The sequence below is a fragment of the Dermacentor andersoni genome, chromosome 9 (genome assembly GCF_023375885.2).
Source record: "Dermacentor andersoni chromosome 9, qqDerAnde1_hic_scaffold, whole genome shotgun sequence".
NCBI classification, from domain to species: domain Eukaryota; kingdom Metazoa; phylum Arthropoda; class Arachnida; order Ixodida; family Ixodidae; genus Dermacentor; species Dermacentor andersoni.
The window spans coordinates 100885889-100957977 of NC_092822.1; the positions used below are offsets into that span (position 1 = coordinate 100885889).

At 47.3% G+C, this 72089-nt stretch overlaps 1 protein-coding gene across 1 annotated transcript; it reads right to left on the reverse strand.

The window, feature by feature from the left end:
* Positions 1-21447: 21447 nt before the first annotated feature.
* On the reverse strand, positions 21448-28032 carry LOC126528447 (TNF receptor-associated factor 5-like). The gene is made up of 2 exons (XM_050176331.3): positions 27716-28032; positions 21448-22914 (listed from the first exon to the last, which is right to left on the reverse strand). Exons 1-2 carry the CDS (start codon positions 28007-28009, stop codon positions 22315-22317), a joined length of 894 nt encoding a protein of 297 aa, XP_050032288.2. The 5' UTR covers positions 28010-28032; the 3' UTR covers positions 21448-22314.
* Positions 28033-72089: the final 44057 nt, after the last annotated feature.

A 72089-nucleotide genomic window follows, 5' to 3' on the forward strand; every position in this document is an offset into this window, starting at 1 on the left:
TTTCACATGTTTTAGTGCTAGAGCAGGAAGATAAAATGCGGATCAGGTAGCAAAGGGCAGAGTTCCTAAACCTCCGAAATTTTACGGCTTCAACAAATGTAGCTCGTTTGGCGGTATGGAACTGCGTTGCCTAATCTCCCACTGCCCCGCCATTCCCGCATTGTTTGCGATTTCGAACGCGATCAGGCAAAGTCGTATAGCCGATATAATTTGGTTGCAGTCTTTCACGTTTTTCAATACCTCGTTGGCGCGGCAGCGCCGTTGAAAAGTATTCCCTCTCGAATCTCATTTCGCTTCGTCCTCGGGCTAGATTGCACGCTTCCTCTTATCGCAACGTGTTTCGTTTCAAGTCGTACTGTACTGGTTCCGTGCGACGTACCTGTTTTATTCTTTTTACTTGCGTTTGGTGATGGTGTGGCCAATGCGTACGAGCTACAGTCAATCGCACTTCGAATCGACTGTAGATCTGGTCGACACTACCAAAATATTGATTAATTAAATTATGGGGTTTTACGTGCCAAAACCACTTTCTGATTATGAGGCACGCCGTAGTGGAGGACTCCGGAAATTTCGACCACTTGGGGTTCTTTAACGTGCACCTAAATCTAAGCACACAGGTGTTTTCGCATTTCGCCGCCATCGAAATGCGGCCGCCGTGGCTGGGATTCAATCCCGCGACCTCGTGCTCAGCAGCCCAACACCATAGCCACTGAGCAACCACGGCGGGTTACCTAAATATTGCGATCTTCCCGAGCGCCTGCTCATTCTTGGGTTCATGCATGCCCGGGAACACACCGCCTTCCGCATAGCTTTCTTTGGCGCCACCCATTTGAGCCACTAATTGTGGCTGGCCTACGTTTGTTCGCATCGGCGTTTGTAGATCATGACATGAATCTAAGTCTGCGAAATCTCGCGTGGCAAAAATAACGAAACTTTAGGCGAACCCGTAAATAACGTTTACGGAAATCTCGAGTTTTTCCTGCCGTAACCACGATATGATTATGAGGAAAGCTATGGTGGGGGAGTTCAGATTTTGACCGGTTGGGGCTCTATAACTTGCACACAATGCGATGCACATGGGCGATATTACACTTCGCACCCATTGAAATGCGGCCGCGGCGGCCTGGATTTGATCCTGCGCCCTCTGTAAGCGACCTCGTGGTAAGGTCAGGTGCAGGTCTGCTGTTGTCTACAGCGGCTTCTCTCGCCGCCTTGAAATCACATAACGCCTGCCCTGCACACTGGTATAGAACTGGCCGTTAATAGTTCAGTGCTGGCATGGGAGCTCTCATACCTGATACACGGCGTGCCATTATTTTTTATGATTACCAGAATTTTTTTAACTCACTTGTGTCTTGTAGCACAATTCTACTTGTTGAGTTCAATTACTCTGAGGCGGACATTATTTGGACAAGAAATCAAAATAAATATTTCAAGAATTTACCATTTCTGATGAACCTTTAAACGAATTATATTATACGGCACTGTTGCCATTGGCAAGTTGTAGCTGGTAACGTTGAATCTAATGTCCACTTTAGCCGAATTCTGAGCATGACACTAATATAGAGATATGTGTTGACAATGTTTGCTGAAATCTATTGGTGTTCCTGTAAATATTTTCCTTCAACGTATTCAACTTTTCCTTCAACGTTCGCGGCCATACAAGAGGTAAAACGGGCAAAAGCCGGCAGTTTCGAGACGGGGAGAGTTGTATGCAAAGGTAATGTAGGGTAGAGCCAGGTCCCAGTCACGGTGGTTGTCTGAAACGTATTTCGATAGCATGTCTGTAAGGGAGCGATTCAAACGCTATGTGAGGCCGTTCGTTTGAGGGTGGTAGGAGGTAGTAAATTTATGCTGAATGGAGCAGGCCCGCATGATGTCGTCAATGACTTTCGCCAAAAACGTACGGCCACGGTCTGTTAGCAATTGACGCGGAGCACCATGCATCAAAATGACATCATGTAGAAGGAAATCCGCAACGTCAGTTGCGCAACTGGTCGGAAGAGCGCGGGTTACGGCGTAGCCGGTCGCGTAGTCAGCCGCGACTGCAACCCATTTGTTTCCTTATGTATATTCCGGAAATGGGCCGAGAAGGTCTGAGCCAACGCGATGGAAGGGCTCGGCAGGGATGTCGAGCGGCTACAGGTAACCAGCGGGGACTGGGAAGGCTTCTTGCGTCGTTGGCAAAGTTCACAAGCGGCGACGTAACGTCGTATGGAACGGGCAAGGCCCGGCCAGAAAAAACGGCGACGTACACGGTCATAGGTTCGAAATACTCCGAGGTGTCCTGCCGTTGGTGCGTCGTGGAGCTCTTCTAGAACGGTTGAGCGGAGGTGTTTAGGTATGACAAGTAGGAACTCAGAGCCGTCCCGATGAAGGTTACGGCGGTACAGAGTACCATCGCGGAGGACGAAGAGGCGTAGAGTGGCGTCGGCCGGAGAGTGTTCAAAACGGTCGATGAGTGCTTTGATGTTGGCGTCATGACGTTGCTCGTTGGCGAAATGAAGCAGCTGCGACACAGAGAATACACAAGCAGCACTGGTAATATTGCAGGAGTCAGGGTCGTCAACAGGGTAACGCGACAGGCTGTCAGCGTCTTGGTGCAGGCGGCCAGACTTGTAGACCACAGCATACGAAAATTCTTGTAGTCTCAAAGCCCATCGACCAAACCGGCTTGTAGGATCTTTTAGGGATGAGAGCAGCCAGCAGAGAGCATGATGGTCAGTGACTACGGAAAAAGGGCGACCGAACTTCGCAACCGCCCAGACTACAGCAAGGCATTCTCGTTCCGCAATGGAATAGTTGCGCTCCGATGGTGTGAGGAGGCGGCTTGCATAAGCAATAACGCGATCCTGGGCCCGCTGACGCTGGGCTAAGACGGCACCTATGCCATGACCGCTGGCATCTGTACGCAATTCTGTAGGGGCATCAGGGTCGAAATGGGTGAGATTGGGTGGTGAGGAGATAAGAGTGATGAGACGAGAGAAGGCGGCGGCTTCTGCAATACCCCACGAGAATTGTACGCCTTTCTTCAAAGGATTAGTGAGGGGTCTAGCAATTGCCGCAAAATCTTGAATAAAACGACGAAAGTACGAGCATAGCCCTACAAAACTTCGAACGTCTGCGGCAGTCTTCGGAACGGGAAAGTCTCGGACAGCGCGAGTTTTGTCGGGATCAGGCTGTACTCCGGAAGCGTCGACAAGGTGGCCCAAAACAGTAATTTGGCGGCGGCCCAAACGACATTTGGACGAGTTAAGTTGCAGCTTCGCCTTTCGAAATACATCAAGTATAGCTGTGAGACGCTCAAGGTGAGTGTCGAACGTGGGTGAGAAGACGATGACGTCGTCGAGGTAGCAGAGACAAGTGGACCATTTGAAACCACGGAGCAAGGAGTCCATCATACGCTCGAAGGTGGCAGGGGCGTTGCATAATCCAAACGGCATTACTTTAAATTGGGATAGGCTATCAGGTGTGATGAACGCTGTTCTTTTTCTGTCCATATCGTCAACAGCAATCTGCCAGTATCCAGAACGAAGATCGATAGAAGAGAAATAGCTGGAACCTTGGAGGCAGTCAAGGGCATCGTCTATACGTGGGAGCGGGTAGACGTCCTTCTTAGTAATGTTGTTCAGATGGCGGTAGTCCACACAGAAGCGCCACGTGCCATCTTTCTTAACCAACACTACAGGTGACGCCCAGGGACTCGAAGAAGGCTCAATGATGTTTTTGTCTAGCATTTTGTTGTCTTCGCTTTGAATTACTCGGCGTTCCGACGCAGAAACTCGATACGGTCGTCGGTGAATACGAGTAGCATCGCCAGTAAGAATCCGATGCTTGACCGCGAGCATCTGGCCTAAAGGGCGATCGTCGAAGTGGAAAATATCTCTGTAGGACGATAATACTTGGTAAAGGTCTTCAGCCTGCGCAGAAGACAGGTCCGTCGCAACCATTTCCTGTATCTTGGGATCGGCGGCCGAGGCTGGCACGATGGGCCTGCTAAGCTCGCAAGAAGCATCGGTTGATAACGCTGCCACGTGATGGTCGCCGAGACAATCAACGTTGGCAAGGCAAATACCTTGCGGTAGAATTTGCTTTGCCAATCCAAAGTTAAAGACCGGTATGCGAATGCGGTTCGCAGTAATAGTAAGTATACTGTGAGGCACGGTAGCGTCATACTGTAGCGGAATGTCGGGCAGAGGAGTGACGAGGTACTCGCCATCAGGGACTGGTGGGGAAGACAAGAGTTCAATATAGGCTATTGATTTTGGCGGCAGGCGAATAAAGCCGGTGGGGCGTTGGCGGCACTGGGGTGCGTCAGAAGGTGCTGCGAGAATCGGCAACTCAAGGCGAAGGGTACTGGCAGAGCAGTCAATAAGGGCAGAATGCGCGGAGAGAATGTCGAGGCCGAGAATTAGGTCGGGGGCGGGGGGGGGCAATGAGCAATCACGGTGAAGAGGACAGGGGTGTGGCGGCCGGCAATACAGACTCGTGCCGTACACATGCCGATAATAGGCACAGTACCGCCATCCGCAACGCGGACGACGCGTGCCGACGCTGGGGTGAGGAGGTTTTTGAGTCGTCGTCGAAAAGCAGCACTCGTAATAGAAAGATGTGCGCCTGTATCGATGAGTGCAGTGACAGGATAGCCGTCAACGTCAAGAAGGTTTTGGTTCGTTGGTAACGTGAGCAGAGGATTTGAGGGCAGGGTCGACAACGCAGCTTCACCTCCAGAAGCTGCAGTGCCTAGTTTTCCGGCTGGGTCCGGGAGGCGATAGGCGGCGAAGAGAAGCGGCGGGGTTAGGGCGAACGAGACTGATGGCGTCGAGGTGAGGGCGAGCGGCTGTAGCGAAGGTTTGCAGCAGGGGCATCAGCAACAGTGGATTCATGGCGGGTGGCATAGGGAACAGAAGGTCCAAAAGTGCGCGAAGAAGTGGCGGCGTATGTCCGAGGAGGTGGTGGCCATCGGTTGCGGCAGTGACGAGCGACGTGGCCGATGGACAGCAGTGGAAGCAGATCGGCCTGTCATCAGGGGTACGCAATTCGGGCGGGTTGTGCGAGTTATGGCAGAAAAGGATTGTCGGGGACGAGGAGGGTCGGTAGAGAACTGGAAAACGTTGGGTTGAGACATTGTACACACGGAGTTCAGACCCATGTTCTCAAATTCCTATCCGACTACAGCCTGAATCATCACAATCGTGGTTGCTGGCGGATCGGGAGGCGTCGCGGCGAAAGCTGGCGGATGATGATGTATGGGGTTTTATGGCGCAAGGGCCAGATCGCCGTAATCGAAAGCTGGCGGACAGGCGGCCTCGACCTCGCGGCGAACAATACAGGTGACGTCGTCACAGGTGGTAGCCTGACGTGGTCGACCCTCACATGTCGACGTAGCAGCAGTGTTGGGTAGCCGCGTGATGTGGTGTGTCATACGGCGGCTCTTAGCCTGTTCAAGGCGACGGCATTCTTTAATGATAGCGTCGATTGTCGAGACGTTGCCGAAAACAAGGAACTTGAAAGCGTCGTCGGCGATGCCCTTTAGCACATGTGACACTTTATCAGCTTCAGACATAGCGTCGTCAGCTTTTCGGCATGGAGCCAAGACGTCGAGGATGCATGAAAGGTACGGCTCTGTAGATGTCTGAACACGAGACGCAAGAGCCTTTCTCGCGGCAACCTTGCGGCCATTGGGGTCGCCGAAAAGTTCCCCGAGCTTTTCTTTGAAATTGTCCCAACTGGTTATCTCGTCGTCATGCGTCAGGTGCCACACGCGTGGGGTGCCGCCGAGATAAAAGATGACATTGGCGAGCATGATCGTTGGGTCCCACCTGTTATTAACGCTGGCATGTTCATATGGCTTGATCCATTCGTCAACGTCATGTCCCTCCAGGCCAGAGAACACACCAGGGTCGCGATGTTGGGCAACCGTGACGACGGGAGCAGTTGGATAAGCCGAAGCCGTTGCAGAGGTGGTCTCGTCACCGGGAGGCATGGTGACAAGCTCGACGTACCGACTACTCCGGAGTTCCGTGGCGAGGACGGGGATCGCTCACCTCCACCAGAATGTTACGTGTGGAAAGATACAGACGGAAGAGGCTATTTACAAGCTATTTACACTGGACTGGAGCCAGAGCGCCATGCCGACATTTTCTCGCGCCAAGGGCACAGGCCCACCTCGTCGCCGTTCTCGCGGCGGCTCGTCTCTCGGCTATCTACCGATAATATCGTAATAATATATTAAAGTCGATAGTGCAACGAGAGCTCTTCGTGGCGACACTCAGGCTCAGCCGGCGGCCTAATGGCGAAAAATTGACGTCGATGGCGGCAACAGTTGTTGTGAGCGTAACGGAATGGACGGACGATCTGATGGATGGACAAGGCAAACCCGGTTTTTAAAGCTTAACTGTGATTACAGTAAAACAAGACATGACCCGTTACACCGCTCCTAAATTATCGCTCCAGCAATACGTGAGCCGTTACTGCTAAGGTCTAGTTAATTGTTTATTAGTATGAAATGACGACACTTCGCTGTAACTCTACTGGAAGCTCCACCATAAGCTTCTAGAAAACTCAGGCGGCGACTTTTGTATTAATATATTGAAATATGTGACGTTACACTGACTTGCTGACGCACAGGCTTCGGCGGGAACTTGAAAAAATGGAAGTCTGATGTTTCCAGATGAAGTCATGAATTGCACTAAATGAAATAACGATGAAATGTTTCCCTTGAATTTCGCCCCGAAGCAACAATGCCGGAGCGTCAACGTGACGCCAATATTTGAAAGCACTGCTGCTTCACCCTCTTTTGCCTGTCACAATAATACATTAATGACAATTAGGTTACTCGCATGAGTCTAGAGTGATTATGTGTGTGAGTGTGTCCTATAGTGTTATTTTATATAGACAATGAAAAAGAATACCGCGATACAAAGACGGCCACACTTTTAGTAATATGCGTGTAGATAGGCACTGCTGCAACTAATGCGAATGTAGATTTTCGCAAAAGAACAACAGAAACCCTTTTATTTTTATTGGTGTTTGCTCTGCTGCATTCTTTGCCTTACTCTTCGAACTTGGTGGATGATAAGTAGGTAACAAGGTAGCTAGTAGCTAGCCAAGTGCCTTTTTAGCCTCCCTTATATATATATATATATATATATATATATATATATATATATATATACTTACTGTCATCCACGATCGCACGCCTACCGCTATCGCTCCGAAACCACCCAGCATTGGTTTGGTGGCTGATGGGGGCACGGCTCAGCTTCTGTAACACTCGACGCGTGAGAAACTTTCTCGTCTGCTTTTTGTGTCAAAGCTCACGCTTTGAGGCACCGTTTTTAGACTGCTATTCGGGACCGGCCCACTTGCCCCAGTACTTTCTTCCTAGCAGCTTACGCTGCGTGCAAACTGTGGAACGGTATACCCAGTTCATGAACGTCCAAGTTATTCGCGTTCAAACATTTCTTCGCCGAACCGAAGTACATATGCCATCGTCGGTTAAATGTACACCGCTTGACATAGCGAGAGGTACGTATGGCGGTATCGCACGCAGTCGCTGATGACGTCACAATCTGTTTTTAACCTGCGGTCTTGCACTACACCACGTAGAATCCAACAAGCGTCATGTCGTGAGCTCGCGTCGAAAGGCCGACGTAGAGACCATACTCTTGAAGTACTACAATCTTCTTCAACGTGGTTGTCGTCGTGCTGCTGTAGTCACACAAACGTAGGCCCACAACCCACACACAAATACTAAATTTACACAAACACGTTGATACACCAGCTATCGCTTTGCGGAACACAAAAGAATACTGTGTAGCCAGGCACCTGCAAAATACTTCGCATAACATCGATTCCCACAGTGCGTAGCACCTACACCATCTTTTTTTTCTTCCTCACCTTCAGGCTGTTAGCTTTCCTGGCAGGTAAGTCGACACCGAAGCATTCCGCTTCCTGGAATGGCCCTTGGTCCAAGGGACACTGCCCAGTGTTCCCTTGGGAACAGGCTCCGTGGCAGGAATGGCACAGAATGTGCGAGCATGGCAGCAGTATTGTCCGTTTCGAGATCATGCGGCAGAGGCCGCATACACGTGAATTCGGCACCTCATCAACGAACCTCGTTGGTCGCTAGTTGACGCCCGCGATGGTATGGCCGCGAAAACGATGCACCCACCGTTGTCCAGTAAAAGGAATGGCGATGTCTTCAGGCACGAATCCAGCGCTCGCACATGAGCGGACGGGCTTTCTGATCTAGCTTGCGTACCTACTCGGTGGTCTCGTGCGCGTCGGTTTACATAACAAGGACAGATAAACAGAGCCGCCGTTTCTTTCGCTACTGCGCATACCACACTGCGCAATTTTCGCTCCTTCACCCTGGGCACAATAGTGGGTGGGCGCGATAGTCTTAAACAAACAAGAAAGGTCCGTACTTCCTGTGCATCACAACTTCTTGAAAGAAAGAAATATCTATGACGCGCGATCTTGGCAGACCTAGAAGCATATCGCTTAGAGATAAAATGTTTTAGTCGGAAGTTAAAGGATTATCGAACTTCGCATTTATGTGTTTGTGAAAAAGCGCATGGGGGGTGCACGTCCGTTTTTGGCATCTGAGGTTAGAACTCGTTTCTGTCTGGCATGGTGTGCGCATCAATTACCAAATGGGCCGGTGCCACACTTTGCGAATTCCTAAAGAAAAGCTGACGCTGCTAACATTGCGCACAAAGAAACTTCCCTTCAAGTAATGTCACTCTTTAACGACGATTCACGATATCACCGCAGACGGTCTGGCTCAATGTTCCGATTCTTTAGTTTTCGGGACGTTGCGCTAGTGGTTGATAATTGCGTAAGTCCTCTCAGTTCCACGGAATGGACAGTATAGTTTCGGCCATGACACTACGTGCCACAAGTGAAGAGGCGCGCTTGCAGCAGTTACAATGCTGACATCCATTTTTTGCTGTCAATCGCACTGGACATGAGCACCAAACACGGAGGGAGGAAAAAGGAAAAAAAAAAGACTAGGAAGGAGCAACACGGAACCATCTTGAAGCCTAGTCACAAAAAATTTACGGCAGAACCCATCCCATCATGACTGTGGACGGTAGTGCGATTAGGCCTCCATTGCTTCGGATACATGTGACGTTTCCGGTATAGGTATTGCCACTTGCTTGCCAATGTCCCATATGAGCATGATGACGACGCAGTCAGGACGGTGTAATGAGGAAAAAGGGATGACGTCAACGGAGGGACAGATCTGGTGTGACGATGTTGGCATGACGACAATGACATGACGATTGTGGAATGATGGTGCTGGTATAACGACGGCGACATGTGACATGGAGGGGATGAAGATAGTGGATGTCAAGTGCATGCCGAGGACGGAATGATGACAAGCGGATGCCGAAGTTGGAATGACCACGATGGCACGACCACGACGTTATGAGGACGACGGTTTGACAAAGGGTACATGACGTCGGCTGTTTAGTAGCTGTCATGCATATAGTGACGGCGTTGGCGTGACAAGGGTAAGAATCACGACTGAATGACATCACCATTGCGATGCAACGACGAAGAAAGTACGACGTTGCCGATACGACAAAGGCGTTGTGACGACGCCGGCATGACGACAGCGAGATTTCGTTTATAAAGTGATAACGATGCCAAACCTAACGCGTGACGACGCCACGATGACAACAGTAGCACGACGATGATGGTATAACTGCATTAGCACGACGACGATAAGACAACCCCGATGGCACGACAACGAAGGTACGACCACGAAGGTACGACAACGAATGCATGACGAAGATCGTATGGCGACGACGCATTGAAGCTAATGGCACGACAATTGTATGGAGGCAAGAGGATGACGATGAGTGTGTGACGATGATGGTGTGACGAAGACGGCAATTTGAGTGGAATCGCAAAGCTTCGGTAACGATGTCGAAACGAACACGACGGCTCAAGGTGATGGTATGACAACGGCAGGCTCAAAATGGCCAATGTAAGCAAAGAATGCTAATCGCGTTAAAAATGAAAGCCAACCCGAACTTTTTCTAAATATGGGCATGATAAGAGCAGCTGTGGCGTTCGAACACAAGATTTCTTGCTCTCCCAAGTTTTTTCACACTTTCCAATGACGAAAGGTAAACACAAGTCATTCACAAATTTTGTCAGCAAATTGCACGAGTACGACAGGGTTGCACGGGCACCAAGTTTCTAATCAAGCCGGAAATGACATAAAAGCAGTGTCACTCGGTTCGTCCTTCATGACGGTCACTAGCGAATGTGCTGCCGATGAAATTTTTCCTCTGCTCTTTCACACGTTACTTCAGGTTTACAACTGGGCAGCGTTCTTGGGCTGTTATTATTTCTTATATACACTGATGTCTTACCGAATAACATTTCTTCACACGTGCACATTTTTGCGGACGACTGCATTCTTTATGGTTCCATCAAGGGTGTCGATGGTCATACCTCCAAAAAGACCTAGAATTTATTTCTCTTTGGTGTAACACTTCGCTTATCAACCTAAACGTTTATAAAAGTAAAATTCTCCCTTTTAGCCGCCAGCATACTAAAACTAAGCTTTTATCACATTCATAACATCACTATTTTGCATGATACTCAATATACGTATCTTGGTGTTAACCTAACTTCGACTATTTCGTGGTCAACGCACACTGCATTGATATGCGCCAATTCTTCGAGCTAATTAGGGTACATACGCCGCAATCACATGATTCAAGTAAGGATATTCGTAAACTGGCTTACCCAACATTTGTTCAACCTATGCTTGAAGACGCTGCGTCCATCTGGTCTCCCCATCGGAAATATTTAATCGAAAAACTCTAATCTGTTCAGAATAGGGCTGCGCGTTTTATTTCACGTTGTTATGGCTATAATCAAAGGATAACACAAATTAAACTCAACTTCTCTTACAGCCCTTGCATGATCGTCGTGATATAGCCCTGCTATCTTTATTTCATAAATACGTCCATAACAAAGCGCATCTTGAACCTCCTCATCGCAGGTCACAACGTTTGTACAATCGGTTCAATTTCATGCGCATCTACGGTTAAGATTAATTAATTTAACTGTTCCACCGCTCTTCCAAGGGCCATTCGCCTTTGGAACGACCTTCCAAACACCATAACTTCTGAGAGGGACCAAGAAAATTTTCGGCCTTTTCTAACAACCCCGTTTTTTAACAACTGTACACAAACTAACGTATTACCTATTGTTTCTGTCAGTGCCTTTTCCATTAGTAACGTGTAAATACGCGTTAAATACTCTGTTGTAATAGCCTAATAATGTTCCGCTCGCCCTGTGATTGTATCGTTTATATATTACTCTGCAGTATTTTTTTTTTTTTGTTTGAATTAGCTGTCGTGTATAGAATCCTTTGGTTCATTCCTTCTACATATTGTAATACTATATTCCTGTATGTTAGCGCATTTCTTACCCTGTGTTTTTTGTATTTGTTGTCATATATGTTCTCTTATTATTATGTTATTATCTGTCAGCTTACTCTCCCCCCTTACATAATGCCTCTAGGGGTCTGTAAAATATATTTAAAAATGATTATAATTGCGGGCTAGAGTTCGGCTAAACATTTCTTCGCAATTCACTTGGTCCACGTACATTGCTATTATTAGACTAAAACAGATAAAGCACGATCACATTATCTACTGAACGTTAAGAGTAGTGATGCTGAAATCGTGCGCCAACATAATTCTTCGATCACATTTCATGTACCGTTGCTATGTCATTGATAGAGATACAAGTAACGCCTTTCTGTCAAAGTTTGTACCACCGACTGTTGTCAGATCCGTCAGAAGAAACACAGCTTGAGCAACTTTTAGCGGTAGTTACTAGTAGTCACATAGCTGCTTCTTTCAGAGACAGGGAACAGTGAGGAAATTTAGTGTTTATTGGAACATGCTGGCCACTATGCCCACTTAATATGTGCTAAATGCAGTTTCGAATGATAATGTATTTATCTTGGTTCGAGCCATCTCGCAGTACAAAATGCGTGAATAAAAAAATCACGGCGATTGTGATACTCCCTAATAGGAAATTTCAGCGACGCTGTATACGTGTTCTCATTTCGCAACATATTGAGGCAAATCGTTAAAGAGAGATATGCGATATAGTGAGGCAAGCTATTTGAGACCGAAATCACCGCACCAACTAACTGACAGTGGGCCTGTGCCGTCAGCTTCTACGCAGAGGCAGGGGCGGTATGGGAACGCTGGCACAATGAGCGGCATCGGAGCCAGCTGTGCACGAAGCAGGCGACGACGAACGCGCCAGCAGTAGCACGAGTGCGTTCGTGCAGCTACGCTGAGGGATGCTCGATGTGTTGTGCTCGATGGTTTCGGCCGAACTTAGGGCAAGTATACTTGTTTGCCTGCTGGATTATTTTGGGTTGCACCTGAATAAAATGGCTGATTCACTCGCACGAGCATCCCTCGATCTGTTTTGCCGACGTATCAGATTGTGTAAACGCAGCTAGGTACAGAAATTTCTCTACATCGCAAAATTCCGCAAAATTTATTCTAACATTGTCTTCCGAATTCCACCATCCTTGTTTCTCGTGGAATAACAATAAGTTTCCTTTCCAAAATTTTTACTTCCACAGGTCTGGTCTCACTGTGTCCCCTCAATGTCCCTTTTGCACTGCACATGAATCTATTGAGCTTTTTTCTTTCTCTCGTGCCGCAGATTTTTAAGTGGAATAAAACTTACAAGTTTCATTTCGACAACTATCACTGGGATCCAACAATAGGGATGCATTTCTCGCAGCTTACAATTTTATTAGAAAGGCAACAAAACAGTGCCTTGCTCAATTTCTAAAATTATTACTTATTCCTATTGTTTCACATTCTAATGTTAAATTAATTTATCCTAAATTCTTAACAATATTTTTCTAATTGCTAACTTGTAATTCTTTAATCCACGATCAGCTTTGCAAATGTAGCTCTTGTTTTAATCCTAAATATACTCTAAACCACTGCTTCTTGGCCGATCCCGAGTAGTGGGCAGGCGCCCCTCTTTAGAAACAAGACAAGCCACGACGCCAACGCTCAACCCAGGTAACGGGCTCCTGAAGAGCTATGTTCTAAAATGCAATCGTTTCACTCTCAACTTGTACGCTCCTTTGATTGAGAAATCACTCATATTTAATTGCTCCGCTTCTAAAAATAAAGTGCATGACGTTCCACGGCTGAAGGCGCGTGTTCTTTGTCTTTCCACACATACCCACAAGAGGGGAATCGGCCAAGGAGCGGGTGGTGCATATCGTGCCATCGCCGACTGCTTTCGAGATGACCGCCGCGTGCTGTTGACGATTGCAAGTTCCATTCTATGGCACGCACTCATAAAAGGGGATCGGTCAAGGAGCCCGTGCGCGTGACCATTGTTATGGCCATTTTTCTACCAAGACAACGGGGGATTGTTGAGCAGGCTCAAGGCAAGGTTCACAAAAGGATCTGGGCAGCGCAACTGGCCAGTCCGCCTGCTGTCTCGGAACACGCACAGCAAGCTGTTGTCACGTTCGCGCCCTCATGCCATACCATTCGACCAATCGACAGCTTTTACCGTGACGACGTCACTCGCATGGCCCGTCTGTTGTCACGATGTGTGACGAAGGCATCGGAACAGTCGAATGGAGAAAGGGGTCGCCTTTCAAGTTTGTGGCTTTTATGCGACACGCGGCGTCAAGGACGATCGTCATGACATCATTATTTATTTACACCTGTATTTATTTATTTATTGATACCTTTATTCATCAAGGACGATCGTCATGACATTCCGTACGCGACACGCGTTTTTATTGGATGTGCGTTCGGTATGTGTTGAGTGGTTCAGGAGCCTTCTAAGACGTATGTAAATGTGCAGGGGGTGGTTAGTATCGCGGCTGAAATGTGCAGATGGGAGCTCCTGTAGAAGTGAACAATGACGCAAGAAAGCGGATAATCGTCAACTAAGTTTTAAAGACATTACCTTTTCTTTCGCTCGGCAATAATGAGAACCATAAAACAAAAAATTTAGCATGATTTCTTTACTAGCGGAAAGTCGGAAAAAATTCTTGGCAGAGGTGGGATCGCAAACATGCGAAGCAAGAAATAAAAAAAAGGAACATAGCGCTACGAAGCACACGCGGTGCTGATGAGCATTAGGTGCTTGAGGACTCGGCATCCAAGTACTTTAGGTGGATGTCAAACGTCATATTTCCGTCTATCACAAAGCCACCCCTTCTAAGAAGATCTCCGTCTATAGCGAAGTTAAAATGAAAATGCTCCGGTGCGACGTTACCGCGCTTGCAAAAGCAAGAACCTTCAATGGGGCCTTTTAAGGCGCGCTCATGGCCCTGACAGCGCACATTGACGCACCAGTCGCGTAGCGCACACTGAGAATTCGACAGCAGCCCGTTAAACTCAATCTCCAAAGTGAACTCAGAACTGAGCAAACCGGGCGCTCGTCTGGTTGACCTCCCGGCCTTCGCTCTCCTCGCTTTCTCTCTCTCCTCACGCTCGCTGCGCTTCCAGACGGCAACCGTAAAATAGGTGTCCCTCGTGTGCCATACCGTAACCTCGGCAAACTTTACGTCGTCCTCCTTGCAGAGAAAAATTTCGTTAGCGCTTTCGAGGCACAGCGCATAACACATTCCGGGAACTGATTATGCAAACACTGGTGCCGTGGACAGTACTTTCGTTAAACTCTGGCACGTACCCCAGAAAGACAGGAGAGGCTCGCAAGACACAATCACTGGCGCCTGACCGCGGTGTGTGGGATTTTGACGCAGGTATTCCAGGGTCTCGAGAGACAAGTGGGCGAAGTGCTCCAACTTTCGAAGCGCCAGGGCCTTCTCCGTGCGCAGTGGCAACTCCGCGTTTCCCTCGTGCACATCTCGCAGGAAGCTGGTCCGACAAGCCCGAGGACACCGCCAACCTCGCGTATTCGTTCATCCCTAGCTTCAAGTTGGGCTTAGGCGCCCTGAGCTCGCGCTTGATCTCGGCGAGCTTGGCCTCCTGGCCTCGGACCTGCTCGGTGAGCTCGTTCATCTGACTTTGAACTGCCGGCAGCAGCTCGTCCTGGTACGAGTTATACAGCAGCGACTTGAGGTCTTCCAGGGCTCTGCTCAAGTCTCGATGCGTCAGTGCTGTTGATTCGGAGCACGACTGCCTTGCGACTTCGGGAGGAAGGCCGCCAGTGCATCCGGTCGCGTAGTGCGCTGGAAGACCTCCGTGCAGGACTCCCCCGCCACACCGCAAACCCTCGACGGTGTGTAAGGTGCATTCGTTCTCGTAGTGCCGCAGCAGGTCTTCCATGGTGCCCGCAAACTCGCAGCCGCGGTCCTCGTTCCAGCAATAAACCTTGACAGGAAAAGAAACAAAAAAACTTACAATTTCATGAGCATATCTACGCAATCTGACAGTAGGCGCGGAGATTGACGTAAAGAACGTGTTGCCGGTGACGTCGGAGAGATGCTGCCTCACGTCGGTTAAGCTCGTTTTGCTTACCAAATGGCTAACGAGAGATCGTCTGCAAGAACTACCTTATAGCGCCGGCAAGGTTATGTACACGTTAGCGAGGCGGCCGAACTTTAGTCGGATACGCCGAGTTTTCAGGGCTTCAATCAGTGTGCTAGTGTTGCATGATCCTCTCAAGGGACTCGACATTTTGTAGCCTTGATGTGTCGAGACAGGATGCAAGAGTTTGTGGGTCAATTTCCTGTTCTATAGTGTGCGTACTATGCGTACTACGTGACGCCTACGGTTTAAAAGGATGCTCCAAAGCCGCCGCGTTTTCCCTGGGCAGCGCTGGTTAACATTCCCGCGGGGAATCTGGAATGCGTACACAAATACCGAATAAACTGGCCGTAGAGATGGCGCAGGGGTGGCGTGATTGGTATAAGGCACTGCACGCGTTATGAGGAAGGACGTGGGTTCGATTCCCATTTCGGAAAAGTTGTCTTCTTGTCCACTTTCATTTTCGTCCACTTGAAAGGCACAAATAACCAGACTAACATATATATTGCCTTCTGCTATGTTTTCTCCCACTTCATTGTCTCTCACCTCCGTACCATTATGACTAGTACTCTCCAAATTATTCTAAATCTAAATTCTTCTCTCTCATCAAAAATTTCTTGGTTATTATGCACAGTGAAAACGACTTAATTATTTTTGGCCACGAATGTGGGACTTGTAAACAGAACAGTCCCTCGTAACTCTTTTTTTATTCTGAGAGGGGGGTAGGAAGTGACCGTTCCAACCCCAGTACCATCCTTGAGATAACTACTAAGCTCTTTTCAAGTGATTACCAGCCAGACGTGAAGTCTTTGCTGCTTAGCCGAGTCAATTGTTCAGTGGTAAATACCAGTGGCATTTCGCCGAAACGCTACTCGAAACATCCCCAAAAACTTCTGAGAACTCTTGCGGTGGGCCATGAGCTGGTACATTGCAATACACTATGTAACCTTACACGAACACACTGACGCTGCGCTTTCAGTGCGAAACTCAACAAAAGCACGTTTAATTATTCTAAAGAAAGTGACTTAGTAGAACTGAATGAAACGAAGAGCAAATGTTTCCTTAGGTTTTGCAACCGAAATGAAAATGTCGCCACTTCGGTATCAAGTCACACGCTTCTAAATGTTACCTTCCTTTCGACTTCTCTCTCTTTCTTTGTCCGTGACACCAAGAAACAGTTTTGATTTCCTAACATACATTTAACACGATTCTTCAGAGTAAGTTAGTGTTCTTCCTTCGTGTTACCTGTGATATACAATCAAAAGGAACATTAATTCGATGGGAATCAGTATATTACCGTTTGTAAATAGGAAAACTGGCGCTGTTATCGTTAGGCTACAGGCTTGCAGATATACGGCAGCCAAACTATTGATAATGCATACGTTTTCAAACAGAAACACCAGACAGGTTTGTCCTTTTTTTTTCTTCTCACCTTCAAGGTGTTCGCTTTCGAGGTAGGGAAGTCATGAGCGACGCACTCCGCTTCTTCAAATTGTACTTGATCCAGCGGACACCGACCGACGCCCCCTTCGAGAGTGGCTGCGTGGCAGGATTGGCACAGAGCGTGCGAACACGGCAACAGCACCGTCCGCCTTGGAATCATCCGGCACAGGCCGCATACACGTGAATTTGGCACCTCGTCGACGAACCGCGTCGGTCGCCAGTTGACGCCGGCGACCACGTGGTCCCGAAAACGATGCACCCGTCCTTGGGAGACGTTCGGCATGACGCTGTCTCCAGGCACGAATCCTTCGGTCGCGCGAGAGCAAAGTAGCTTCTCCACCGAGCCTATTCGGGTCTCGTACACTTCGGGTGGACAGACGAACAAGGACAGATTAGAATGAGCGGCTTCTTTTTTTTTCTTTTTTCGTTTATCACGTACCATAATGGTTGCTTTTCGCAGTCCAACTTTTGCTTCATGGAGAGAAACAATTGATTCGTTGATTACGGCGATAGTCGTTTGGCATACCCACGATGCCTCATCAGCAGGCAGCGATAGATAGGGCTTCCTCACGATTGCACGCCGTCAAAAGGTAATTTGAACTCGCTAAGCGTCTGTAGCGCTTCAAGCAACGGTTGGTATTTTAGACGTACGTAAGAGGCGATCAAATCGCAACGCAATAACAAGTATGCACAGAAACCGCACGGTAACAGTGAAACAAGAATGCGTATTATGTCTGTCATATCACGCGGTGTAAGAATGGATGTTTGGAACGAAAAAAAATAAGAACCGCGAAATATACTGATCACTTTTTGATTGTTGTGAACCATTCGTCGCAATCATGTTGCTCAGCTCTTCACATTCTACCGCATCGATAGTCGCAGTTAGCCGAGAAACGAATCGGCAAATGTAACCCAGCCGGATCACGATACTATTGTGTACACACTTCTATTCAGAGGGGGAGCCCAAATAAATTGGAGGACGCTTAAGCTTCGCGTTAAGAGTGGAACGGGATAGCATCCAACCCCGAGTACGTCTCACGGTCATTAGCAGCGTCATTAAACCATCTCAGTGGGACCGCGAGATGAACAAGATATGAATATGTAATATATAATGAAATAAGAGCGTCACATCCAGTGGCACAGCTAGCACTGCATACAGAAGTACCCGATGCTTGTTACCCGATAATGTTCCCGATGTCTGGCGTACTCATTAATGCGACAGCATTATAAGTCCCGTGAGACAGAAAATCTGGCGTTGTAGGCAACGACTGGTACCAAAAGACACCAGCATCAGCGACATCATCAGCGTCTCGTATGACTTCAGTAGAAACACAGAATTAAAATTAGAACAAGTTGTGAGAAAAGAATAAATAATCTTGTTTACGAACCATTGAAACAGACTAAGGTGGATTAAGGTGGAATAAACCGGTATTAAGGTGGAATAAATTTGGTACAAATGAGAGCAAAAGGATTAAGGCGGATTTTGGCTGGTACAAATTAAAGCAAGGTTGGACTTACCAATCCTTTCCAACTTTCTCAACTTTCTGTCGTTCTTAGACTAGGGCAGAATTAGGTAAAGTTGTGAAGGACACGAGACGATGTATGACGTCAATTATGCGGACGCAACCAATTAGAGAAGTCATAATGCTTTGATAACGTAATCCCGTTAGGATACTTAACTCGCTGTCAATATTTTTCAGCGACACTGTTCAGATGTATTCCGCAACGGCCTTCTTGCGCTGGTGAAATGAACCGTCGTATTCGATTATCAACTGTAAATCGAACGAAGAGTGTGTCCGAGCCCTGGTTTTGCTTTCGAACGTAATGACCGAAAATTGTAGCATAAAAGTTTACCTTGCCTATATCTCATTCGAATGGACAATCGCTTACATGCCTGTTCTTTTAATCTGTAATTCTTAATTTTTGTTTCCCTCGACGTTATAACGGCTCAGCCTCGAATGTCAGCTGAGCCTTTGCTCAGCTACAGGGGTGCAATCTGACGCCGTGGTGCTGTAACGCAGCCTGGGGGGCACTTATCTCTAAGCACAGCTTGTCTTATGCATAGCAATGATGAACCGTCGGGAAGAATACAGGTTGTAAACGTGATAACAGATTAAATAAGGGTACTCTTTCAAACCGAGGCGAGACTGCTCTCAAAGTCAGCTCTAACAGCGGCTGCGTTCTGGTTGCGAGCAAGCTACGAGCCAACAAGCAGTGCTCAAGTGCTTCCGAAGGGCGGGGTAACTCAGTCACACAGCTCTGATGTATCAGTTGCCAGATTTAAATGCTTAAGTGAAGGTTCCTTTTAGAGCTTTACCCGTACGGCGCAAAAAATGAAAACTGTGGCATGATTTCGCGTTTTTCGCCGCTACACGTGTGGTAGGAAAAGTGTTTTGAAGAAAGTACCACTGCTTATCTACCCATGCAACCGCCTGGAAGTCGCAAACTGTCGGCTTTGGCGTTTTCTTTTTAAGTATTTGTATACACACACACACACACACACACACACACACCTATGCTTATGATTGAAGTTGGCGAAGACGTTCCGATACATTTGACATGTTGTGGCGTTTCATGGCGTTTGTTTCCTGTGCAAACCCGCCGACGTAACAGGCCGGCCCTTCGTGTAATGAGGAGCAGGGCGAGAGCTTGATTATAAAAATTGGTGGTATCATTCTGGCAGTGGCGAAAAGCTTAAATGCCCGGGTACATTCGTTTCTGATCACCGTAGAAGCAAGCAGCAGTTAAGTATTACTTGCCTCATGGCCGAACTACAGTTAAGACAAGGTTCCAAAAACTGGCGTTATTCCACTGATTCGGCAAATAACGCTTTGAAAAATCAAACAAAGGAGCTACTGTAGTCGGAACGTCGATAGACGAATGCTATAACTGAAAACAGCAGAATAAAGTAGGACACCGTGAGTTTAACGCAGAACAGGAAAGAAGAGCACCAAGTTGAACTATAGGCCTTACGAAGCAGCGACGGTCAAAAGACCAATGTGAGCGTGTTTATCGGTTCATCGCACTCTCAATCAAGTTAGGAAAAACTTGTATACCTTTTTCATTTGTCGCTGCCTGTGCTCTCGTAAATATCAGCGGTCTTTAAGCTCTCATCAGCGCTTCGGGCAGACGTGCCAATAGACTCACGACGATCACTCACTCTGATGTCAGGATGCAGTTTCGTCATCACTGTCAATTCTATTCTGGCCTAAGCATCACGCCACCGAGAAGTATGGAAACAATAGATTTCTTGTTCAAGGCGTCATCTGCTCCAACACCAGTTATGTGACCAATCGAGCTGCTGCAACAGTACACGGACTGATTGCGTGGGATATAACTTTGAGTGCACCTTTCATCGACGGCGGAGTACAAAGATGTTGCCGCAAATCGGGTTTAAAGTAATTTGCGAAGGCATCAATACTGCAACGATTAACTTTGTGCGGCCATTTCAGATACATGGCAACGCGCAGATCTACAGCCTGGTATTAACCACGAACGCCGTCATGAAATCAATCGTTTCAGCAGCCGAATGGCAGTAACAGAGAGAAGCGAATCAAGGTGGCCGCCATAAGGCAAGAACCCACTCGAGGAGCACAAGAGGAAAACAATATTAAGGAACACCAACTGTATTAACACGCTAAATAAGGAACAGTGTCTTAAAAGGCCCCTCACCATGTCTCATAGCAAATTTTCGTTATATGCTGGAAGTCGCTACCTGGTCTCTAGGGAGCGACCTGCGGCAAGAATTTTTCAAATCGGCTCATTAATAACCGAGATAGAAATATTTCAGCGCCGCGAACACATGATATCAGCAGGCGGGCTCCACTGCCAAGCAAGACGCTCTCTCCACTCGCCTCGCCTAGCCTCCGCAAGCGAAATTCCATCTCTGCGTTCTCCCCTACAAGACCTCTAGGATCGCATGACGCATACGTTAAAGACCCCGCCTTCATTTTCTTTTCTTCTCGTTTTTTTTTTCTCCTCGTTTTTTTTTTCTCCTCGTTTTTTTTTTCCGGCGCTGGGAATTTCCGTCGACGGCGTCGCGCGCCATCTGTTGTCTTGTTAGCACAGCGCACGACTGTATGCGCTGTGCACACGGAAACATGACTAGCAGTATAATTCAGTGATACACGAATACAGAGCCAGAACAAGCGGATCGCAGAGCATGATCACGGGCTGTAGCACGGTATAAAATGTCATAGTTTCGGCACCTACGCACGTGGCCGCACGACTGTGGGAACAAGCAAGCGAAGCCGAAGTACCATCTCTCTTCCTTCGCTGCGAAGTCAAACAAAAAACACGCAGACATTCCGTTCGTGTGTTTTACTTCTCTAAACTTCAATTCGTCAGTTCAGGCAACAGGTCGCACAGATAACAGATGTCTTGAATAATTCTCGAAGTCGCGTGTCACCACGAGCGACGTAGCACTGCGGACACGACTACGTAGGCGCAGAGGCACGAGTACGTCCGTCACCGTCCGGCTTGGAGCGCGGCGGCCGCGAGGAGAAGGCATACCCGCGTTCGGTTTGAAATTTTCAGATCTTCCCGCAGCGCGTAGCGATGTAATAATTGTCAGACACGATTGCTATCGCGCAATGTATACTCTGCGCTTGTCAGTTAAAAATGGCCAGAACTGGCGAGGGGCCCTTTAAAACAATAGGTTGGCAGTTACAAAGCATAGAAAATAAAAAAAGAAAGTTCGCATTGTTCACTTTCTTTAGGAGTCAGGTCTTCAAAAGTTCGCTAAGCACATGTCACACAAACAACCGCAAGTGGCAAGGACGAGTCGGCAATGCAGTACATATTCTGCGATGACGAACGTTAGGGTACACCTCTGATCCCACTGTCCATTTCTCTATCGCTGAGCAACATGCGGAACATTTTCGTTCCGTCTCGGAGGTAGCCATCATTTTTCAGCAAGGCAATGTGCATACGAAATCCGAGGTGAAACCAATGAGTCATCTGAGCGCTTGCGCAAAAAACGCAGGGCACGGGAAGTCAACGAACCTTCGTTGTGTCTCACGTCATCCCGCACGTTCACTTGCCAAAAAGGCGGCCAACACTCAGAGTCTACCGGCATCCCGTTAAGATCGATCTCCACATGTAGAGAAAAGAAATAGTCCTTCAGATGGCAAGCGTAAAGTACGTGTCCTTCATGTGCCACACCGTAATATGAGCAAACACTCGCAACCTTCCCTGCCAATAAATAGTTTCGTCACAGTTTTCCAGGGTCAGCCGTTACACCAAGAACCCGAGTGCTTTAATCCGAGTGGGTACGCTTAGCTGACTGGTCAACGTTCACCGGCTCACAATGAACAATGACACGGCAGCAATCAGGCTACAGGGAAGTGTGCCGCAAGTGCTCCAGAGCACTGAGTGACAGGTTGGTAAAATGTTCCAACTTTCGAAGTACCATCGCCATTTCCGAGCGCAACGACGACGACGACGCACTGGCTTCCTCTGCCCGCCTTTGCTGAGTGGTCAACTGGTGCGACGCGGTCGATGTTATCGTGGCGCCGATTCCAGCAATCTCGCCCTTTAAGTTGCGCTCCCATGCTCCCAGCTCGCGAGTGATCTCGGCGAGCGTTGCTTCTTGGCTTCCGATTTTTTCTGTGAGGTCTTGTAACTGGCCTTGGATCACTGGCAGCAGCTGGTCGTAGCTCACATCCCCTAGCCTTGCCTTCAGTTTTTCAAGGGCTGCGTTCACGTCTTCAAGTGTAACTGCTCTAAGCCCCGAGGACGGGCACTCCGTGACCACGGAAGAAACACCGGCACTGCATCCGGTGACGTAGTGCGTTGGTAGGTATCTGAGCTGGACTCCCTCGCCGCACCGCAAACACTCCACGGTGTGAAACGTGCATTCCTTCTCGTAGTGTTCCAGCATGCGGTCCAAGGTGCCCGTGTACTCGCAGCCGTGCTCTTCGTTCCAGCAGTACACCTTAATAGAAAATAAAGTACATAAATAACACATATTACAATTTTTCGATGACAAACTGTTTTTACTAAAGGCGCGTTGTATCGCCGGCACTAACACTTAGAACGCATACAAGGTTCTGAATATTTGCCTGCGCTTGTAAAAAAACGATTTTGAGCTCACCGCTGCACTCTTCTTGCTGAACTTCTGCAGAACGATCGCATTTTGGCGTTGACTTCGTATAGTACAATACTTGGCCCATTTAGTTATTTATTTATTCGAAATACATTACAGGCCCGAAGAAATGGCATTGGGTAAGGGAAGCTTCAAAAAATTTGCATAGTACGAAGAGCATACAACTATACAGAACATAAAGCGCTTTGTGAATAATACAAGGAACAATCATGTTTACACAAACTCTAAAATCCTCAGATCAAAAAAATAAAAAAAGAAGGCATACAAGAAGTTAATTAAAGTAAGAAATGAATGTTTACGAAGGAATTTTTCTTTGTTAACTTCAGCTCCCAGGATTAGGGAAGGTCGTTCCACAAGCGGATGACACGTGGAAGTGCAGATGAGTTAAAAGCGTCTGTTTTACCATAGATGCGCATGAAAGAAAGACGATTATGCAATCATGTTGAGGTGAATGGAAAAGCTTGCAGAGCTATCGGTGATGGCCCTAGTCCGTGAACGTGCTTGTTAAACAGCAATAAAAGTTATACATCACGACGAGTCTTTAAAGAAGGAATTGATAAATTATTTTTAATTTGCGTTATAATTTTGTTGCCGTTGTAATTTTGCGAAATGAATTGAGCGGCTCTATTCTGAACCGATTCTAGCATAACGGTTAAATAAATTTAATGAGGGGACCACATTGAAGAAACAGTCAAGTTTAGGGCGAACAAATGTATAAGCTAATCTGCGCACATTAGTCGGCGTCTTACGGAGGTTGCTGCGTAAACATCCCAAGGATCGGGAGGCATTTCCGTAGATGTTGATCTGTGTAGTCCACGAAAGGTTTGATGTCAGGGTTACGCCTAGATATTTGATAGAAGCAACTACAGACACAGGATTGTTAATAATATGGTATGAAAAGTTGGAAAGGAAATGTTTGCGAGGTAAAGACATTACATTTATCTCGATTAAGCGACATTTACCAGGTGCTACACCAACTGCTAATAAGGTCAAGATCATTTTGAACTTTTACGTGGTGACCAGTACTAGCAATTGCTCGTTAACTTATACAATCGCTAGCAAAAATCCGCACATGAGAAGAAATGTTATTCGGTAAGTCGTTAATATATATCAGGAAGAGTAGCGGACCGAGGACATTGCCTTCTGGCACAACAGAGGAAACGTAACAGCGGGAAGGAAAGATTGTTAACCACGGTGAACTGCTGCCTATTGGTAAGAAAGTTCCGAATCCAAGATAGCGCTAGTGAATCTAAGGACAAAAAAGACAGTTTAGAAATTAGCCGGCAGTTAGCTATGCGATCAAAGGCTTTTGAAAAATCTAAAAAAAACATGCAGCGAGTTTGCATGTTTCTCTCCAGATTAAAATTGAATTAAGTCGTGAACTCAAATAGTTACGTGTCGCACGATAAACCCTTCCTAAATCCATGTTGGTTTGCAAGAACAAAAGTTATTTTCTAAATGATTGCAAATATGGGAGGTGATTATATGCACCAGCATCTTACAGCAGAATGGATTAAGTGATACGAGTCTGTAGTATAGTGGTAAATTTCTATTGCCACATTTAAAGATGGGAATGACCTTCGCGATTTTTCAGTCTTGGGGAAGCTTCCCTGTTGATAGCCATTGCCGGAATATATGAGATAATATTTTACTCGAGACTGATATCGTGTTTTTTTTTTTTAATATCTTTGAGTTTATGTCGTCAACGCCTGCTGATGCGGACACTTTCAGATTATTTATAACGGATGCGATGCCGTCGACAGTTATGTCAATGGGCTGTAAAAAAGTATTCAAGATCAGCTACATCAGGCACGTTTGACTCGTATTCTGTGGCGTGTACCGACGAAAAAATGAATTGAACGCGTTTGGACAGTCGTGGTCTGGAATTGGAATGTGGTCGTTATCATGCAAGATGATGTTGCTGTCCTAGCGCTCCGGACGCACTGATTCCCAAAATTTTTTTGTGCTGGTTGTGAGCAGCGATGGCAAATCGTGCGAAAAGTACTTCTTTCGGGCAGCGCGTACTCTAGGGCAGTAGCTTTTTCAAAAAGTCGCTGTATTTTTTTCCAAGATATTGGAGTGCACGCGCGTTTTGCTGCCACGGGTTAGTGAACCAGTGTTTATCATTCGCTATTTTAATGAACGGAACATGTTGACTAACCAGTGTTGTTAACTTGTTTTTGAAGAAAGCCCAGTGATGTTGAACTGTTCGGTTACTGAAACAAGGACGAAATACACTAACAAGAAATGTTTCAAGTTTGGTGTTAATAACACTGTAATTACCTCGGCTATAGTCACGAATTATCGCAGTTGTGGCAGCAGAAAAATGGGGCGGGACTTTAAGGTTTACTTGCATTAAGTTATGGTCACTGAAACCATCTAAATTTGTTATTTTTTCAACAGTATTAGGGACCGTTCTCAATACTAGATCCAGTATATTGTAATCACGAGTGGGCTGACTGACGATCTGCGACAGGTTGAAATCCAGTGTTAAGGCAATGAAGTCTGAAGAAAGGCGGCAGGTCGATGACAACTGCTTCCAGCTTATGGAGGAAAGATTGAAGTCGCCGAAGAGAAAAATACTTTCAGTCGGACAAGCCCTAACGGCATGAGTTATCCTGTTTCGCAGGTCGCTAACAGAAAACACACTTGAGTCAGAAGGACGATAAAAGCAACTTAATTTGTCTAAACGAGTCACGCATGCAACCCAGACAATTTCTAGATTAGTGCCGGAATCAACTAAAGGAGATGTTACCCTCTTCCTAACGCCTATAACTACGCCTCCGCCTCGTTTACTCGTGAGATCACATCGGTAAATATTATACGTGGTGTGTATGGGACCTATTTCATTGTCAGAAATGTCAGGATGGAGCCAAGTTTCCGCGAAGATGATAATGTCAGAACCTGTAAGGTCTAGGAAAGGAGAGACTTGATCGAGCTCTCGCACAAGGCATCGAATATTAGTAAATGATATTGATAGCGACGGTAAGATCTAAGGCTCTGGTGGCAGCTGGGGGTCATGGGTTCGAGTTCTATGCTTCAGCTATCTGCTCAGCTGCAGTACTGTGCTAGTGACGCCGTTGTACACGTAGGTTGCGTCATCTATGCGCATTCTGTCGACGCTGAGCTTGAAATACTTTTGTCTCGCCCTCGCGAATTCGACCAGTTTTCTTCTTGCTTCTCGTGTAGCTGGGCACATGTCTTCTCGACTTCTTGGTTTGCCTGGATTCTAAGAAAGAAAATGCAAATTTGCCTGCGCTTGTGGGGATGCGCGCTGCTGATGCGATGGCGCAAGCAAAAACTTGGGTCGCCACCTGTCGTCATCTGCAGAAAGCAGCGCTTCAGCGACGGCAGTAGAGAGGGCAACACGCGGCAGCCCTCCCTGAAATGCTGCTTTCTGCAGATGACGTCAGGCGGCGAAACAAGCCTGTGCCAGCGCCGGCATTTCAGACGCCATCTTTTCCCATCGACGATAACAGTTTCTCATTTTTGTATTAAAAAACGCGCGACTAATCGCGCCAAGTGTTATAATAAACGAAGTCGACGCCAAAATGCGATCATTCTACAAAAGTTGAGCAAGAACAGTGCGTGATAAGCGCAATTTTTTTTTTTTTTTTGACACACGCAGCCAAATATTCAGGACCGTGTATCTACGCGAACTCCGTTGTTAACCAACGTGTACGCGATATTCTATAGGCAATATGCTCAAGACCGCCCAAGCAGTATCTGTCGTTCCCCGAATATTCTAAGGCAGCAAACATGAACAGTAAGTTAAGGCGAATCACTTAATGGGGCTTTTAAAAAGCAGTACAACTACTCTAGCACAAAAAAGCTGGTTTGCTAAGCCAGAAGCGAGGAAAGAATGTACCATACTTCGACTATTATTCCGATTTTTAAATCATGCCCGGCGAGGGCAGCACTGTTGTACGGTGAAGGCCGCCATCTGCGTCTCACTTGCTCGCAAAATGAATGCGCTCACCCAGTTGGGGCCACGCAGCTTTTACAGGATGGTTGGTAGGGGGAAACAGGGTGGGCGGCAGCGGTTCAGGAATTATGTCTTAAAGTAAAAATTTGAAGCAGAAGTAATGTCGGGAGCAACGCTATTGTTGAGAACAATCACTAGTTAACTTATCTTTGCCATGTACCCAACATTCATTTCTGATGTTCAAGTGCGAAGTTCAAGAGAAGGAATATTATTCTTTCAAGAGGAAGTGACCATTGATCCCTACAGCAAGTGGGCCAATATTGCGATTTCGCTTCAAATGTCGCGTCGAAACGACAATACAGAAACGTCAGTGTGACGTCGGACATATCAGATGATTACATTTTTTTTTTGCATTTCTCTCTCTTGATCTGTCACTAAAAAATATTGAGTTCCAACACAATATTCCACATGAGCCTTCATTGAGCTGGTGTTGTTGTAGTTGGTGATTTTTGATAGACACAGAAATGAAAGTTTAGTCAAGCTCAATTACTATATTAAAGTTCGGCAATAGTAAATCGGGCACTCTTATCCTTAGGCATGCAGAAATAAGTAGCGCAATGAACGCTAATGCAGAATTCCCCTTGTCCCCCCCCCTTCTCCGCCCACCCCCAAAAACAAGGCCAAAAATTATTTTTTCCTGCTCACCTTCAAGGCATTCGCTATCCTGGTAGGGAATTCATAACCAACGCACTCCGCTTCTTCGAATTGCACTTGATCCAATGGACACTGGCCAACGCCCCCCTCGAGACTGGCTGCGTGGCAAGATTGGCACAGAGCGTGCGAGCACGGCAACAGAACAGTCTGTTTTGGGATCGTGTGGCAGAGGCCGCATACACGTGAGTTCGGCACCTCGTCGACGAACCGCGTCGGTCGCCAGTTGACGCCGGAGACGACGTGGTCGCGAAAACGGTGCACTCGTCCCTGTCCGTGATACGGCATAGCGGTGTCTGCGGACACGAATGCTACGCTCGCTCAAGAGCGCAGTGGCTTTTTCAACCGAAATTATCGCTTCTAAGTCGTGTCATACACTTTGGCCAAACCAGCAATAGGCACAGATAAAATGAGCCCTGTGCCCAATATCGCGTACAATTCCGAGCACATCTAGCATCTTAAGCTTTGTAACGCGGCGAGGGACCAGTGCTGCGTCATCGTCGCCGACAGCCGTTCCAGGTATCTACCCCGGATTGCGCCGTAGGGGGTGCATATAAATTGTGCTTCTTTTTCCATTATCGTTTACCGCCATCCCGCTATTCGATATGGCTAAGCAACTGAGCCACGACGAGAAAATGACGCATTCCTTATCGTCAGCGAACATATTGCACGTCGTAAAGAAAGCTTCCATATGTAAACTGGTATCAAAGAAAGGCAAAAGCAAACATACGAATAGCATGTTTAAACAAACAATGCAGATGTCTTTATTGTAGAACAAAACGAAATGTAGAAGTTTAGCCCGGCGGGGAAATCATTCACTGCAATGGCAACGTTTAGCGAAACGCTTCAACTCATCAGACGCTGTTCTTACTGCAGGTGGTTACGATGTATTGGCGAAACACATTACGCAAGGACGCTCTGGCTGTGCGGAGGGAACAGCGCCCTGACTGCTGCCGGGCGTCTCATAACGCACGCGCGATGAATAGCACCGCCAGATGGCGTTGCGCGCGTCGAAACCCGATTCTGCACGAAATCAGACCGACGATAAACCATCAACTTTAGTCAGCGCCGTGTTAATATAATCAGCCAGCATCCATTTGATTTAATATCGCTCATGTTTAATCTATATTCTCAAAACTGTAAAAATATCTGACGAGCTTTGTAAAAAATTTGACATTTACATATAAATTTGATGTAGATTATACGAACAATCGGAATTAGCGGACGGGACCCTAATTTAATGTAAATGCAGGCTTGTGTTACTTCTTAACATACTGACATCGCGTAATGCTAACAGCGTCTGCGTTATGTTATGTTGGCGCCATGCGCTGGTGCAATTTCCATGGGCCATTTGCAATACACGGAAATGAATTAGGTTGACTTCTTTTCTTGGACGAAATTGATCCATCTTCCCCGATAGACATTCCGCTACATTTGTACCCGAGCAATCTTTCCCCATACTTATTAACCAAGGTGATGCTGACGTGTTACGATGCTAGTGGAATTGCAAGAAAGCGTGTACGCAATGTAATGCCTGACGTTTAACGCGCCTGCCCCGTAGTATGCAATGTCGGAACTATTTGCACCATTTCACGAATGCGTTGGTACATGCCCTTTAGTATAAATGTCCTCTGACGGTTGCGTCCCCAAGCCATTTATAAGTGTCGCTCACGGCATCACTCAGACGCGAGCGAATGCCAGGTTACTCGAGCCCAACTGCTGTGTGGAATAGCACCTTTAGGGTTAACAAAACGTGAAAAAAAATAGTCTAGGACCTGCGCGAAAAGTGACATTAATAATATACTTCTAGTGCTACGTACTCCTATGTGCAGCAATGCCACATAATATAATTCTATTTTGAAACATAGACACAAAAGAAAGAGAATCGCACAGCTTTGCATGTCACACTCACGATGCATTATAAACTAAAGCGAAGGTAAAGCGAGTATAAAGCGAATAATTTCGCCATTTGTTACTAGTGATTATAGATGAACATGGACGTTTGTAAACCTGACGGGAGTAAATGATTTTCGCTGGCAGGGTTCCCTAAAATGCTACGTCTATACTTTCCAGGTTCTTGTGAAGCTTGTGTCAATACTAAATTTTTGTCGCAGTAGCAATGGACATCTCTCTTGCACTTGAACGGGGCGACTCATTTTTTATGACAGAGGGCATCTGCTAGAGCACGCGACCACGCAAAAGCGTGGTCGCGTGTTCGAATGAGAGGATTACTGCTTTTATAGTTGCTGTGGTGGAAGAGGCTATTCCCAAGTCTACTGGATTCTTAAGGGAAAAACTAAAACCTTAGTGGACAACCCAGTGCACAGAAGCTGGTGGGGTGTCTTTCGAAGGTGCCCAACACAAATGAATCGTCTGTGGTTCGAAAAATTGAAAGCTAAAGCAAGGTAAATCCGCAGGCAAGCCGCAAAAGAAGCTCATGGAAAAGTTATATTTATCGATTAACACCTCAACCACATCCAAGAGAATGTGGGACCGGGTTAGCAAGTTCAGGGCCAATTATGCTCCCTATGCAATCACCATCGTCTCAGCTACAGGCACGCAAACAAGTCTACAGGAACAAGCAGACATATTAGGCCAGTACTTCTACACCATATATAGCTCAGCAAACTATTCCATAACCTTCATAAATCTGAAACTGTCCGCATAAAAACAGAAGCTCCCGACAACAACTTCACAGACCATTTATCACCATTTAACGTTGCATGAAATTGTTGTGCGGCGCGCGAGCGCGGCTGGAAATCAGCAGAAGCGAGTAGTGCGTCCCTGAAGAACAAGCAAAAACTGACTTTATTTTCTGATCGTCCAGCCTCTACTCTACGGCTCGGTTGCGCACGCTCGCACCACTTCCCTTTCCCGCACACAACGCGACAAGACTTTACCGAGTCAAAAAAGGGGAAAGGGTGTCTGGCTGCTGCTGTGCGACCGTGAGTGAGCTACAAAAGACTCATAGGTAGATTTAAATTGTTCACAAGTCCATACGATGGGGCATCCTAGAGACTCGTCCACTGCGTGTCGTCCTTGTGACTTGGCGTGTTTGGACGAGTACAGCCTCAGAGGATGGTGTCAGAGATGACGGTGCATGTGAAGCGGTGTCTGCATCTTCGATGGGCGCTATCTTCAGCCGATCGAGTGATACCACTTCGTGACGACCGCGCACGTCGATAGTGAACTGCTTCTTACCCCGACGCAGTACTCGGCAGGGCCCGTTATACGGTGGTTGGAGTGGCCGATCAACTGCGTCATGGCGCCCGTGTGTGCACATGTCTGTGCACGAAGCGAGTTCTGATGGTACATACGTACACCACGCGTGGCGCTGCCCGTCGCGGTGACGTAGTTTGAAGGTTTTCCGTTATGTCTCGTAGCCTAAGTGCGCAGGCTGCGGTGGCTGCACAACCGTCTTGCGGACTGCCCGTGAAGAATTCTCCTGGAAGGCGTAATGTTGTTCCGTAGACCAGTTTCGCTGCGTTGCCAACGATGTCTGTCTTAACAGCTGTCCGGATTCCCAGGAGGATGAGTGGTAGTGCCTCCATCCTGCTGCTCTCTTCTGTTGGGGCGAGCGCAGACTTGAGCTGGTGGTGGAAGCGCTCCACAATGCCGTTGCTAATCGGGTGGTAGGCGGTTGTTCTGATGCGAGAAGCACCAGTGAAACGTGTAATTCTGGAGAAAAGTGATGATTCGAACTGCCTTCCACGGTCCCTTGTTTTTGTAGATGGTGCACCGAAACGAGCAACCCAGTGGTGCAAGAAGGCGCAGGCAACCCTGTCGGCAGTGATATCCGCTATAGGTGTGGCCTCCACCCAGCGCGTAAATCTGTCAATGCACGTCACTATTCAGGCATGCTCTTGGCAAGGCGGCAGACGTCCGACAATGTCGAGGTGCACGTGGTCGAAACGCGCGTCTGGAGGCGCGAACGTTGCCAAAGGGGTCACAGTATTTCAATGAATTTTGACTCGCTGACACGGTGCGGATCTTCTTGCCCAGCAACGCACATCTCGGTTGATACCTAACCAGATGAACCTTGCTGTGAGCAACTTTTGTATAGCTTTTATTCCAGGATGCGATAGCTTGTGAACAGAAAGGAAAATGCGGCGATGTAGACTGGCAGGCACAAAGCAGCGTGGGTTGGCCGTGGAGGTGTCGCAACAAATCTGGTCGCCTGATCCCGAGGGTCGGTTAGACGCTGAGGAGGTTGCCATCGCTCTGGCGATCACCGAGGCCGAGTGTCGCACCGTGCTCAGCGATTCGAGGAATGCCGCGCGCAACTTCGCCAAGGGGCGAATATGCGCGCCGGCGGCCGCCATCATCGGCAAGCTCCTACTTCAAGACCGCGGCAGCACCATCCGTATCAAGTGGTTCCCAGCGCACGCCGGCGAGTGTGCATCCTCGCCGAACCACAACGAGACGGCCCATTCGGCGGCGCGAGCGCTTACCTTCCGCGCCCCCGAAAGTGACCGTTCCGTATGGTGGTTCGAAACCAAGGACAGATTGACCAGCTATACCGAAGTAAAAAAGTGGTATAGCTTAGCTTGACGGACAATGCCGCCTCCCCACCCGGCTCTCAGTCGGGTGGAGGCCGTAATCCTAAGGCAAATATAGACCGCGTCACTACTTCCTCCCGCAATGCTGCATGTGCTTCACCCAGAGCTCTATCCGAGAGGGCTGTGCTGTGTTTGTGCAGCGGGTCCGGCGGACGAATTGCACATCGTGTGGGACTGTGCCAGGTTCCCGATGGAAGCTACCTCCAGGACTTACCCGGCAAACTTCAAGCTGCACTGCAGTCTGCAGACAAGGACTCACACCTATGGGCCGTCCAGCTGGCCCGCGCTGCGCTCGAAAAGCACAAGCTTCATGACCCACTACAAACGGACCCAACTGGGGCAGTGCAGAGTAAGGTATAGCCCCGGGTCGACGCTTGGCCAGCGTCACGACGCATTAAACCGTCTGTTGCGGCACTTTCTTAAAGTTATTCCTATCCGATCCTATCCTATCCCGGAATCTGCATCCACTGTAGTTTGATGGCCCTTTTGTTGTTAGGAGGCTTTTTAGCTCTTCGTCTTCTCTTTGGACTGCCGCCAGCGCGTCGAAGTTAACTCCTTCTGGATCGTTGACGACGTTTATAGCGCTCCGCGACAGGGCGTCGGCAACGACGTTGTCGCTCCCTTTCACGTGCCAGATGTCTGTCGTGAACTCGGAGATGTATGCCAGTTACCGAAGTTCACGGGCCGTGTGCGTGACGCCGTGCGAACGCATAGAGCGGAGAGCATAGGTGATCTGCTTGTGGTCGGTTAAAACGAAGAACTCGACGCCTTCCAAGAAGTGGCGGAAGTTGCGTATACTCGAGTAGACGGCCAGCAGTTCGCGCCCGAAGGTGCTGTAGCGGCGCTCAGTAGGTGTCAGCTTCCTCGAGAAGAATGCAGTCGGTTGCCATGTGCCTTCGCTCAGCTATTGCAACACGGTGCCGATGGCTATGTCTGAGGCATCGACCATTAAACACTGGGGAATACCTGGCCATGGGTATGCCAGGAGAGCCGCATTTGCCAAGACCTGCTTGCTTTGGTTGAAAGCCTTTTTCGCTTCTTCACACCAAGGCAGGTCATTCGAAGATCCTTGCGTTGCCTTGAGCAGTCCGTGAAGCGGCTGTATGATATGGGTGCATTTGGGCACAAAGCGGCGGTAGAAGTTTAGCAATCCGAGCAATTCACGTAGTTGGCGCTTCGTGGTTGGCAATGCAAAATCTTGTATAGCCTGCACTTTAAATGGGTGTGGCCGTACTCCCGAGCTCGAAATGATGTGGCCCAGAAATGATAACTCAGGCACGCCAAGTTCGCTCTTGGCCGCGTTGAGGGTACCGCCGGGCTCAGGTAGGCACTGAAAAACAATCCGCAGGTACTCTTCATGTTCTTCTGGAGTGGTGCTCGCGATAAACAAGTCGTCCAGGTAGGCGTGACAAAAATTGAGGCCCCGTAGAACACCGTCAATAAACCTTTCGAACGTTTTACCCGCGTTGCGAAGGCCGAATGGCATGCGCAGGAATTCGAATAGACCAAAGGGTGTAGTGACAGCAGTCTTAGGGGCGTCTTCCGGTGACACACGTATGGGGTAGTATGCCCGCATGAGATCAATTTTTGAAAAATGTTTGGCCCCATGCAGACCTGCCAGTATTTCGTGAATATGTGGCACGGGCTACCTGCCGGGCGTTGTGACACTGTTCAGCGCTCCATAGTCCCTGCAAGGACGCCAGTCACCCGATGATCGCTTAGAAACCATGTGAAGGGGAGATGACCAAGGACTGTAAGAAGGATGGATGATACCCAACTCCAACATATGGTCGAATTCGTGTCTTGCCGCCACCAGTTTCTCAGGCGACAATCGACGTGGTCGAGCGTGAACCAGTGGTCCAGTAGTAGCGATGTGCTGAAACACGTCGTGTTTTACTGGAGATTCCACTTGGCGCTGGTGTGTCAGATCAGAAAACTCGCTCAGTATGGAAGTGAAACGAAGAGGGCCTGCTGGTTTGATCAGCGTAGGGCTGAGCGGCATATGTCTTGAAGGATTACCTTTTACATCGCTTTGTGAGGCAGGGTCCTGTAACCTCCGGTTACGCACGTCAACCAACAGTCCGAAGTGGCGCAGAAAATCCGCCTCGAGCATGGCGAATTTCACGTCGGCTACTATGAAAATGCATCGTAGCGTTCTCTGCAGGCCCAGACTGACGGTTAAGGAGCGGTTTCCATACGTGGCGATGGCCGTGTTGTTGACTGCTTGCACAGGCGATGTGTTCGGGCGCTTTCGGTGCGCGGGCGATCGCAGAAGTACGCTGACTTTGGCGCCTGTGTCGACGAGGAAGCGGAGAGCGCTGTTGCGGTCGGTTAGGAAAAGGACTGATGAGCGACGTTCTTGCATGGCAGAAGCGCTGGCCGCCCTCAGCGTCTGCCAGGGGCGTTTCCCGAGAGCTCGCAGGCTGGTACGCATTTGCGTGCAGCATTGCCGAAATTGAGGTGGTACCAACACAGTTTTTGGCGTTTCATAGGCGACTGCGGAGCACTCTGACTGGTTGACCGTGACGGGGTATGGAGGGCGGCCACGGAATCAACGAGACGCGAGATTTCGTTCATCTGTTGAAGCTGCTCATGTAGAGACGGTTCGCTTGTGACGGCCGCGACAGATGTGGGAGCTACCGCCATGAGCTTGTCGGCTGACTCGACCAGCTTGGATAGATCGTTCTCATTTGAGGCAGTCATGACCATTCTGACGTTCGGGGGGATTTTCTGTAGAAATATTTCTCTGAGCAGCAGGCTGTCAAGACCATCCACTTTGCTGCCCAATAATTGCTGCATATAACGCAGAAGCTGTCTTGGCGTTCTGTCACCGAGGTTGGCTTAATGGAGAAGCCGTTGTAGCCGTTGGCTTTCAGGGATCGTGATCCTGGGAATGAGTGTTGCCTTCAACGCCTCGTAAACGTTGTCTGCTGGTGGGGAAAGCAACAGGTCTCGAATTTCGCTGGCGGTTGATGGCAGCAGACTGCTCACCACATAATGGTATTTCGTGGAATCTGCTGTGATGCGCCGTGCAGTGAATTGTGATTCTGCCTGAATGAACCACAATTCAGGGCCCGCAGTCCAAAACGGCGGCAGTTTGACGTCGACGCCGGAGAGTGTCGGAATTTCGGTGCCTCGAGGTGTGTCCATAGCACTTGGTGCTCGTCCCGGTCACCAATGTTGTGGGGGACGCGAGCGCGGCTGGAAATCAGCAGATAGAAGCGAGCGATGCGTCCCTGAAGAACAAGCGACAACTGACTATTTTTGCGTTCGTCCAGCCTCTACGCATAGAGAAAGGAATAGAAAAAGAGCGGACACTCGGCGAAAATTGGAAAAAGGAAACACGTCACGCTATAGTATTAACGCCGACCAAGTGGGGCCGCGAGCATAGAAAAAAAAAAAGAATGTGAAATGAGATTAACAGAAATTGTGTTATTTTTTCTATTCGTTCCCCGAAAAAGTAAAAATATCTGCGTATAAATTATATTAAACTTTGCGGTTTACTTCCGTTGCCTAGCGACAGGCGAACCGGCGAATGACGAGCCAGATGTTTGCGTCATTCGTCAGACACACTGCCGAAGCGAGAGGGGCCGGCCGCGCGTCTGAGCGTTGGACTGTTCGGGCACCCGTCTGCCTGTTTTTCCATTTTGGGATGTAGCCTGGTTTGGTGGCCTCCGGCGAATTATTGCGTTCCTTCGGAACTTCGACATGGCACCACTGCACTATTGAACTACGGCAAGGTGAGAAACATCATTCGACAGTCTGCGATGCACTTCAAGCAATTAGGCTTACTGCCCGGGACCTATAGCTAGACTTGTGACGCAGTTAACGAAAAACAGCGTGGCCGTCGTGGAGCAGTTAATTTGAATTAATTAATCGTACTGGGAGATGTTTGCGACGCTTTATATGAGCCCCAATATTATTTTAACTAATTTCGGTAGTATTTGGGCACGCTGTCGCACAGGGTGCTGTGACGCAGTTTCGCGTGTACTGAAGTTTACTGCGACAAGTTTTGGCGCTTTCTCTGACTGCCAACATTATTGAAACTAATTTCATTACTTTTTGGGGTACCTTCCAAGCGCAGTGGGCGCCCCAGCGCTGTGACGGGGTTAGCGAAAATCAGCTCGGCCGTGGGGCGCAGTTTAGCGCTTCAATGCACTGACAAGTTCATGTCGCTTTCTCTGACGCCATTGTTGAAAATTATTTTCGGTACTCTTATGTTACTTATGAGGCCCGCTCGCCGAGCCTGCTGTGACGCAGCGAAAAGCAGCTCGGCCGTGGTGACAAAGTTAGTTTCGCGCGTACTGAATCTTACTGCGACAAGCTTGTGGCAATTTTTATGTCCCCGCAACAATTTAAGCCTTCTTTCGGTACCCACACTTGTCGAAAACGCAACGAGCACTCGTCACGAGTGATAACACGGGAGTGCGTTGCTTGCGCCTGCAGAACGTACATACATGTACACGGTCGTCCTCTTCCAATTTGAACACGGCTCTGGGAGGCCGGCGTAGGGTGCCTCGATGCGCGCGCTCCCCTCCGCCGCCAGAGCATGCTGGACGCTCGCAGAATTCCTTCTAAATGCGTGGGTGCCGTTCAGGAGACAGAATTTTCGAGTTTCTAGTTCCTGGCGTTTGAGCTCCTAGACATAAGAGATAAGCCAAGGAACTCAAGCGCCAGCAAGAGATAAGCCAAGGAGCTCAAACGCCAGGAACTAGAAACTCGAAAATTCTGTCTCCTGAACGGCACCCACGCATTTGTCTTGAGTGCGAGTAGAAGGAATTCTGCGAGCGTCCAGCATGCTCTGTTTGAGAGCCTGTGTTGTGGCCACCTCTGTGTATTCGTAGCGTACTATAGCGTCGGTTGTAGCCAAGTTCGCGAAACGCGCCGTAGCCCGCGCATTCGTGCTATTAAAGTGCAGGAAATAAGTCCCGGGAAGAGGTGAATGCTTGGAATTAGAATGTGTTTGTGGCATGCACGGTACTGCTTGGGATGAGTCGGGTATTTTCTACTCCATGTGTGTAAATACCAACTGCTTTTGTTTGTAATGCCGCCCATTCACCACTTTCGCACGCTTCGCCTTTACAGGCATTATTCTTACATGTTAATACCAAAATAACACTTGCTTGTAATTTTTTCAGCTCACGTCGTCTGGAGGAGCTTCCTGCGGAAACTACTGCTGCTTACCTGCTGTCACAACGTTGGATGAATGCACAAAAAGCACGCGACGAGCATTTATAAAGAATAAAATGAACATTTCCTCATTTCACAAGGTGTCTTGCGTCTCTATAAAATTGCACGTGGCACATATTCCATGGAGACTTGTGAAGATCGTTCGCAATCAATTTTACTTATCAATAAAATGATTTCGCGCGAAGACCGCGCGCGATTATGCTGCAAAAGCAAAAAAAAAAAAGCCAGCGGAGCCGGCGTGACGCGCACCAGCTAGTATTCAAAACGCGCGCGCACAAAACCTAAATCGGAAGTGTGCTTCAGGTATTAACACCCACGGCTTGGAGTGCTGCAGTCAATTCGGCCGCTGGGCTCTATGGGAGTGTCCGTTCTTGTATTCCTTTCTCTCTGCTCTACGCCTCGGTTGCGCGCCCTCGCACCACTTTCCTTTCCCGCACACTCCACGATAAGATTTTTACCGATTGAAAAAGGGGAAAGAGTGTCTGGCTGCTGCTGTGCGGCCGTGAGGCCGCCGCAATGTCTTGAATGGCTGGATGCTGGGCTACTCGCAGGAGTCGTCCCTATTATTAGGCGATGATACGATACCCAGCACGTCCACCAGTGTCACGGCTCACTTGAGACAAGAGCGGAGATCGGTATTTAATCGAGCAAATAAGGACAAGCGCTCAGTGTTCATGCTGCTGCTTCTCTAGCACGTCGCTTGCACACACGAGATCGTCGTCTTCGCCGTCAGCGTGATTGGGCACAGATGGCCTCGCGGCAATATATATATATATATATATATATATATATATATATATATATACAGTGAAGTAGACGCGCGTATGAAGCGATTTATTGACGTTTCGGCTTGAGTCCGGCCTTCATCAGAATATATATATATATATGTACTCGTATCTAAGAAGCCAGCTGCAAACGATCAAACCAAGCACACAGTAAATGGGAAATCGCATCTAATTCTTCATTGAATTAAGCAAATGATGATGGAAATTGAAGTCTATGAAATAAACATCTGGCCGCGCGGACGGATGCGCACCCACGACTTACGTATTACACGTGCGACTCTCTTGCCAAATAAGCTACAGCGGCGCCGCAGGTCTTGTTTTATCCGCCCTTGTTGCTACTTCAACCAAAGTGTCTCGAACCACTCAGTAGCGATAAGCTCGGTAAAAAAAAAAAGTCACTGCGCTCTTGTGCGAACGTAGGACTTGTGCCTGAGGACACCGCCATGCCGTATCACGGACATGGACGGGTGCACCATTTTCGAGACCACGTCGTCGCCGGCGTCAACTGGCGACGGACACGGTTCGTCGACAAGGTGCCGAAGTCATGTGTATGCGGCCTCTGCCGCATGATCCTGAAACGGACGGTGCTGTTGCCGTGTAATCACGCTCTCTGCCAACCTTGCCACGCAGCCAGTCTTGCCCGGGGCGTTGGGCAGTGTCCACTGGATCAAGTGCAGTTCGACACAGTGGAGTGCCTCGGTTATGAATTCCCTACAAGGATGGCAAATACTTCGAAGGTGAGCGGGAAAAAATATTTCTGACGTTCTTCATTTGTAGAAGGGGGGGGGGGAGGACTAGGGGAATTCTGCATTAACATTTGTTGCCCTGCTTCTTATCTACATCCCTAGCGATAAGAATGTGCGATTTACTATTGCCGAACGTTAATTTTCTATGTCTATCAAAACTCACGCACTAAAGCAACACTAGCTCAATGTAGCCTCATGTGAAATATTGCGTTATACCTCAATATTTTTTTTAATTCTTTAGTGACAGGTCAAGAAAGTGTGATGCAATGAAAGGCAGTAAATTGCTACATCCAACCCCACACTGGCGTTTCGGTATTGTCGTTTCGACGCGACATTTGAAGCGAGATTACCAAATTGGTCCATTTCATGTAGTGATCAATGACCACTTTCTCTCCAAACATTATTCCTCCTTCTCTTGAACTTCGCCCGAAAACATCAGAAATGAAAGTTAAGTACATGGTAATGAGAAATTCACTAGGGATTCTTCCAAACAATAGCGTTGGTCATGATGTTACTATTGCTTCAAATTCTTACTTTAAGACATTATTCCTGAACAGCTACCGCTGACCGTGGTTCCCCCTACAAATCGCCCTATAAAAGCTACCTGGCCCGTACTGGGTGAGCGCATTTATTTTAGGAGCAAGCTAGCAAGCGAGAAGCAAATGGCGGTCTTCAACGCACAATGTTGCTCTCGCCGTAGATGAGTTAGAAGCTGGAAGAGCAGTTGAAGTATGGCATATTTTTTTCTCGATTCTGGTTTATGAAACCTGCTTTAAGTGTCAGAGTATCTGTATTTATATTTTGGAGCAACATTTATTCGCCGTAACCTGTTGTTCAGGTCTGCTGCCTCTTATTGTTTAGAGACAGATGCTGCTTGGGTGATCTAGAGCATTACTTCCCTATAGAATTTCGCGTATACGTTTGTTCGCACGAGAATTCACGTAAAGGTACATGTTAAATGGTAGGAAAAGCGAACCAGCGTGCCTTTTCAAAAAATATCTTGTCGTCCAAGAGATTGTAATGTGTGTTATTTATTTATTTTATTTTCTATTAAGGTGTACTGCTGGAACGAAGAGCACGACTGCGAGTACATGGGCACCATGGACCGCATGCTGGAACACTACGAGAACGAATGCACATTTCACACCGTGGAATGTTTGCGTTGCGGCGAGGGAGTCCGGCACAGAGATCTGCCAACGCACTACGTGGCTGGATGCACTGCCCCTGTTTCTGCCGCGATCACAGCGTGCCCGTCCTCGGAACGTACAGCACTGAACCTTGCAGGCTTGAATGCTGATATGAAAACCCGAAGGCGATGTTGGGCAATCTCAACCACGTCCAGCTGCTGCCAGTGTTACAGAGTCAGTTGAATGAACTTACAGAACAAATCAGAAGCCAGGAAACCAGATTCGCTGAGATCACTAGTGAGATCGGAGCATGCGAGCACAATTTAAAGGGTGACGTGGCTCAAATGGCCGCCACGACCTCATTAACCGTGTCCCACCAGCTGACTTTGAGAAAAGCGGCGGAGGAATCCAGCACGTCGTCGTCGCTGTCGTTGCGCTCGGAAAAGGCGCTGATACTTCGCAAGTTCGAACGCCTAGCCGACCTGGAACACTCGCAGCAAATTTCGCCGGAGCCTGCTTCCAGCCGTGTAATTGCTCATTGTAACTTTTCATACGGTAGCGCTCGGCATTTAACCAGTGTGCTGTTAAAGACGGCCCCACGGATAACAAAAATTACGAACGCGATATATTTCCTGACCCTGGAAAACTGTGAGGAAATCATTCAGTATCAGGGCTCGAGGAAAATGTTTGCTGAGATTACGGTGTGGAACATGAGAGACACGTACTTTACGGTTGCCGTCTTCAAGTGCTGCGCAATGCAGACACCTGCTCTCACAGTGAAGATCGAGTTTAACGGGATGCTGGTGGACTCTATTTGTGTGCGCGAACATGTGGGATAGCGTAAACCACGAGTATCATGTGTTTACTTCCCGTGCCAAACCTTGTTTCGGCAAACGCCATGATGACTCATTGCTACACTTTCACCTCGAATTCCGTAGAGGTATCGCCTCGGTAGAAAATGAGTTTCTTCCGAGACGGAAAGCTGTCGCTCCAAGTGTTGCTCAACCATACAAGAAAGGTCGGTGTTATCAAAGCAGCACCCTAATGTTCGTCCTCGCAGAATGTGGTCTGCACTGCTAGATCGTCCTTCCCAGTTCCCATGTGTGTGACATGAGCTTAGAAAACTTTTGTTGTCCTTTCTGCTAAATGAAATTGGCTGTGCGAAATTTCTTTTTTTTTCTATGCTTTGTAAATGCCAACTTATCCTTTTAATACATTACTGGGTGTTCATTTTGTTGTTTATTTATTTTGCTAATAGAGTTGGTGTCCCTTAATATTCGCTCCTCTTGTGCTCCTCGAGGGGTTTCTGACATTATGGCGCGTACTTCGATATCTTATCCCTAATATTGCCGGCGGCTCCGAAAGCGATGAATGGCAAGTCGACGTTCATGGTAGATACTACACAGCTGTACAGCGCGTTGCGCTGCGTCTGAAATACCCGGACAAAGTTAATGTTGTGAGAGTTTATGCCTTCGCTTATGAATGTAAACAGTATTCTCGGTAAGTATGTTGTGCTCCGCCGTCGATGAATGGTGTATTCAAAACTGTAATAACACACGCAATCACACGATGTACTGCTACAGCAGCTCGATTGGTCATATAGTTGGTGTTGTAGCAGAAGACGTTTTGAACAAGAAATTTCTTCTCTCAGTGCTTCTGAGTTGTGATGCGGCTTACTCCAGAATAAAATTGATAGTGATTACGGAACTGCGTCCTGACATCAGAGCGAGTGATCCGCGTATTTCTACTGACACGTCTGCCCGGATACGCGAGGATACCTAAAAAGCTGCTTGTCTTTACGAGAAAACAGGCGGCGACTGAAGAATATAAGTGTTTTTTTACAGCTTGCTTGAGAGTGTAATGAACCGATAAACTCCCTCACATGGGTCTTCTGATCGTCGCTGCTTTCTAAGGCCTATGGTTGAACTTGGTGCTCTTCTTACTTGTGCTGCGTTAAACTTGCGCTGTCCTGTCTTATTTTACTGTTTTCAGTTATTTCAGTGATCTACCGACCCCCCGACTACCGAAGCTCCTTAGTTTCATTTTTGAAAGCACTGGTAGGGGAATCTGTGCAATAACGCCCGTTTTTGGAGCTTTGTCTTAACTGTATAAAATATGAGGCATGCGGATTTTTACACTACTCCTACTTTATTCTACGGTGAACTGAAAAGAACCTAGACGTGCGTTTATGCATTTTGCCACTGTTATAATGACACCACTAATTTTTATAATCAAATTCTCAGCCTGCATCTCATCACACGAAGGGCCGCCCTGGTGCGTCTGGTGGTCTACACCGTAAACAACCGCCTTGAAAAGGCAGCAGCAGCAACATCTGGCAGGCATCGGAATGTTTTAACTAATTTCAATCGTAAGCATCTGTGTGTGTTTAAATACTTTGAAAGCGCCAAAAGCGAAAGTTTGCGACTTGTAGGTGGTTACGGAGGCAGATAAGCGGTGTCACTTTCTTCAAAACGCTTTTCCTATCACAGGTGTAGCGGTGGGCAGACACGAAATCATGCCGTAGTTCTCGTCTTTCGCTCCATACGGGTAAACTTCTAAAAGCAGCCTTCACAGAAGCATTTCATTCTGGCAACCGATACATGAAAGCTGTGTGACTGAGTTTTCCCACCCATTGAAAGCACTAGGGCACCGTTTTCTGAGTCGTAGCTTGCTTGCAGTCAGTACGCAGCACCTGTTAGAGGTACGTCTGGGAGCAGTCTGGTGGCGGTTTCATACGGGATTTGTATTAAACCTGTGATCACGTTTGGAACTTTCATTCTTTCCTATGTTTATACATTCTTGTGCATAGAACAAGCTTTGCTCAGAGATTGCTGCTGCACAGACTGCGTTGCAGCGCCACGGCGTCAGCTTCCGCCACCACAGCTGTGCAGAGGCTCAGCTGACATCCAAGGTTGAACCGTTTTATAGTCAAGAGATAAACGGAAGTTAAGAATAACAGGTTAAAAGGAACAGTCATGTAAGCCATCGTCCATTCGAATGAGATATACGCAAGGCAACTGTTATTTTATAATGTTTTGTCATTACGTTTCAAAGTCGGAGCTCGGACGCACTGTTCGTGTGATTTACAGTTGAGGATCGACGACGATGGTGCATTTCATCACCGCAAGAAAACCGTTGCGGAACACATCTGAACAGCCTCGTTGAAAATAATTGACAGTAGTCTAAGTATCCTAACGTGATTATGATTATCAAAGCATTATGACATTGGTTATGGCCTGATACGTGACTTCAAAGATTGCCATGTGTCCTTCACAACTCCACCCTAATTTACCCTAGTCTACTTTGCTGTAAGTTGAACCAGTCCTAATCGACTTTCCACCTCGCTATCATTTGTCCCAAGCTTAAGTCACACCAATACAATTTACTGCACCTTAATCCACCTTTGTCTAACTTGTACCATCTTTAATCCACCTTTATCTACCTTAATGCACTTTAAACCACCTTAATCCGATTTAATGCACCTCAATACAGTTTATTTCACCTACATTCACTCATTCACTTCACTTCCTCTTAAGTCACTTTACTAATAATTGCTTTAATCTTAACTGCATATTTTTTCTGACGTCATAGAAGACTCTTATGGATGTCACTCATGCTGATGTCTTTTGGTACCAGTCGTTGCCTAGAACGCCGGCTTTTCTGCCTCATGGGACATCTAATGCTTTCGCATTAATAATTACGCAAGACATCGCGAACTGAAAACAGAATAGGTCACTTCCGTATCCAGTGCTAAATAGTTATACATTAAAATCATGTTCATCTTGTTTTCCCACTGAGCCCGTTTAATGACGCTGCTATCTTGCGCGAACGAGCGCATGGTCACGTGGTCTTATTCCCATTACGCGGGATTTCTCACTTTTCAGGAAATGTAAACACAGCCCATTTCGTTTGAAGCCATTGTAGCAGAAATAAACACGGACAAAGATAAGCACAGGACTCCACGGACACTGCGTGAGTTTCTTACGATTCTGTCGACAACTTGACAATTAGAGCCACCGATAGAACTTTCCTAATTTGATTCTTCCATTTGGATGTAGAGACTAAAGGCTTATTGTTGGTTTCTCAACATGACTCTGAAGATCATGCGTGTACTTTTTCTCAATTACGCAATAATAAGTATTTACTTAAAACTTGGTGCATGAGACACGCTCTATATATGATACTCACTATGAAGATGTTTCAAATTCATAGATTCATTTCAAATGACCTTAAAAGTTTAGTGCTATCTTCACCTAATGCCGCGGTAACTGAAACCGCAGTTTTTCTTTACTTATACATAGCTGGTTCCGCAAATGTAAAATTCCGTGTAACCTATAAGGTCCCCCAGAAAATTCTCTGTTGTGGTGCGAAGTCTCTATTTGTCTCTGCTTATGCATGACATCGTGTTTTTATACCTAAGTTTTTACGAAAACTTCAGTTTGCGTTTCAGTTTTTATTGTAAGCAGGATAAACAAGGCTTGTATTGACAGATGAATGAATGAATGAATGAATGAATGAATGAATGAATGAATGAATGAATGAATGAATGTGCAAATGTTCTACTTTCTTGAAGAGGAAAACAGGTGCCTACGGAATTGAACCGCGCTGCTTGACAGAGTTCTGTCGCCCACTTAGCATTGCGTAGTGAGTTCGGGTAACCTGTTATCAACTTGAGATTGGCAAAGACACGTATAGCATGCATTGGGGGGGGGGGGGGGGGGAAGGTGCACTCTAGCAAATAAAAACAAATTATGCGGTATTACGTGCCCCAAATCATGATGTCGACGTGAAGCCCGCCGTACAGCGGACTGCTATGAATTAATTTTTAGCATCTGGAGCCCATTAATGTGCGTACAAATGTAATTTACAATGGCGTTCTTTCATTTCGCTCCCCTAGAAATGCTGAGCCCGCGGTAGAGTTGGAACCGGTGACAATTACGATGGTGGGCCACTCCAGAATATACAACGCCTCGATTGTACTATTTGCAAAAGCCGAACAAGAAAGAACACGTTAGTGAGAAACAATTACAACAACAGACAATTCACGAAATGTCTTTAACTCTCAGTTGCGTACTGTTGACGAACGGTATGGCTTCAAAAATTTATATATTTAGTCTAGTGTCGGGGGGGGGGGGGGGGGGGTTCCCTTCGGCATTGGCGTTATCCTGTGGTAGATTTCGATGTCCTGCCTAAGGGGGTGCTGCAGACAGAGTGAATTAGGACACGGGAAAGTTGGACACACGGGGATGTTGGAAACAATATTAGTTGTAAGCGTGACTCATTCGCTGTCCTCCGCATGTTTTCAGAACGGGAGATATGGCTTTATGTAAGAGGTGGCCGCGACTGTGTGCTTTACTGCCTCCTGCCTACTGCTGCCTATTAGAAAAAGTATTAGAAAAGTATGAACGAGCATTACCTGCGTTTTTCGGAATTTTACACCTATAAAAAAGAAACACAGGTGAGCAAAAAATTGACGTCGTATTTCTAGTCTGCTGCTGCAGCCTGCACAGCGACATCGACTACCCGGCATTTTAGCGTTGACTCCTTTCCAACCTGCACATTTCTTTCGGGAGCCGCTAATGTGTGGCTCACACTTGGTGTCCCACATTGTCTCAATATGGACAAGTCGCTTTCGCGGGCATCACCTTCATCAGCCACTTTGCGAGCCTTTCCACCCAACTTCATACATGTCGGACCATGCAAGCACAGGTGCTAGTCTCCGTTCGTGCTTAATCGCAGCTGGGAAAGGCCACAGGCACAATTTGTCCATGGCTGCAGCAGGAAAGGCTGAACAGGGAGCACGAATCACGGTGTGTGTAAATTGGGAGCCACTGTCGCTGTGTGGGCTGGAGGAGCAAATGCTTACTTCAAGAGACTGCTTCCCAATGCAACTGACCTGGCTGCCATATTCGAAAAACATAAGACGGCGACCGTAACCAAGTAAGATGACAGCGAAATTAAGCAGCAATTTAAACAATTAAATTATGGGGTTAAACGTGCCGAAACCACTTTCTGATTATGAGGCACGCCGTAGTGGAGGACTCCAGAAATTTCGACCACCTGGGGTTCTTTAACGTGCACCTAAATCTAAGTACACGAGTGTTTTCGCATTTCACCCCCATCGAAATGCGGCCGCGGCGGCCGGGATTCGATCCCGCGACCTCGTGATCGGCAGCCCAACACGATAGGCACTGAGCAACCACGGCGGGTGAAGCAGCAATCAATCAATGCATGAGGTTCAGAGAATACATTATACATTGGCTACGAACCATATGACAACAGTGAGCATTCACATACACGGGTCTCCTAGGATACATTCAGCCGCCTACTTACAGGCATAATGCTTGCCTTCGTCGCATGTGGTGGTCTGGTACAACCAGCAGTACAAACAGATTGGACAGAGCATTGCACCTGTTTTAACCGACAGTTGCTGTTGAAGATGAGCAACTTCCGTTGCGAAGCAATCAGGTGGCGCAGGCATCTGCTGCCGCAACCAACACAGCGAAATGGACTATCCGGCATTTTAGCGTTAACTCCTTTCCAACCTGCACGTTTCTTTTCTGTCGAGGGCCGCTAATGTGTGGCTCACATTTGGTGTCCCACTTTGTCTCAATATGGACAAGTCGCTTTCGTGAGCATCACCTTCGGCAGCCATTTTTGCAGGCCTTTCCACCCATGTGGCTATCAACTTCAAACACGTCGGACCATGTAAACACATATGCTGGTCTCCGTTCTGAGCAAATCATGGCCGAGGCAGGCCACAAGTACAATTTGCCTATGTCTGTGGCAGGAAAGAACGAACGGGAGCACCAGTTACGGTGCGTGTATACTGGGAGTCTATGTCGCTGTGCGGACTGCAGGAGCAAATGCTTACCTCGAGAGACTGTTACCAATGCAACTGACCAGGCCCCCAAATCCGAGAAATATAACACGGCGACCACAACCAAGTGGGGCAGCAAAACCAGATTCCGCAATCAATCATTCAGTGTAGCTTGCGCAAAGACCCAGGCTATCGAGGAAGAAGAGCAATCATCAACGAGACTAGGAATATGGAAAATGAGAAAGCTTGCATTCAAGAGAGAAGCCACTCTGCTCTGCAAGCATTGAAGGCCAAAAACATCAAGAAAAGTAAACAGGTGCATAGCAAATGGTGCGTAGGTTAATGCAAGACACATGTCGACGTTGCATCAGCTATTTCAGGAGAGGAATTGTGCATGACAACATACACTAAAAGGTACTGCTACAGATATTTTATGGTACTAGACAGTGACTGGTATTAAGTATCAGCGAAGGATCGGTTGACCTCTACGTTTGGATGAGGATGAATGATCTCTAACGAGAATGGGCAATGAAAAAGCTTGCATTTATAGAAGAAAAATTGCACTTGGCACAAATGGAATTGACATGGCCAGGAAGCTGATTAAGGGCAAACTGACGGAACTCTTTTGGCCAGCGTCGTCCGTGCTTGATAAGAAGTTGCAGGTGCATCTGAAGACGAAGAATTTCTATAAAGTCCTTTTCGAGTTACCTGGATGACTCAGCCAATTTGTCCGTGCTGGTGGAATGGTTGCTGAAGCTCTTTTCAGTCTTGACACAGTGATCTGCAGACTTGATATCTCATGCAAATTCTTCTGCATGCTCTTCTTTGTTCGTGGTGTAAAAGCCTTGCAAATTCGGCTACAGCCCCTTTCTGCTGGTGTGGATAGGAGCTCCTGTGATGACCAAGATATGCTTGGCATGGACTCTGTTGGGGCAAGACGGTGACACATGAGATACAGCACAGATTAGCCAAACTCTTGTTTGTTTTCTTTTATGTTCGAACCAATTATACTGAACCATAAATATGAACAGACATTCATATCTGCTGCAAACAGCAAGCCAATACAGCATATATGAAACATATTTATTTCTGAACCATGTGTTGTTTACCTTGTAGTAGTAGCCAACGTCCACACAGTGACCTCGTTGTAGCAGGCAGCAGCTTCTGTTCAGTGCGTGGAGTGTGTTGCTTTATACTGGTGCCGTCCTCATTGCTGCATGTCTGGAACAGAAATTTTGACTGAATCAGAAATCGTAAAAGCAAAATTTTGCAATATGAAATGCAAAAAGGTGTGACATATATACTGTAATGGTTTGCGACTACAGAACACATGCAAATGTACCCTGTCTGTTCTAGGGTGCTTAAGCCGCACATTAAATAAATACTGCTATTGTCCATAAATTTATGTCTGCCTAACTATACAATGCATGTAAACTGAAGTAACTCGAGAAGCAGTTGGCAAGGAACGAACACTTTATTAAAGGTTAGGTAGCTTTTATAGTCTTTATCTTGTGACGTCAGCCGCAGCCACTGCCGATTCACAAGAGGCAAGGCCGGTAAATCTAACAAAACAAACACGTGTCAGCGGCGCATGCTGATTCACAACAATTCTTCCCCCTTAAGGAGTGAAGCGGTCCGGGGGCCGGGGCTTCCGCTTAGACCTACGCAGTGTCACTTCAGCCCGGTCAGTCACTTGCGGCTCGCTGGTAGCAACCTCTGCTTCGGCCGGCCCGTCTGATGGCTTTGGAATGTCGGTGTCTACTTGAGCCTGACTGTGACTGCTGTCGTGTCTTTGTGACTGCGAGTCTGCCGCTGCGTTCTGACTGCCTTTAGTCGGTACTTGCATGGGGGCGTCGGGTTCCACCGCTTCTCCTTCCACGCTGATCCTCCTGGTTTTTAGCTGGTCGAGGTGGCGGCGATGTTGCTCCCCATCTGCAGTCTTTACCGTTGCCATTCGCGAGCCTTCGGTGGACTCTACCGCGCCTGGTTTCCATTTGTCACCCACTCCATAGTTCTTGAACCAGACGTCTTTGCTCAGCGGTGGGCCACTGTTGCACGCACCTGCAGATGGGAATGGTCGTGACACGACGTTGTGCAATAAAGAACGTGGCTGATATCCGAGAAGCATAGAAGCTGGGGTTTGCCTATTTGGCAAGGGAGTGCGCCGATAATGCGAAAGAATGTGGTCCAGCCGAGCTTGCAAACTGCCGCGTGTGTTTTTGTTTAACCCCTGTTTGACAGTCCGTACTGCTCTTTCCGCCAGGCCATTAGACTGCGGTTTGTAGGGAGCTGTCCGCAAATGAGCGATGCCATTGCGCTTCATAAATGCCCTGAACTCTTCGCTAGTAAACTGCGGCCCGTTGTCCGTCACCAGGGTCCTCGGCAAACCGAACCGGCTGAACATAGTCTGCAGTGCTTCAATTGTCTTTGCCGAACTGGCGGTCTTCATGGCGGTAACCTCGATCCATTTCGTATGGGAATCAACCACGATCAACAACATGTTACCTTCCACAGGACCCGCAAAATCGACATGGACCCTAGACCATGGCTCCTCTGTGTCCGGCCAAGGCACGGGTTGTCGGGCAGGAGGCATGCTGCCCCATTCTATGCATGTCGGACACGCGTTGACCAGCTTCTCAATGTCCCGATCGAGCCCTGGGTACCAGAAAACAGAACGTGCCAGGTTCTTCATAGCCGTTATCCCTTGATGTGCATCATGCAGCATACGCAGCATTGACTGCCGCGCACTTGCTGGAATAACCGCTCGATGGCCCCAGTCCACAATTCCGTGGCTGTACGTTAGTTCGTCTTTCCTGTGCATGTACACGCGTAACGGCTCCTGAGCCGGTTGCAAGTACCGTGGCCAGCCATTCTGAATGTAATCACGGACTTGCGCGAGGTCGCTGTCATCAACAGTCATTCTAGCCAAGTCACTCGCCGACAGAGGACAGGTATTGAGGTGATCGGTCAGAAGAACATACTCACGAGCGTCATCTTCTGCAGCCTTAGTGTTGTTATGCTCCTGCCTCACCGGTAAACGGCTGAGGGTGTCTGCAGGAATCAACGTCTTTCCTGGCTTGAACTGAATTTTGTAGTTGTAGGCGCTTAGCAAGAGGGACCAACGCTGAATCCGGGCAGCGGCCATGGCGGGAACGGGCTTGTCGGGGCTGAAAAGGCTCAGAAGAGGTTTGTGATCTGTAACAAGCGTGAAATGATTCCCGAGCAGATATTCCCGGAACTTTGTAACCCCGAAGACAACTGCCAATGCCTCTCTTTCAATTTGCGCGTAATTACGCTCAGCAGCTGAAAGCGTTCGCGACCGGAACCCAATTGGTCGATCTTGCCCATTTATTCTGTGATATAGCACTGCGCCGACGCCGCACGACGACGCATCGGTTTCCAAGATAAGCGGCTTACTTGGATCGTAGTGCGCCAAGAACTTAGCTTCCTCTAGCAGCCGCTTTGTTGCTCGGAACGCGTTATCTTGTCTCGCTCCCCACTGCCAGCGTGTGTTCTTTCTTAGCAGTTCATGCAGTGGCTCTAGAACAGTAGCCAAGTTTCCCAGAAATGAGTGGTAATAGGTCACGAAGCCCAAAAACGCCCGTAGTTCCGCAATACCGGTTGGCTTCGGCATTTTCATTATTGCAGCAATGTTGTCCATCTTAGGTAACAATCCGTTCGTATTTATACGATGTCCCAGAAATTCAACTTCTGCTTGTCGGAACTTGCATTTCTGCGGATTCAGCTTGACACCGTGTTGCCGGAAACGTCTGAAAACTTCACGCAGCGTCTCGCAGTTGCCGCGTTTCTCCGCGACTACCACATCGTCCAGGTACACTTGAATGCCCGGAATGCCTTGCAGGATGCCATCCATACGTCTCTGAAAAATCGCAGGAGCAGAGGCTACACCAAAAGGAAGCCTATTAAAGCAAAACAGGCCTTTCGGAGTGTTTACGACCAATATCTTCTTCGTTTCCTCGTCAAGCGGCAACTGACTGTAAGCATCCTTCAAGTCGATGGTGCTGAATACTTCACCACCGTTTAGGTTTGCAAAGATATCCCTTACTTTTGGCAATGGGTACTGCTCCGTGACACATGCAGCATTTGCGGTCACCTTAAAATCGCCACACAAACGAATGGAACCATTCTTTTTGATAACGGGAACCAAAGGCGTGGCCCACTCTGCACTGTCGACAGGCGAGAGAATGCCATGCTTAACAAGTCTGTCTATTTCATTTGACACTTGCTCCCGCATTGCATACGGCACAGAACGTGCTTTGCAGAACCGCGGCATCGCATTTTCCCGCAACCGCAAATGGACTGCGGGGCCATCAATTAGCCCTAGACCTGGCGTAAACAAATCGCCGAACTCCTCTAAGAGTGCGCTAACCAAAGTACTGTCAGGGACATTTTGCTCACCGGAGGTTTCCTCGCCGAGAATGCTGAAGACAGACCTTCCGCTACGCTCAAATGCGCTGATGACATCTCGCCCGCACAAGTTCGGGCCATCGCATTGCAGTACGGTTAGAGTTGCATCTAGGGCCTTTCCCGCGTACGAGACCGGAAGTTTCAGCTGACCCCTCACGGGCAGCTTGCCAAGAAAGCAGGACAACTGCAAGGACGTCTCGCGGAGCGCAGGCCAGGCATGCCGATGCTTGCAGTATGTTTTCCACGTAATGATGGAGACAGGCGATCCGGTGTCCACTTGCATTGTCAGCGGAATTCCGCTCCAGCAGAGGGTGCGAACCACAGGCTTGACCAAGTTTACCGACGTAGTGTACAAACTCAGTAGACAAAGTTCGTTGCCGTCGCTCTCTGAAGAATGCTCCTCACAAAGGGCCACCCCTTGTTTCCATACACACATCTTAGCTAGGTGCCCTTTACGTCGGCAGCGAAAACACTCCGCCCGGCGAAACTTGCACTTTGCTGCCTTGTGCTTAGTGCTACCACAGCACGGGCAAACGACGTCTTCGCTTGGTCGAGAAGTGCTCGGATGAGTCTTGTGGTAATACGGTTGACCTTGCACCTTGCTCCTCACGGCATGGACGTCGCCATAGTCCTGTGTCCTCTCCATGTGATCAACGTTGAGAGCTGCCATCTCTGCTGCTAACGCTATATCTTCGGCTTCTTTCAGCGTCAGCGAAGGTCTGGCCAAAAGCTTCCGACGAACGCCGGTATCACGTAGACCACAAACAAGTCTGTCTCGTAGCATCCTGTCCCGTGCCTCGCCAAAGTTGCAACTGCACGCCTTCTTCCGAATTTCCACAATGAAGTCCTTCGTTGACTCGTCGGGACGCTGGCATCTGGTGAAGAACTTGTAAGACTCCGCTATTTCGTTGCCCTGCGGCGCAAAGTGCTCTGCCAGCAGTTCAAGCAGCTTCTCATAGGTAAGGTCTTGAATCTTCGCCGGCGCGCACCGTACCGTTATTATGCCGACTGTTGCCGTGCTTAAGGCTGCCGTTAGCAGGGCTCGTCGTTTCTTCGAGTCGACGATATCGTAAGCTTCAAAGTAGGACTGCAGACGCACCTGGTAGGCGTCCCAACTGTCTTCCGTTTCGTCGAAACCCGGTGGTCCGGCGTGGGCCGCCATGGAACAGGCACGGCCCGGTGGTGGGCAGCCTCGTCGCCACTGAAGTAACTCGAGAAGCAGTTGGCAAGGAACGAACACTTTATTAAAGGTTAGGTAGCTTTTATAGTCTTTATCTTGTGACGTCAGCCGCAGCCACTGCCGATTCACAAGAGGCAAGGCCGGTAAATCTAACAAAACAAACACGTGTCAGCGGCGCATGCTGATTCATATCTGCTGCAAATATTCATATCTGCTGCAAACAGCAAGCCAATACAGCATATATGAAACATATTTATTTCTGAACCATGTGTTGTTTACCTTGTAGTAGTAGCCAACGTCCACACAGTGACCTCGTTGTAGCAGGCAGCAGCTTCTGTTCAGTGCGTGGAGTGTGTTGCTTTATACTGGTGCCGTCCTCATTGCTGCATGTCTGGAACAGAAATTTTGACTGAATCAGAAATCGTAAAAGCAAAATTTTGCAATATGAAATGCAAAAAGGTGTGACATATATACTGTAATGGTTTGCGACTACAGAACACATGCAAATGTACCCTGTCTGTTCTAGGGTGCTTAAGCCGCACATTAAATAAATACTGCTATTGTCCATAAATTTATGTCTGCCTAACTATACAATGCATGTAAACAGCTTAAGTATTATTAAGATCAGAAATGAGAACATTTGTGCGTTCATTTATACACTGGAAGAGATCACACTGCTGGCTCCACAAGCAAATGCACGAAAGTAATGAAGCTATTAGAACTGATGCACTATTTTTCTGCACGAACGTGATGCACCGCTTCACAACTGCAAAAATAAATGCCCTACGGTAAACCAAACTGAACAGCAAGAACATTTGGAACCAACAAATACGAAATATTAGTTAATTATCAGGCTTGCAACTGTTTAATACATTAAATTGTGTACATTCACATCATTTTACCAAAGAATTATTCGGTTTCGTGGACGAAAGAAGTTGCCGGCGGATTAGAAAAAAAGTTTTACGTGTATATTGTTAAGGCTACACAGTCACCTATGGCCTCGGCTACAATAAGATGGAAAATGAGACACGCGTTCGGATATCGCTCTTTCTTTCCCGATTGTGTGTGTATAACGACAGCCTCGCAAGTAACGGTTTATTTAGGAAACAGCAACGGATGATCTCAACATACATATGTTGTGCAGGATCTGGTTCGTTAACTTGTCTCCGCCTGTAAGTTAATGAGACGAATATTATATAACGATTCAAGCAGCGGTGTTAAACGACTCATCGTTATTGCCGTTGTCAGCCGCACCAAAATCCAGCGCCCGTTTCGATACAGACGTGTTCCGAATGGCTCACGACCGATACCCAACTTTCGGGATTACATGCCCGCTTGCAAGCACGTCACTTCACCCCAGGTTAAATAACGCGAGACATCTAAGCGCAATAAACTAGTTTTAGCAAAAAAGAAGGAACCAGTCTGAGTGCACGAACGAATGAATCCGTGCCGCCATGCACTCGAAAATACCGGTAAAAATTTTAAATCCAGGCCAGAGGTCACGTGAAAGATCGATGATGCTGAACCCTATTTGCGTTTATAGTGACAAACAAACAAACTTACTTACAAAGAGTACAATATCTAATTGGCAATGATAATTTCGCCCTCTTTTTTATGTAATAATAATGCTTCGGTAATTGTAAGAGAAAGTTTGTAAGATAAAATTGCGCTTTTTACGGCGCCTCTAGCGGAAAATGTTCAAACTAACGTAAGCATACCGAAGTGATTCTACTATGCTTGTTTTGTTAGCAGCAGCGCGCGGTCGATTTTTCGCCCTCTGTGGCCGTTTGTTGAACTTGAGAGTGTGCGGGGCCTGGGACGCCCAGAGGGGCTCCGATTTCTTCCGTCGAGTAACGTGGTCTCCCGTTTCTCCACTTCGGTCGACCTGACCGGCCGCTCTTTTGCGATGCTAAAATAAACAAGTTGTTCTGTTAGCAGTCGACTCATCCTTTGCCAGGACCTTCGGATGCTTCCAGCTGTGCCCCAGGCCGCCAGGCCAACGCTACCCTTGGGGCTTGCGACCCATTTGCAACACCGCGAAAACGGAAACATACGAACTATAATACGGCCGCGCACGTGTGTGTCGTCTGGTCGAGCGGCTGGAATATGCAGCGTTTCGTCGCCAGGGCTGCGTGCAGCACTCTTTTCGACGCACCGCCTATCCAGCGCTGGTCCCCCATTGGCTCACAAGCGGCGTTGTCATGGTAACACTAAAACCCAGTTCCTCCCAGAGCAGAGCACCTGCGGCAAAGGGTGGTTTGTTCAGTTGACAGTTTCGCCGCGGCGTCGGAGCGTGAGTCATTAGGAAGGATTCCAGCTGCAGAGGCACGCGCTCATGCCACGCGCGCAACCAATCAGAGCCCTTTCGCTTCCGCCGGGGAATGCAATGGCAGGAAAAAGCTTTGTGCGCGCTATGCCAGCTTCGTTTCCATTTAGTTCAGTCTTGGAAAACGGCTGGGACGGCCACGCGTTGTGCGTTCCCCCGAGGTACTGGCAGCGTTCGATGAGCGGCGGTGAGAACTTGCCCGTGCAAAGGCTCGTCGTCAGCGCGATGCTCCAGCCGTTAGAGCCGCCGGAGCCCAGGCAAACCGACAGCAACGAGAAGATTCCGAGCTGAGGGAACGGGAGGCCAAAGCAATCCAGCACCGTTACCTGTGAGTTAACTGTGACGGAGGTCAGGTGCACGCAGTACAAGCTTCGCTTACCCCCATTTTCTGGTAGGGGAAGGGTTGGTAAATTTTGTTCCCTTGTTTTCATTCTTACGAGCGTGCACGTACTATAGCCTAACAGCAAGCTTTTGTCAAGTTTATGAACATAATGAAATTCAGAAAAACATTTAAAAACGAGGGGGGGTGCTAATTATTTTTCCTGGACATGCAAGTATCAATATTTTCAGAATGCTTTTCTTCTCTTCACCGTGGTCGACTATTGGGTCAAGTACCAGAACTGGTTTTAAAAGAGTTGAATGTTGAGCTATAGTTGGCACTTTGATATGAGAACCATCTTGAAATAGCGCGCAACAGGACGGCACAACAAAAAGGAAGGCGAACAGACGTGCAAACTAACAATCGATTTTATTGAAGCCAGACCTACAGGTACATATATCCACAAGCTGCACAGACGCATCGTTACAAGGAAAAATGTGATTCGTCAAAGAGGAAGTGATTAAACCAGGCTTAAAATAAATTTAATTTCTGCATTGTACAGTGCAACCGAAATTTAGATAAGACAATCCTGAGCTGCTTTTCTGATAAAAATTGCTTCAAACGTTTCACAAGCCGTTGTTTGCTTGCTCTTGCTTAGGATCTTCGCGCTTTGGAAACGTGGTTCACAAGTGAGACAGCTACTGCAATGGTCAGCAGGATGTTTATTCTTCTTATTAGATACATTTCTTGCGTGCTCCCTGAGACGGCCATTGATGCATCGCGCCATCTAGCCGATGTGTACTTTTCGGAAAGATATAGGGAGATCTCGTGCACGATGTTGTTGGCACACTCGACAAGACGCTTTTCATGGTTCTTACACCCCACATTTTACAGCGAAGCTGTATACCTCTACCCTCTAAAGAAATTTTCGCGTCGAAGCAATAAACTCCCCATACGTGGGCCGATCCCGAAGATAGTGCAATATCGGCCCGACCCGCGGCGGAGGTGAAGCAGGCATTAAGCACTCCGCATACGTGGACCGATCCCGAAGATAGTGCAATACCGGCCCGATCCGCAGTGGAGTTGAGGCAGGCGTAAGCACTCCCCGTACGTGGTCCGATTCCGAAGATAGTGCAATACCAGCCCGACCCGCGGCGGAGGTCAAGAGGCGTTAAGCACTCCCCATACGTCTCCCAACAGCAGTTGAAGTACTCTGTCAGGGCAGGGATCGATGCGCCGTCTAGATTTTTGCGGAAGGTCGGGTCTTGGCTTCCGTCAAACACATACTAGACACCAACCAGCACCCACGACAAATCCAGATAATTTGGGCACCAGCACACTCCTCCCCACCCGGCAACGATGCCGCCCACACTGCCGCTCGAGGACTCGCCAACCGAGCTCGCGGACGGCTCACGCTAGGATCAGAGAGAAATCCCATGGACAGAGTTACCAGGAAATAACTCAGCGCTACAGTTTAGCTAGGGCAGTGTACCCGCCAGCACACAAATCGCTTAACAAGCGCGAAAAGAAATAACTTGGAGGCGACTTCAGACGAACACCTACCCCAACCCCGCAGCCTATCATTACTACTATCCGGACCAATTGTACCTTAATACATGTAACCACAGTAAGAAAAAAAGCGCATCTGCTCCATATTATGTGGCCATTCACAGCACAAAATCGTACAAATCATGAAATAACTAATACTGAGCAGTGGGAGGCCGTGTTGCTCAGCTCCGACCCTGACCTGCAGACCAGGTCATCAAGATAGCTAAAGAAGACGGCCGGGCCCAGGGGCTCGTGGCTGCCTAACAACAAGGTCATCCGTCAATACCTTGTTTTCAAGTAGTCTTTACTCACTCACTCCCCATACGTGGGCCGATCCCGAAGACAGTGCCATGCCGGGCCTACCCGCGGCGGAGGTGAAGCAGGCGTTAATCACTTCCAATACGTGGGCCGATCCCGAAGATAGTTCAATGCCGGGCCGACCCGCAGCGGAGTTACAGTTCGTCATTAAGGGGCCAACATACACAGCTTCGCTGGTCATCCTTCTTCACATAGTGGAAAGCGCTGCGCTCAAATTTCGCGTTACGGAGTATCGTAATCTTCGGTGAATATGTTTTTTTTATTGATGAAGAAATATAGTGGTGCCTGCACTTCAATTATTAATGGGCTCCAGGCCCGGTAGAATTCTCTGATAAGCTTTCGAAGCTAGAGTCAGGAGCAGGCGCGCACAGTCGATCTTTCCATACAGTCGACTTTGCGCAGAGAGCAATCAGAAGCGCACGATGATGGAACATTTCTGGTTATCTATTCCAATTGGCTGACGCGACATGTAGCGCGGAGTTTGTGAGGAACCATCCACCGTGGGCACGTCGTTACCATCCGTTTGCATGCCAATCGAAGGCATTACAGCGAGTGTTTCTTGGTGTGATCACGCTGAGTATGACGCTTGCCCCTATTATCATGCTGTAGAAATGGACTTGTTGCTAACCGTTTTATTTAATCTGTCTACCATAATTTTTGTATTTTCGCTATTATTATCGAGTTTTATCGTTTGACGTCCTTCCTTCCCTGCCTGCCCTTTACACGTCCCGCGCTACACCATGAAGCCCGAACCCATGAGCGTGATTTTGTGCGCGACAGCGACGAGCGCCGGCTGTGCGCGACTGATCGGGCCGTCGCTTGAACAGATCGCTCGGTTTTGTCACGCAATCGCTCGGTTCTGCAAATTTAGAATTCGTCGCTCGTCGCCCGGAAGTGCTATGAGTGACTAGCCAATAGTAAGCAGCCGGAACGAGATGTACATTAGTGACGTACTACCGGTTTGCACACGTGCGCGCTTCTCAGTACACAAATGGAACGAGCAAACTACTAAATTTTGATAAGTAAACAAAATAAACCTATTGCAAGACCTTCAGAAATACTTTATGTTGCTTTGTACAGCCAAACAAATCAACTTAATTAATTATAGCAAGTGCCACGCCAGGTTTGGCGCTAATATGGTGGCTAAAGGGTGAGGTGTCAGCGTACATGCGTCTCCCCGCAGGCCGGCTGAGGCCAGTGAACAATAGAAGGTAGCATCCACATGACCCTGCGTTCCCGGATGTTGGTTCCCTAAGTTGGTTTCCAACTGTCCCTATGGGGCCACTGAATACCTAGTGTGTCACGTGATTGGGGATGTTTCTTCCCTGTATTGCTGCCGGATTATACAACAACCCTAGTGCGTGCAATGACACAGCAACCACGTGCTTTCAAACGCCGCCTACTCCGCTTCGGAATGGCGCACGTCTGTGATCGAGCTGCCATCGGCGATGACGATCGTCGCTGCGAATTTTGCAGCAAACTATTCATATAGAGGAAGAACATGCTGCAACACATCAGGAACGTTCACAACATGGAGAAATTGATGAAATGCGACGTATGTGGCACTTCCCTGCCTACAATGGAGAAGTATTCGGTGCACCAGATCGCTGCGCACAACTTCGAGGCTGACTACGTGCACCTGGTGTTCCGGAACAATAAGGGTGTGGAACAGTTTTATTAAGTTTATTCTCAGTCATCGTGAGCAAATGACGTTTAAACGAATATTATATCTCGGACTTTTTTAAATTTCTTGTTGCGCAGTGTGCCTCCAAAAAGGCAGTTGTTTATGCCTTACGGACCTTTGTTTTCTCTTTCTCCATCTGTTTCGTGAAGAGAAGCTTTTGCGCAGGTGCCTAATTTATTTCCTTGGGGTATTTTGAAGTTTGTATCCTCGTTAAATATAATTTGTTTGTTTATCCATCTATAGTGTAGTCATGTGTGCGCGCTCCCAGCGATGCGCTACATGACATACGTTTGGCATGGTCTGCTTTCCTGCACAGCAAGTGGAGTAAAATTTGACGTTTGTACATCTTTTTATTTTTTTTTAAGCGACAGGAGTAAGCTGTTCTGCGTTCTGACGTTGCTCTATGCCACATGCGTGCGTGGCCTAGTCTTCGCCTCAATGCACGTTGCAATGCGGCAGAGACGCAGAACCGGAACCATACATGAATTTGCGAATGTCGCCGGGATGGTTTCCCAACGTATTGTGGGCAAACTCTTTAGTAGTACATTTCATAGAATAGAGCTAAATGTGACGCTCGCGCATCCCCCCCCCCCTTTTTTTTACTTAAACGAGAGGAGGGATTTGCTCTGCGTTCTGACGTTGCTCTGCGCTACTTGCGTGCGTGGAGTAGTCTTCGCCCCAGTGCAGGTCGCAATAGGTCCGAATGCAGGCCGACGTAGGTCCAGGACCACACTTGCTATTGCGGCTGTCAGCGGCTTGGTCTCCCGGCGTACTTTGGGAAAATTCTTTAGTAGTACCACAGTCCTTCAATTGAAGGACTCTGTAGATTTCATAAAATAGAGCGAAATTTGACGCACGCGCAATCCTTTTTTCTTTAAGAAGAGTGTGTTAGGAGGCTACTTGGTAAGACATCTTTTTGTGAACTTAAACTGCGCTTGGGAAAAGACACAAACGTAGAAGAAGACAGGACGAACGCAGACTAGCAACTGGTTTATTGAAATCACACATAATGCTGCCTCTTCGAACCAGGCGCATGCCCAAACCAGATCATAACCGCGTGATGATGGAACACTCCCTTGCCAAGCCCCTATCTACAGCAAAAAAATCAAGCTCTTCTTGAAAAGAAGGAACTTTTCATGAAGAAACTGAGAGAAGGGATTCACACTGTTCAGGGGCGTAGCTTGCACCACGTGTTCTCAGTTCGTCTTTGTCTTATCGTAACAGCATTGCTATGAATGTACAGTCTGATTCAATATTGAGGAAGGAGTGAGCATAGATCATGCTTAAGTTTCATATTTGTTTCTTATTAAAACAAAACTAATATGATAATTTTTTGAAGTTATGGCGCATTGCATATGAAATTCAATTTTACTAGAAATTTGAGCAATATCAAGGGTGACCTCATGACACAGTCGAGTTGAAGGTGAGGGAGTAAAATAAGTGCTACATTAGCCCGTGTTCAAAGCCTTCAATATGATTATTTTTGTTTGCATCTCTCTCTCCAAAGTACTTGTCACTATCTAATGCTATTTCGTGCTTTTATTACAGAATTTCATGAATGGAAAGCAGAAGAAGAGGGTAGCCAAAACTGCTGGTTCATTTTGCTCAGGGACCCCAAAAAGCTGGCCAGCGGAGGGACAAGGATCCACTATTACTGTAGTAGATCAGGCGAGGCAAGGAAAAAGGAAGGTCATAGTGACCGTCGGGAGAAAAGTCAGGGGAGCTGTAGGTCTGGTAAGATATCATCATCATCATCATCATCAGCCTGGTTACGCCCACTGCAGGGCAAAAGCCTCTCCCATACTTCTCCAACTGCCCCGGTCATGTGCTAATTGTGGCCATGTTGACCCTCCAAACTTCCTAATCTCATCTGCCCACCTAACTTTCTGTCGCCCCCTGCTACGCTTCCCTTCCCTCGGAATCCAGTCCGTAACCCTTAATGACCATCGGTTATCTTCCCTCCTCATTACATGTCCTGCCCATGCCCATTTCTTTTTCTTGATTTCAACTAAGATGTCATTAACGCGCGTTTGTTCCCTCACCCAATCTGCTCTTTTCTTATCCCTTAATGTTACACCTATCATTCTTCTTTCCATAGCCGGTTGCGTCGTCCTCAATTTAAGTAGAACCCTTTTCGTAAGCCTCCAGGTTTCTGCCCCGTACGTGAGTACTGGTAAGACACAGCTGTTATAAACTTTTCTCTTGAGGGATAATGGCAACCTGCTGTTCATGATCTCAGAATGCCTGCCAGACGCACCCCAGCCCATTCTTATTCTTCTGATTATTTCCGTCTCATGATCCGGATCCGCCGTCACTACCTGTCCTAAGTAGATGTATTCCCTTACCACTTCCAGTGCCTCGCTACCTATCGTAAACTGCTGTTCCCTTCCGAGACTGTTAAACGTTACTTTAGTTTTTTGCAGATTAATTTTTAGTCCCACCCTTCTGCTCTGCCTCTCCAGGTCAGTGAGCATGCATTGCAGTTGGTCCCCTGAGTTACTAAGCAAGGCAATATCATCAGCGAAGCGCAAGTTACTAAGGTATTCTCCATTTACTCTTATCCCCAATTCTTCCCAATCCAGGTCTCTGAATACCTCCTGTAAACATGCTGTGAATAGCATTGGAGGGATCGTATCTCCCTGCCTGACGCCTTTCTTTATAGGGATTTTGTTGCTTTCTTTATGGAGGACTACAGTGGCTGTGGAGCCGCTATAGATATCTTTCAGTATTTTTACGTACGGCTCGTCTACACCCTGATTCCGCAATGCCTCCATGACTGCTGAGGTTTCGACTGAATCAAACGCTTTCTCATAATCAATGAAAGCTACATATAATGGTTGGTTATATTCCGCACATTTCTCTATCACCTGATTGATAGTGTGAATATGATCTATTGTTGAGTAGCCTTTACGGAATCCTGCCTGGTCCTTTGGTTGACGGAAGTCTAAGGTGTTCCTGATTCTATTTGCAATTACCTTAGTAAATACTTTGTAGGCAACGGACAGTAAGCTGATCGGTCTATAATTTTTCAAGTCTTTGGAGTCCCCTTTCTTATGGATTAGGATTATGTTAGCGTTCTTCCAAGATTCCGGTACGCTCGAGGTCATGAGGCATTGTGTATACAGGGTGGCCAGTTTTTCTAGAACAATCTGCCCACCGTCCTTCAACAAATCTGCTGTTACCTGATCCTCCCCAGCTGCCTTCCCCCTTTGCATAGCTCCCAAGGCTTCCCTTACTTCTTCCGGCGTTACTTGTGGGATTTCGAATTCCTCTAGACTAATCTCTCTTCCGTTATCATCGTGGGTTCCACTCGTACTGTATAAATCTCTATAGAACTCCTCAGCCACCTGAACTGTCTCATCCATATTAGTAATGATAATGCCCGCTTTGTCTCTTAACGCATACATCTGATTCTTGCCAATTCCTAGTTTCTTCTTCTCTGCTTTTAGGCTTCCTCCGTTCCTGAGAGCTTGTTCAATTCTATCCATATTATACTTCCTTATGTCAGCTGTCTTACGTTTGTTGATTAGCTTCGACAGTTCTGCCAGTTCTATTCTGGCTGTAGGGTTAGAGGCTTTCATACATTGGCGTTTCTTGATCAGATCTTTCGTCTCCTGCGACAGCTTACTGGTATCCTGTCTAACAGAGTTACCGCCGACTTCTATTGCACACTCCTTAATGATGCCCACAAGAATGTCGTTCATTGCTTCAACACTAAGGTCCTCTTCCTGAGTTAAAGCCGAATACCTGTTCTGTAGCTTGATCTGGAATTCCTCTATTTTCCCTCTTACCGCTAACTCATTGATCGGCTTCTTATGTACCAGTTTCTTCCGTTCCCTCCAAAGGTCTAGGCTAATTCGAGTTCTTACCATCCTATGGTCACTGCAGCGCACCTTACCGAGCACGTCCACATCTTGTATGATGCCAGGGTTAGCGCAGAGTATGAGGTCTATTTCATTTCTAGTCTCGCCGTTCGGGCTCCTCCACGTCCACTTTCGGCTATCCCGCTTGCGGAAGAAGGTATTCATTATCCGCATATTATTCTGTTCCGCAAACTCTACTAATAACTCTCCCCTGCTATTCCTAGTGCCTATGCCGTATTCCCCCACTGCCTTGTCTCCAGCCTCCTTCTTTCCCTACTTTGGCATTGAAATCCCCCATCAGTATAGTGTATTTTGTTTTCACTCTACCCATCGCCGATTCCACGTCTTCATAGAAGCTTTCGACTTCCTGGTCATCATGACTGGATATAGGAGCGTAGACCTGTACAACCTTCATTTTGTACCTCTTATTAAGTTTCAGAACAAGACATGCCACCCTCTCGTTAATGCTATAGAATTCCTGTATGTTACCAGCTATATTCTTATTAATCAGGAATCCGACTCCTAGTTCTCGTCTCTCCGCTAAGCCCCGGTAGCACAGGACGTGCCCGCTTCTGAGCACTGTATATGCTTCTTTTGGCCTCCTAACTTCACTGAGCCCTATTATATCCCATTTACTGCCCTCTAATTCTTCCAATAGCACTGCTAGACTCGCCTCACTAGATAACGTTCTAGCGTTAAACGTTGCCAGGTTCATATTCCAATGGCGGCCTGTCCGGAGCCAGGGATTCTTAGCACCCTCTGCAGCGTCGCAGGTCTGACCGCCGCCGTGGTCAGTTGCTTCGCAGCTGCTGGGGACTGAGGGCCGGGGTTTGATTGTTGTGTTCATATAGGAGGTTGTGGCCAAGTACTGCAGCAGGGTGGCCAATCCTGCTCTGGTGAGGGAGTGCGTTACCGGTTCTGGTCACCGGGATCAGGCCACACTCCAAGCCTGTTTATGCAATTTTATCAACACGCGGATTTTTTTAATCCGGTGGAAAATTGCGCGGCACCGGGATTCGAACCACGGACCTCTTGCACGCGAGGCGGGTGTTCTACCTCTACGCCACCGCTGCACCCCCTGCACCTTGAGCTGCACCCCCTGCACATGCACCTTGAGAGCAAGCACAGGACGTTAAAGCATACTATGCTGGAGAGAAAACAGAATAAGCATGGTGACAAACTAATTTCTGCTCTCATAGACTTGACAAATCATTTTTTAATGAAAAGGGCTATGCAGATGATGAAAGGGGCAAAGGGTAAGAATCTGAGCACAATTGAGAAGAACCACAGGTCTGGCAGTGAAATGGCAGCTTGTGCCAAATTAAATGAAGATGGCATATGGACTGTGCCATCTCAGTCTAATAAAGGTCTCTCATATAAAGTGTCAAAAGTGGGAGATGGTACTTGCTGTCCTTTGAGGTGCAAGGAATGCGCAGTGTGCGTGCATACTTACATGTGCACTTGCTATGACCATCTTATACACTTTACAGTGTGCAAGCCCATTCACTGTGTGATCATCGCTAATACAACTAGCAGCAACAAGGCCCATGAGAGCTCACCCGAAGAAGCATGTGAGGCAAGTCGGGCGTAGCACATTGTACAGAGTATAACAAAGCTGGAAGCAGCCAAAGCAGTGTCAAGCTCAGCACTCTTAAGAGCAAACATGGACTCAGTCAGACAGGCAATATCAGATGGTGAAGTCTCTGAGGGTGTGGCTGAGAAGGCAAACAATCTATTTGAGCCAGTTTTCATGCTTGTTGAAAGTGAAAGTGACCCAAAAAGAAAGATGCCATACCATTCAAATGAACCAGCCAACAAAAAAGTAGTGCACCTGTTAAGATTTCACTCTACAAAAAACCCTAGATTGTCGCAGCCATCATCTAGCTTTTCAAGGCCCACTGAAGCTCAAAAGGAAGTCCTTAAATAACAGCTTAGGGACAGCAACATAGAAACTGAAGAGATAACCACGTCAGCAGGGCACGATTACTGGTAACAAGCCTCCAGTGCAGTTAGGAAGAGAGAAGTGGGGCAGTAGTGCTGTGCTGTCATGCCTTATTGAAGCAGGTTGAGGGCTCGCATGTTAACAAATCTTGACATGTGGTCTCTGATGATTAGCCCGCCTGTTTTTGTCTGTGGTGTGCAGCCATATGTCACAGCTGGATGGTATGTGTGTTAGAGCACGAGAGATGCCTCCATGCTTGTTGTATAAGCTGCTGGTAAGTGTTCTGTGAAAATAGGTACAGACCCAGTGGTCTGTACCTATTGGTTTGTCATCTCTGGTATGTGGTAGCTGTTGGATGGTAGTGTGTTAGAGCACACCTCCATGCTTGTGATATGAGCCGCTGGTAAGTATGTCTGTACATAGATGTAAGGAAGTGCATTGGATGGTGTGTAGTGTTTCAGTGTGCAAAAGCTTCCAATGTGTTTTGCTACTTATAAATGTGTAAACACTCAGTAGCGCAGTAGTTATGATGTTGCACTGCTGAGCTCGAGCTTGCGGGTTCAATCCCAGCACAGGTGGCTGCATTTCAGTGGTGGTGAAATTAAAAAAAAAGCATGTAGTTGAATTTAAGTGCACATCACAGAACCCAAGGTGGTCAAAAATAATACTGAGTCCCGCACTGTGGCATGCCTCATAATTCGATCTAGATTTTGTGTTCCATGTGATGTTCTTTATTGCCCATTTGAATAAACTTTCATTTTTCAGATTACCAAAATAGACGGCATACGCAGTGGTGTTGTGTGCAGTCTGGATAAGTTGCTCTGGTCATGAGCACTCAATTAAAACTTCTGCATATTTGGCTGCAGCAGACAGTGTCATAATGAATGTAAAGACTATGCAGAAAGCTTTAGGCCACTCTACATATCGGATCAGTTTTATATTGCATACCTTATGGTGCATCTCTTACTTGAGTAGGCATAATAACAATTGGCAATGCTTCCTTAAACATATAATATTTTTCTTCTTTTATTTTGGAAGAGTAACCTTGAAAAAATAATCTACAACAGTGCTCCTACCTTCTCTTTCACTTTCTCCCCATTTCTTTTCTACACTTCAACTTCATTCTACGCACTATCTTATTCTCCTCTTCATCCTACATTGAGGGTGTGGGGAAGTGAGCTAAGAGTGCATAAAGATTGCTGTGCAGAACTTAATTGCGTCACTGACGAAGACAAATCTTTGTCACCACTCCAGCTACATTCCCCCTCCAAACACTGTTTATCACTTCAAGCCTTCATATTCCTGTGAGCTTTTGTCTTGTTTAACAGTTGTAACAGTCAAACTATTTATTACTATCAATAGCCAGTATACATTCAGCACTGCAAAGTGCTGTTTAGAAAAAGGTGCGAGTTTCTACTTCCTTTATGATAAATACTCCAGACATTCAGTCTCTATTTTATGAAAATCTTTCAAACATTGCCAGTGATGACCACCATATGGGTTAATGTCGGCATGGGGCTGAGGCTTTCCCGCAAAAAGAAGAGTTATGTTTTGCTCATATCATGTGACTGACAGTTTATGCTGTAATTTTTGCACTTGTCAACTGCACTGTGAAGAGTTCGTTTCTGTGAATATGTGCTGACCTGATTCTTCTTGTTCACGCATTTTATATCTTGTGCTATGAGATGAGGAGGTGTAAAATAAAAACACCGTGTAGATTTCACAATGCCTTTAAGAAACCACGCAAAGCTTGGAGATGAAGCATTACATGCAACTTGAACCAAGTGTCTGGACACAGCGAGTGAAAGTTGTTTTGTCATGAGCGAGGGTGTCGGTGTTACTTGTAACTACCTTTAAATAAAAGTTTGTTTCAAAACCGTGGCTCAACTCTGTGTTCCCCCCGGTAAAAAAACAAAACCATTGGGATTTTCATGAGCGAGGGTGTCGGTGTTACTTGTAACTACCTTTAAATAAAAGTTTGTTTCAGAACAGTGGCTCAACTCTGTGTTCCCCCGGTAAAAAACAAAACCACTGGGATTTCCAATTCGCTTTTTAAACATAATTGACCAATATGAATAAAAAAAACTTGATGAATCAAGATATAAGCTTGCCATACCATGGAAACACTTGAAACTTCTTTTGAGAAGCTCACTCATACACGAACACACTATAGCAATTATTTTCAACCGTATACCCACAATTTGCCGCGTCACCACGTCATGTTTCAAGGCCGATTTTTTTAGACTCCAGGAAGCTATATGCTTAATTCTATCCATTGTTTACTGCATTGCATTTCATTTTCTATAACAAATAAAATTGAATTCTCCATTGATTGCGCCGACGCTCACGTTACAATTATATGCTATTAGTATTGACTAGTCTTTGATATATTTTCTTGGGGGGTGGGGGGCTGCACTGGTGGCGTTCTACGAATTTGCGCCGCGTGTTTGTGCGGGTAAGCTTAAGCGCAGAATTTTTTGTTGCGCGTTATGAAAACAATGCACTGCAGGTATTTTAATTAATGCAACGAGCTGTATGAAATATCGGTCAAGGGGTTCGAAACGTCGTTATAGAGAATCCCGACGATTTTCTTTTGCGTGTGTGTATTTGGAGTTGATGCAGTTTTCTTTCTTTATTTATTTTGGCTACATTGCGCCAATTGCGCTTCCATAGAATAAAGAAACGCGCTTCCACGCGCTTGCCGACTCGATCGCAAGGGGACAGCCTGATCAACATCAATATCAGCAGCAATGACGTATTTGCGCTTGCCATGGCGCTTGCAAAGTTTTCAAAAGCTTTCGGCTTTTAAGTGATGCTTTTGCTATTTTAACATGTGGAGCTTCATTGTGCGTCTGTTTTTTCAAGTTTGGCATGTGTTTTAACACATGTGAAAGTGTAGTCTTTTCTTCTTCAGCGGATATTTGTACAAGACCCCGTTCACCGTCTATCAGATAAGATGTGTACGTATGCTACACGCAAGCGTAGTGCTTCACTAAGCCACAGTGCACTACAAAGTTAAGCATGAGCGGTACACAAAATTCACAAGTTCTAAGTATTGCCAAGAATAACCATTGATTGGCGAAGTTCTCACAGGCGTTGTAGAAGTTGTTGGGTGCGACAGTGCTGAACGTAGCGTTAGCGGCTTAAATCGTGTTTTTTACTAGTAACAACGTGTCACTATTTCATATTATTGGCGGTGTCTCCAAGACACCAAATGGGTAACGGAGACACGAGAGCTAGAACCCGGGCTGGTCCATGGGTTGGGGCTCGCCGAGGCCTGTGCGTGCTAGTAGTATATCTATGATGTCTGTAGGCTGTGTCTAAGTCGTATTTTCCAAATTTTCTGACGCATTTTAAGATCAGCTGTCCGCTTTCGCGGACAAAGCTGAAGTCAGGGAGGTCCGTGGGTTGAGGCAACGTAACCTGCTTCCAGTTTGGGACCGCCCTGCTTCCAGTTTTGATCCCTCGGCTGCTTCTTGGGTACCCTGCCGCCTCTTTGATTATAATCTAATGCTCTCCTGAGGCCTCTGTTTGCCGGTTACATGTGCCCTCCTGGAGCAGTACTTGTAAGTGAATCCGACCTATCGTCGCAACGAAAAAAGCACCCCACGACTTCTACAACACCAGTCAGAACCTCGTCTATTGGTTTACCTATGTGTGGCCGCAAATATCCGAAAATTAATGCCAGTTCAACAGGTTTGTTGGCAAGGGTGTCAGGTCGTTGCTTTGTGTTGAATCGGCCTTTTATGAATTCTTAAGAAATTAATTGGAATGCACCTGACCAGTGCTGCTCTGTGGTGCTTGCCACCAGCCCCTTGGACAGGGAAGACATATGAGAATCCCTGTGCATACACTTTATACGCAGTGGTGTGACCGCTTCCTTTGGGAAACTACCACGTTAGCGATATTGTGAGCGCAATGTGACTTTCCTTCATCTTTCTCATCCGTACGCAGTGTGTGTCGCTTCTTCCTCGCCATAGCTCTAGCTCGGCAAGAATAAAGCGGTTCCTTAGAAGTGGTGGAGGTGTTGGGGTTCTGCATACCAAGGACGTGTAAGGTAACAGTGTTTGTGCCTTTAATATGTCGCATTCGATCATTTTGAGACGTGGTGGTGTTCATGCGTTAGCACAGTGCAAGGACATCCACAATGTAAGAGGTACATGATTCGCGAATTGTATACTCTCTCCGGGCTGTTCTCGCTACCTCAGCACAAGTAGTGGGAGCATCAAAAAACTGACAAAGCTGGTGCATGAATGTTGCCCAGTCAGAAAGATCTGGCTCTTGGATCAAAGTCAACTTTTTTTTACATCATAGAGGCAGACGGGCATGCTGTGAAGTTTCTAAGAACTGTCCCACCATTGCTGACTCTGTTGTACATTTATCAAACCACTTGATTCTCACCAAGCTCAAGCTATGGTGACAAAGACGCGCCACGTGCTTTACAGTCACATATTGCACTCGCAATACATCTGTTATGCCAGTTTGCCGAAATGAGCATGCACAGTACTGACGAATTTACTATGCGTGCACAGGGGTTTGCCTTTCCTGTCCTATGGGCTGTTGGCAAGCAACACAATGCTACACTCGTCAGATACACCTCAGGTTTCAGTATGTTTACATTCGGTTGCATGAACATGGAGGGAGTGTGTTCGCTGTAATCAGCACCACACATTTTGCTAATGTAGGCTTGAGTGGCTTTCCCATGCCTCCACTAAATAGTCGGAATACTTCCATGTATGATAGAATGATGAGCATTTTAACCTCCAGACATGCAGCAGTCTTTACACCACTGCAAGGCAGAAGCAGCCTTCTCACCATGTTCACGCTCAAATAAATCCCATTATTAAGGCATTTTATGGGCCCGCCAAACCGCCTGCACCACCTGAATGATGTCACTTGTTGTTGCACCTGGTTGTTCATTTCATTTGGCATCCTCTGTTCGCACGTATTTGTTTCCAATAATTCAGGAAAATTACAGGGCTGGTTCGCAATCTTTCCTGTTTTCTTTATTTTTCTTTATGGCCTTGTAAAACTGAGAAAGGATAATGAAAAAAAGAAACAAAGGCTGCCTTCCTGTTCACCAGTGAAAGTATTGTTGCGTAGAAAGAGGCGCAGAAAAAGATGTATATGCATGTGGGACAGCCTGCACAAGGTTTTATCTTTGTCTCTTCAAACATGGCGTACCTGCTTGGGGTCAGTGGAATCGCTGTGCTGTAGCATTACCCCTGGCAGCGGAAGCACTGTCCCAGAGCTCTAAAGAGAGTCATCGAAAGCACAGTGCTAAACCTTCATCCTTGAAATGTGAAGGACTTCACTGGACAGGACGAGAGATGACAAGGTGAGACTGATGGGGCAATGTTGTGGTGATGGGTGCCACCTGGTTGAGCGCACAGTATGGTCCCCTGTCCTGAGAAAAGATTTTCTGGGAGCCCTACACAGTGGAAAGGGGACCAGAGAAGTGCAAGCGCACCAGGGGAGAAATGAAAGTCGCATTGTGAAGCATGGTACTGTCATTTCTCGTTGCTTCGTGACGCAGTAATGATAGTCGCAGCACAATATTTTCAATTTATTCTGGCAACTCACGATATGCAAGTAAATGCTGCTCAGTCTGATCATGTGGCTGCGTTGCAGTGCTTGGATATCTAAGGCCATGTTGCAAAATGCACAAGAGATTTATAATCGACTTCGTATACACAGAAAATACAAGAACAGTTCTAATAGCACTGAAAAGACAGCATTCACGGCGTCCTTCAAGCTCAGTGTCCTTGAGCGTGCACACGAACTAGTCTAACTGATGTTATGACTGGCCTGTGTGGTCAACGATGTGTGTCGCGCCGCCAAAGCAACAGCGAAAGGCTGGACCTTTTAAATACGCCGAGCCGCATGCAACCGTTGGAAAACGCCTAGGAGGCCCCAATAGCAAAAAGGCCTTATCATTTGTACAGGCATTTTCGCTTCTTACTCACGGCCTGCACAACACCCTGATGTCTACGTAGTCTCGACAGTGCTGTCTCCCTTCAGCAAGTGGGACGGTTAAGCTTCGTGTGTGCATTCGCTCATTCTCTTCGTCCTCGGCAGGGAAGGTGCCAGCGTTGTGTGCGTGTGTGTGTGTGTGTGTGTGTGTGTGTGTGTGTGTGTGTGTGTGTGTGTGTGTGTGTGTGTGTGTGTGTGTGTGTGTGTGTGTGTGTGTGTGTGTGTGTGTGTGTGTGTGTGTGTGTGTGTGTGTGTGTGTGTGTGTGTGTGTGTGTGTGTGTGTGTGTGTATGCGCAAGTCAGTGCTTTTCCTACCGCTGAGCCAGTGGGGGTTAGAAAATTCGTTGAACACTTCCATGTAGCGAGCGGCGGCCGCCAGCGTGGAGAGTGTTTTCTCTCTCCTTCTCTTGAGCGAGGGTATTCCAAACACTATAAAGGACGTCTTCGCCAATGGAGATCAGCCTTCAGTTTTTGAGCAAACTAGCATGTCTGTCGCTCTCCATCGGGATACTTGCAGAGTTGACCCCTCCGTAACGATGTGAAGTAAACATTCATTGTTACTCGTTGCATTGTTGCCATATCTCCTGCCTGGCCCCCTCAGGACTAATGAGCCGCTGCAAAATGCAGTCAGCGGCACGATCCTGACCACCTGGGTGCACAGTTTGTAACAATTGGTGCCAGCGGTTCGATCCGACAACCAATGGTAAGCTCCAGACCACCAAGCCCACGCTACTTCCACAGTCTTGGGTTCCCGTCTTTAATACGGAGCTGCAGCAAAAAAATAATTGACATCTGTGAATAAGGTATGCGGATGTGGGCTGCTTCCCTTGAACATAGAAGGCAAATGCCTTCAGGAAGTTCAGTCGCACTTTTGTTATTTGAAAAGGCGTCTCACCAAGATTGGAAGTTGCAAACCGACAAGTGCAATGCATAGATCACACACTAACAATCCTGTCTCCAAATTATCAAAATGATGCACAGTGGGAAAACAGCTGAAATTTTAAACAAAAGCCATCGTGGTCTCAACGAAGCCCTGCTTCAGCCAGAGTCAACGTTACATGCACAAATGTCTCTATGTAAAACGTGCTGCCTGCAATATCACCAACCATGGCACGTGACTTTCGTAAGCCAACCAATATTAAATGCCATCCCTGGATGTGTGCCCCACAGCAAAAAAGGAAGAGAAGAAAAAAAGGAAAGAAAAGACAGGGCTCGTCATGCGAGTGTGACGTGAACCCTTGGCTCCGTCATTTGGGACGATGAAGAAGGAATATCACTTGGAGGCAAAGGGGTTGAGTGCCGTTGCTTTTAGCACTCGCCTCTTGGCAGCGTGAAAATTCAGCATTTCAATTTCTTCCATTTCCTTCAATAATGAACTAATTAGAAATATTTTTTAGAAAATGCTCCCTTCACGGCATCTTACAACTTCCAATGTACCTATAACTAAAATTTGCCATGGTGCTTAATGAGAGGGGCTTTTTCAGTCCAAATTAGATCCTGCAGACTATAGTACTGTGAGGAAAATATGGTACATGGAACTGTAAAATTTAATTTTCCACAG

What these genes read in the sequence shown, in the direction of transcription:
- LOC126528447 (XM_050176331.3), bottom strand. Translation starts at nt 28,009, where the DNA reads ATGCCGTATCACGGACAGGGACGAGTGCACCGTTTTCGCGACCACGTC. An exon ending in GGATAGCGAATGCCTTGAAG is followed by an intron (nt 22,915 to 27,715) that starts GTGAGCAGGAAA and finishes TTTTCTATTAAG; the next exon opens with GTGTACTGCTGGAACGAAGA.